The 69,640-nt window shown below is 37.4% G+C and overlaps 8 protein-coding genes and 1 long non-coding RNA gene across 20 annotated transcripts in view; 4 read left to right on the top strand and 5 right to left on the bottom strand.

Moving 5' to 3' along the window:
* The window catches only part of LOC113356898 (guanine nucleotide-binding protein-like NSN1), a 3,788-nt gene extending 2,770 nt beyond the window's left edge, over positions 1-1,018 (top strand). The window contains exons 7-8 of the mRNA XM_026600132.1: positions 1-74; positions 413-1,018. The exon at positions 1-74 is cut by the window's left edge and continues 138 nt beyond it. Of these exons, the coding sequence (XP_026455917.1) occupies positions 1-74; positions 413-760 (422 nt within the window). The 3' untranslated portion in view covers positions 761-1,018. The remainder of the gene's footprint in view (positions 75-412) is intronic.
* Positions 1,019-9,286: 8,268 nt separating this feature from the next.
* On the bottom strand, positions 9,287-12,900 carry LOC113356895. The gene is made up of 7 exons (XM_026600130.1): positions 11,167-12,900; positions 11,006-11,059; positions 10,766-10,897; positions 10,565-10,673; positions 10,400-10,441; positions 10,033-10,089; positions 9,287-9,946 (listed from the first exon to the last, which is right to left on the bottom strand). The coding sequence occupies exons 1-7, from the start codon at positions 11,298-11,300 to the stop codon at positions 9,359-9,361; spliced, it is 1,116 nt and encodes a 371-aa protein (XP_026455915.1). The 5' UTR covers positions 11,301-12,900; the 3' UTR covers positions 9,287-9,358.
* Positions 12,901-13,063: 163 nt separating this feature from the next.
* On the bottom strand, positions 13,064-15,530 carry LOC113356896 (protein RER1A-like). The gene is made up of 4 exons (XM_026600131.1): positions 15,035-15,530; positions 13,646-13,826; positions 13,476-13,535; positions 13,064-13,372 (listed from the first exon to the last, which is right to left on the bottom strand). The coding sequence occupies exons 1-3, from the start codon at positions 15,406-15,408 to the stop codon at positions 13,491-13,493; spliced, it is 600 nt and encodes a 199-aa protein (XP_026455916.1). The 5' UTR covers positions 15,409-15,530; the 3' UTR covers positions 13,064-13,372; positions 13,476-13,490.
* A 17,924-nt stretch (positions 15,531-33,454) lies between these two features.
* On the top strand, positions 33,455-38,261 carry LOC113356894 (phosphatidylinositol 3,4,5-trisphosphate 3-phosphatase and protein-tyrosine-phosphatase PTEN2A-like). The gene is made up of 13 exons (XM_026600129.1): positions 33,455-33,608; positions 34,184-34,656; positions 35,057-35,158; positions 35,299-35,355; positions 35,747-35,812; positions 36,185-36,361; positions 36,462-36,548; positions 36,665-36,729; positions 36,809-36,885; positions 36,960-37,006; positions 37,112-37,242; positions 37,403-37,472; positions 37,583-38,261. The coding sequence occupies exons 2-13, from the start codon at positions 34,255-34,257 to the stop codon at positions 38,111-38,113; spliced, it is 1,812 nt and encodes a 603-aa protein (XP_026455914.1). The 5' UTR covers positions 33,455-33,608; positions 34,184-34,254; the 3' UTR covers positions 38,114-38,261.
* Positions 38,262-38,636: 375 nt separating this feature from the next.
* LOC113356893 (protein SRC2 homolog) lies at positions 38,637-40,484 on the top strand. The gene is made up of 7 exons (XM_026600128.1): positions 38,637-38,865; positions 38,988-39,092; positions 39,221-39,347; positions 39,426-39,497; positions 39,585-39,633; positions 39,957-40,206; positions 40,308-40,484. Exons 1-7 carry the CDS (start codon positions 38,778-38,780, stop codon positions 40,343-40,345), a joined length of 729 nt encoding a protein of 242 aa, XP_026455913.1. The 5' UTR covers positions 38,637-38,777; the 3' UTR covers positions 40,346-40,484.
* On the bottom strand, positions 40,218-45,233 carry LOC113356892 (small RNA degrading nuclease 1-like). Of its 4 annotated transcripts, XR_003363276.1 has the most exons (16): positions 45,099-45,233; positions 44,791-44,973; positions 44,604-44,693; positions 44,032-44,100; positions 43,622-43,762; positions 43,420-43,536; positions 43,265-43,334; positions 43,052-43,152; positions 42,241-42,375; positions 42,119-42,160; positions 41,997-42,038; positions 41,877-41,918; positions 41,690-41,797; positions 41,444-41,542; positions 40,522-41,109; positions 40,218-40,351 (listed from the first exon to the last, which is right to left on the bottom strand). XR_003363276.1 is itself a non-coding variant. In XM_026600125.1 (15 exons), the coding sequence occupies exons 1-15, from the start codon at positions 45,138-45,140 to the stop codon at positions 40,675-40,677; spliced, it is 1,716 nt and encodes a 571-aa protein (XP_026455910.1). In that variant the 5' UTR covers positions 45,141-45,233; the 3' UTR covers positions 40,409-40,674. The 4 variants fall into 4 exon arrangements, 3 of the variants coding, with proteins under 3 accessions (XP_026455910.1, XP_026455911.1, XP_026455912.1); XM_026600125.1 differs by lacking the exon at positions 40,218-40,351 and having other exon boundaries at positions 40,409-41,109; XM_026600126.1 differs by lacking the exons at positions 40,218-40,351; positions 41,997-42,038 and having other exon boundaries at positions 40,409-41,109.
* Positions 45,234-45,389: 156 nt separating this feature from the next.
* On the top strand, positions 45,390-49,429 carry LOC113356889 (mannose-P-dolichol utilization defect 1 protein homolog 2-like). Of its 2 annotated transcripts, XR_003363267.1 has the most exons (9): positions 45,390-45,641; positions 45,784-45,937; positions 47,118-47,190; positions 47,364-47,430; positions 47,731-47,790; positions 48,125-48,185; positions 48,288-48,329; positions 48,725-49,142; positions 49,285-49,376. XR_003363267.1 is itself a non-coding variant. In XM_026600123.1 (8 exons), the coding sequence occupies exons 1-8, from the start codon at positions 45,489-45,491 to the stop codon at positions 48,826-48,828; spliced, it is 714 nt and encodes a 237-aa protein (XP_026455908.1). In that variant the 5' UTR covers positions 45,390-45,488; the 3' UTR covers positions 48,829-49,429. The 2 variants fall into 2 exon arrangements, 1 of the variants encoding a protein (XP_026455908.1); XM_026600123.1 differs by having other exon boundaries at positions 48,725-49,429.
* A 914-nt stretch (positions 49,430-50,343) lies between these two features.
* Positions 50,344-52,301, bottom strand: LOC113356888 (F-box protein At1g47056-like). Its single transcript, XM_026600122.1, has one exon. It carries the CDS (start codon positions 52,119-52,121, stop codon positions 50,484-50,486), a length of 1,638 nt encoding a protein of 545 aa, XP_026455907.1. The 5' UTR covers positions 52,122-52,301; the 3' UTR covers positions 50,344-50,483.
* Positions 52,302-55,549: 3,248 nt separating this feature from the next.
* LOC113356891 lies at positions 55,550-62,519 on the bottom strand. Of its 8 annotated transcripts, XR_003363273.1 has the most exons (9): positions 59,975-62,219; positions 59,056-59,628; positions 58,797-58,950; positions 58,328-58,482; positions 58,070-58,180; positions 57,641-57,744; positions 56,638-57,525; positions 56,087-56,199; positions 55,550-55,844 (listed from the first exon to the last, which is right to left on the bottom strand). It is a non-coding gene; the product is annotated as an uncharacterized LOC113356891 (long non-coding RNA). The 8 variants fall into 8 exon arrangements; XR_003363271.1 differs by having other exon boundaries at positions 56,638-56,756; positions 57,365-58,180; positions 59,975-62,220; XR_003363269.1 differs by having other exon boundaries at positions 57,641-58,180; positions 59,975-62,220.
* Positions 62,520-69,640: the final 7,121 nt, after the last annotated feature.

Raw genomic sequence — 69,640 nt, 5'->3', positions numbered from 1 at the left:
TGTCTCTTGAGAATTTTAGTCATGTTGAAATTCCTCCTAGCTGTCCCCTGAACTTTGATCAGAAAATGCTCGAGGTTTGTGTTGTCTCAACCTTTATTTTTCTTCTGGGAACTAATCTCTGAAATCCTCGCAGTCGCAGATAATTAACTTATATCTGCACATAGTGTCTCAATCTTAAGTTCTATGTTAGGTTTTGCACTAGATCTCTCTTAGGCTATATAGTTTGGCCAGCAAAAATTACCCCTGCTAGATTTTGTGCTTTTGGTGCCAGCTAAAATTACCATTATATGATTACACTCTAAATTGAAAAGTTATTTAGCTGTGTCAATTGGTTTTTGCTGTTTCAGTTTTCTGTTTTACAAATTTGTTAATTAATAACGTTATTCCCAATCATCCTTCTTGCGCTTCTCAGGATGATGAAAAGCCCGAACCTTCAAAACAAAGCAAGGAATTGGCTGGAGATGATGATGTTGAAATGGCCAGTCAAGAGAAGGATATGAACGCTACCAGGGCAAAGTCCATAAACAGCAAGCAAAATGAGAAGCTATATACAGCAGAAGGAATGTTGAATCCCAAGTTAAAGAAGGCTGAGAAAAAGAAGAAGAAAGCTAGTAAATTAGTCTCGGCGGGTTCTATGGACGAGGACTATGATTTTAAGGTGGATTTTGCAAAGAAGGATGTTGACATGGAGGAGGACGATGACGATGAGTCAGAAAATGAGGATGAGGTGCCAATGTCAGGAGTTGAGGTTGATGAATGAAGGAGTGAAATGGTTTACTTCATACAGCTCTTGTCAAATTTTGACAGATGTCTTTGCTTTCCAGTGCGTTTTATTTGGGCCGAAAAAAAGAAGACAAATTAAAAAAAAATGTTGTGGTACTTTGTATGGGTTATTGTTTTATTTAATTAAATTAAATCAGTTGAACCCTTGATCAAATATGTCTAGGGTGTTTTATAAATAGAGATTATTCAAATGCTAATTGTCTCGGAGAAATAAGTGCAGATGATAATTTTGTATCCAAATTATCCAAATTAATAACAGCTCTATGTTTCTCTCTCGAATAACATGAATGATACATATCAATGTTGCAGGTTATTTTCGGTGAATCATGATTTTGATGGGAACAATAAATTGTTCTTAATCGAAATTCATCAATTATGAAGTGTTCATTAAGCTTAGTCATATTTCGAGGACTAATTATAAGAAGAATCTTGATTCGAAATTCTTGATATGCTTATGATAGTCTAATTAGTTACGTGACGGTGTCCCAAAGATGGAAAGGTGAATATAACTTGAGAAATTGGTGGTTAGTAGAACGCAATGATGACTGTCGTGATGTCCGTTTCTCAACTACATTTCTATCCTAGTCCGAGACTTAACTAATTGTAGACTAGAAATCAAGATATAGTTTTGACAACTAAATTTGACAACAAGCTTGAGATAGCAACACTTGTGAGTTCGACCGAGCAATGCTCGAACAATCTCCCCCTTTGTCGATATTAATACATATGGATAATAAAACTATCAATACATATGGATAATAAAATAAAGCTTCGAAAACTCCTTGATCCATCATGCCTTGATTTTCTTGGTTTCTTCAACTCCTTGAACTCTTCGTTATTTCAAGTTGCAATGATTATGAACCTGTTCAACTCAGCATCGTTGTTGTCGAAGATCCGTATCCATAGCAATAACAACTTTTGAAAACAAATATTCTCAATCATCGTTATACAAAAACATAGCATTAATACCTTCTCCAATGTTCAATTGTATCTCAACTTTGAAGTAATACTACGGTGATATGTTTCTCCTCCTTAATCAATACTTACATCTTTTGCATAATAGGTGAAACCTATAGATTATTGATTCACTCCCTCTTACATAATGATCCGTAAACCATATGTATGTAGTGCGAAATTACTAAATAATTCTCCCCCTTTTTGTCAATAAAAATTGGCAAATGTACGAAAATCGAGCAAAGGTAATCCCCTCAACCTGCTTCTCCCTCTCATCGAAGGCCGTTTTGATATGATCAATAGTTGCGCGCTCAAGTTCCTTAGTCATCCGAGAAGCTTGAGTCTTCAATTCTTTAGCTGACTGCTGGCGAACCTCTGTCAGTTGGGTGCTCAACTGAGAATTGGCCTCTTGAAGCGATTCCGCCTTCATTTTAGAAGTAACACCAAACTGACGCTCCCTTTCTTGGAGCACAGTCTTGTTCTCTAGCTCGTAGGTAAGATGGCCTACCTTAGCATTCAAACCTACCAATTAGGGCTGTTCATGGTCGGTTTTGGTTCGGTTTCTATCCAAATCAAAACCGAAACCAATACTATTGGTTTCTAAAAATCTAAACAAAACCAATCCATTAACCATTGGTTCGGTTTCCAAATGGTTCCAGTTGGTTTCGGTTTGTCCCAGTGGTTTTTGGTTAACCAATAATTATGTAAAACCAAAAAAAAAAAACACAAATTTACAGATATAAAAATCATAGTTGCCGATAGTACTGGTTTACACAAATTTACAGACAAAAAAAAATAAAAAAAATATCAAGAATAGTTAAAGCTTACTCTAATTCTAGAGATCAAAAGAAGATATATAATATATCTTAATTTAGTTATTGACAAATAAAAAAAAAGGAAGACGGGAAGAAAAAAGTCGAGTAGCAGCGGCTGTAGTTGGCGGTGGAGAAGGGAGGCGACTTAGAGAAGGAGAAGGAGAAAGAGAAAGAGGGAGAGTATCATAATGAAATATTAGATTTAGGGTTTCTATTTATCCTCTAAATCAATGGGTAGAATCTAATACTTGTAAATCAATGGTAGAAATTAAGTTTAAAAATTAATCGGTTTTCCAATGGTTTTTGGTTCGGTTTTAGAGGTCAAACCAAACCAAAACCAACACTATCGGTTTTTCACTTTCTACACCGTAACCAATCCATTAGGAAATGGTTCGGTTTGGTTTCTTTCTATTTGGTCTGGTTCCAGCGGAAAACCGAAACCATGTTCAACCCTACTACCAATTGCTCCTGCATACCTGAGGGAACAAAGCGAGAATTAGGAGATTAGGAACGTAGCTAAAAGGAGAAAACATAGCTAGCACGAAATAAGATCCTAAGCTACCTCTGGCATGATTAAGGGAATCCTATAAACTATGTTCAGCCTCAGCACGCTCTTCTTCAGCAATATTTAGATCCTCAACTAAGGTCTCACACTCGGTTCGAATATCTTCAACGTCTATCAGAAGCGTTGTATTCTCGGAGGACAAATCTCAGTTAATGACTTCGAGATCTTCTAATCTTCTAGTCAGATAAGAATGGGATAGAGGAAGAAGCCTGACAAGTTTCAACAATCTTATCCCTAGGGGTACGAACTTTCTAAGGCAATACGTTGCTCTCAACGGTTACTTTAGCCAAGGAGGTACATGCATCTTCAAAGTCAGAATTTTGTGGATAACTTCCTGAGCTAGCAGGCGTTTCTCCAATAAAGGTATATCCTCCTTTTGCTTTAGAACAAGGCTCTCTTTCCATTTAAGGGTTTCATCACATTCTTTACGAAGGCGTGACATATCCCTAACAATGTCAGAATTATGGGCGGCTACGAGGGAAATTTGAGCCTCACTATGGGTAGTCATGTTCATTAACCTATCAGACTTCTTTTGATAGTACCAAACATCGGAGGTCAGTTTGGATACTTGCTCTCAGAGATGTGGAAGTTCACCAGAGCCGTCCACTGTGCACTATGAGGAGCTCTTCAGAACATGGTTATACAAAAAAAATTAAGAATACGACTAAGGGCAAGAAAGACTAACCTATCACTTTGGAGCATTCGTAAGCTAAGGTAGTGTCCGCCTCTTTGCGATTCTCATCAGCAACTTGCAAAGCATCATTGTCCTTTTTAAGTGCCAGCAGCGAAGCCTCCAAGGATCTCTGGGACTTCCTCAGATCATTCTTCAGCAAAGAAATTAACCTTAGTAGACGAAGCTGCGTGACTGGGACCAGACTGCTGAGCACCGATAACGGCACAGTCTTGACATGCACGCTCAACAAGGGAACTTAGCCCTATAAAACTAAAAACATGGTGCAATTGACATAGATTTGTTTACAAATCTGCAAACAACGAAGGATGATTAAATCAACAGGCCTTAGTCAAAGCAAAGGCTTAGGAGAAAGAAGATACCAAACGAGAACATGGAAAGGCGAGGAAGAAAGTCAGCATAGCTATCCATGTAGGCTTTGATTAAGATTTTTTATTGTGATTGTAGTAAATAGGATTCGTTTCAGACTTGTGAAGGAAATGGAATTTAGATTTAATAAAATTATATATACAAAAATATTAACAATGGGTGCGAGAGGTAACCAAGACACTAGATTCCACTATTATGCAAAATTGAATGATAAATATTTCAAAACTCTATTCAATTCTTAAGTCCTCTTTTATCTTTAATTCACTATCAATCATACAGATTCTCAAACATTATTTGTAAACCTTAAGCATAGATTATCAAGAGATTAAACCAAGCATAACCTATCAAACTGAATAACAAATAATTAAGACAATCATTCAAATAATTTAAAACTCTGCAAAAGCAGCGATTAGGTGAATTATATAATTAAATGAAATAGTTACCCATTTATGTTGCGTGAATAGCTTCCTCCATTGCCTTGGTTAAGAGGGAATTAGCTCATCATAGTAAAAATGCTCTCAAAATAATTTATTATGACTCAAAAATGGTTTACAAATGATGAGAATGTGAGAAATATAATAAAACCGGGTTTGTAACAATTATATTTGTTACAAACCAGAGAACTACGACCCTCAGTAACAAAATAAGACTGTTGAAGCTGTGTCGCAAACGCTGTAGCAAATAAGTCTGTCTGATGTACGACCCACAGGTGTGATTCGTTATTACTGTAGCACAACGACTGCTGGTGCAGCTCCGTTCTTCGTGTTCTTCATGTTCATCAGCAGCAGAAACCGAGTTTGGGAAAACTCGAATTTCTTCTTCTCTGGCTCTCCCCAGCCCCCCAGACTCTCGACACCCCTTCTAGGACACCCAGGGAACCTATTTATACCCAACAGCGACAAGAAATCACGCTCATTAACTCTCCATGATCCTCCATTACTCGGTGTTAAAAGAAAATATTCTGAATATTTTCTTCCCTGAAATGATTCTCCACGCGTAAACAGCTTCTGATACTCCCTTATTTAGATTCTACACGCATCTTCAATGACTAAGTGTCATCCAAACACGAGCAGCACACATCAAACTTGCTGAAAATCGGTGAATATCATTTTCAAACCCGTGTTGCCCTGATTTCTTCCACGTGATTATCCATCCAAATTCAGTCGAAACAATCACCCATACCAGCTCTGTTATGATATATTACATCTTTCCACAAAGTTTCAGCGATTGAATCGCATAAAATCACGTCCAAATGCAATTGAGAAAATCTGCCAGTGAAGAGCAAATATTTTCCCGCCAAAATATTTTTTTGAATTTGTGAAGAAGGTCACCCCTTATCCAGTGGGCGCCCGCTTATCCGTTGCTGGAGTCCGAATAACACATGTCCCTTGGGGTGCCTTTAGTAATTTTTCTGGGGTGTTTCCAACACTTTTTCTGGGTTCCTCCGGTGCATTTATGGGGTGTCTTTAGTACTCTATCCTAGGGTGTAAAACACCACTTTTCGAGCCAATTTCACCGCAAGAGCTTATTTTTCCAAAAACATCTACAAAAATATAAAATAACACAATAAGTATTTAATCGAGTCTAACAATACAGAACATTGAGAACAAAATAGAGCCATCTCTTGGATGCTACCTCTTCAACCTCACCAAGGCTTTGGCAAGAGCGAAGGCACTCAGGATCGAGGAACAACTCTTTGGCCATATGATACTGAGCCATCAAAGCATCCAATTTTGACGCAACCTCCAAATAACTATCAACATGTTGCGGACCAACCTCAACAGAAAACGAACCATTCGAATCCTTCAAAATGGACTCAAGAATGGCGTTACCCAGACTCCCAAGGCTCAAACTCTCAGGTAAACCACCCTTACCACGACCGCAAGATGTCCCATCAATCGCTTCAGTACGAGCATGGGATACCAGGGCCTAGGATCAGAAGAGAACGTATGTTCGCGGCTAGGAGCAGGCATGATAGACGAACCTGGTACAGAAGAATTAACTTTACTCGGAGTACCACCTAACTCCATATTTCCAGCCAAAGGAAGATTGCCAAGAACAGTCCAATCTGGAGGCGAAGGTGGTGGACCAGAAATTTTGCTTGTGGGAGAAGTAGAGATGGACTAAGCTCTCTCCAAAGAAGTGGGGGTTGCATTAAATGAAAAAATACTGAGAGAAATCACAAAAATTTTCTTAGACTGCGAACTCGAGCTACTCGCCTTAACAAGCGGAGCTATCCCCCTTCGTAAACGAACCTGCATACTGCGAAGCTCTAGGAGAAGACGAAGGTCCCAAAGAAGATAATATCATGGCACTGTTCGTAGCGGAAATCAATGGCTGGATGCTCACAGGAACAGAAGACGCAGAAGCCTTCGATAAAAAAGTAGGCACATGAGAAGGTGTTTGGCCCTCAGTCGTGGGGGTAACATCAACATGAAGGTTGACACCTTCTACGGAGTCGGCTCTAATATGACTAGACTCATCCTTCCTGAATTCCTCCTATATATCATCCAACGGAGGGCTCTCAGCAGTATCTTGGACATATTCTCCATCGTCAGGATCGTATTCAACAACCTCAAGATTCTTATCCTCACCGGACTCCCTCAGATCAATAACTTCTTTCAAAAACTTATTTTTCTTCTTGGAAGGCTGAAAGATCATCAATGCATTCGCTAAGGATCAGGGTAAAAATACTAGTACATACTAAGGATAAGTAATGATCCTTACCCCCACAGAAGAAAGAGAAACTTTAGCCTTCAGGGCCTCAACCTTGGCCTTCCTCTTACGAGTTCGAGTAGTTACGGAGGTACCAGAGGAATCATGAGTCTCAACATAAGGAACAGGGGCACACTACAAGCATATATAATATCAAGCAAAGTTCAACTCAAATTGGAGTCACAAAAACTTACATGAAAGTTACCTCGTCAGGATAAATAGGGTTCAAAACCCAAGGTTGATATCCATGATACTTCGAAGATAGAGACAAAAGAGAGCGAGGAACAGTGGGATCAGTGGTAGTAAACCCACGGGCCCAAGCTCCGACCACACGATGAGGGGTCCGTGCCCAGCGCTTATCATGATCTTGGCGGATGCAGTCAGAATGTCGCAGAAAAAGCTTAGCAAAATAAGGAACAACAGCCAGCCCAGTCTTATCAATCTCTTTCAACAAGCGAAGGGTATCACCTTCCCTGACTTGCTTGGCAGTAACATGGATATGACGTGGACCTACGCACCAATGAAGAAGGTTGCTCTTTTGGATGTCATCCGCGTTTGTAGCATTGAAAGCCTCAAGTGTAAAATCCTCTTTCTGCACCTTCCCGGAGTGAAGGGGTCGTAGGACTTCAAACCAGTCTTACCCCTACTACGGAACCAGCACTCACGGAGCATACGCCAGAAGTTACCAGTGTACTACATTATCCCTCGAACTTGAGTCTTGTTAGCTGACAGGATATCGTAATAAAATGAGTTTTTTCTATTAAATAAATGAAGGGGCAAACCTGCGGCTAACTGGTCAACGCTGATCAACAGGTGGTTCTCATCATAAGGGAAGTCCTTGATCAGATAATCATTAAGAACATCGGGACCATCAACGAAAGATATCTCGAACCTATCCAGCCGAAAGGACTTGGAGATTTCATTAAGGGACCATCTTCGGTAGCTATCCTTATCACTCAACTGCAATCTTCGTAACTCGTAGTGAGGAGGAGCGGGAGGAAGATTCTCAGAAGCAACCTCTTCAACCTCAGCAACCTCAGCTATTTCAAGAAGTGGAGAATGTGTAGCATCGGGATGAACGACGCGTGGAGGAGGTTGAGCCACAGATATGCATTTATTCTTCTTACGCGCATGCTTCTTCGGTAATCTCATTATCACTAACTTTAGCAGGAGAACAGTTCGTCAATGAACAATAGCAGGGAGCATGAAAAAAAATCAAAACTCAGTTTGATGAAAATCCATGGCGTAGATGGTTTTATCAGTCGAAAATAACAATCATTCATAGAGGTTTTCTTCCTATCCTACCCTTGGTAGAATGCGAAAGAAAATGGGCAAACTGTGAATATCAATTATTTATTGTACACGTGTTGCGATATGGATGGTCATGTATAGGATAACTAAATAGCCCGGGCGATACACAGGAGCCTGAGAAGCAACAAACCCTTTCTCAATCTACTTTATCTTATCTTAAGAAAGCATATCTCGGCGGTGAAGATGAAAAACTAGATCCTAGCATGGGGAGGTGGCAGCTGGCGAGGTGACAAAGACACCTGACACGTCCATTCAGCATTTATTGCAGCGAGTCTCTACCCAAACGCGTGGTTAAAGCACGTGGAAGAAGATGAGGTGGCACCGTCTGACTGGGGAAGGTACGCGGCTAACGAAGGTACAACCTGTACTAATGTTGGCTAATTCTCGAGGGCGCGTGGGTGAGCTGAGGTGGCATGGTTCAACTGGAGAAGATATGCGACCAACAAAGGTGCAATATATACGGAAGATACATCAGATCTCGATGGATCAAAGACAACCAAGACATCCCTGATGCAGAAGGTACTATAAATACAAAGCTTCGCTTCCAAAGAAGAGACACACAATAACTGAGATAGATCTAGTCTTAAGATTATACCTCTTTAATGTTTAAAACTTAATTATTTACTCTTGCTTGAGTTCTCTTTATTACTTTGGGAAGCATTTAAAATAATGTAACCACCACAATCTAATACAAAATTATCACTCATTATCCCATGGACGTAGACGAAAGTCGAACCACGTAATCTCTTGTGTCATTTGATAACTTAGTAGCATTTACATCCTTATCGAATTTATTATTATTGTCATCTTTGACTTGAACACCTTTATATTTGTAGTGCTATCAGTTCAACTGAGATGTCATTACTACTTAGTACTCGGTTCTCTGAGTTATCCATATTACATAGACTATGGGAAAATTAGTAGTCATAACCACGTAATTTTGTGTGAGTTTACAACTTGTTGCATTATTTACCTAGTTGTATGACGACTTCGATACATATGCAGCGAGTCTATTTTTGTACACATTCCTTTAAAGAATGTATATTCAACCAGCGTTGGATTAATTCTGAATTCAGCTACTCGTCCTAATAGAAACCAAATGATAGTGTTAAACAACGAATGAAATAACTCGGTTTATTACTTTCTCTCCCAATGTTACAGTTCCAAACTTGAATTAAGATTTAAAATTTGATTTCCAGGTTTTTCCTCACCATCTTCATCATCGTTTGATACCAATGCTTCAGATTTTATTCGAGAAATTTCTGATAACTCATCACCACTGCCACCATTAGTACCCAATCCCAGAATATCCAAGTTGCAGCTTTCATTATTATCGTACTTGGCACAGTCTCTAGTGCCGGAATCTGAAGGAATCACTGATGGTAGTTTAGATAACAGAACTTCAAGACTACAAGACATATTAGTAGTTGGCAGAAGAGATGGCATTGAACAAAATGGAATTCCTCCTTCACTGTTAACATGTGGACTATTCCATCCAATGTTCATGGATTTGTTTGGATATCCATCTTCAATTCCATCTCCATAACATCTTTTTCCTCCTCTCAATTGAAGCTTCTCATCATCCATACAGAAATCTGTCATTTGGGTATGGAGCTTGAATGTGTTTGGGTATGAATGAGGAGGCATTAGATATGGTCTTTGCATTGTGTATGCACTTGGTATGCTGTGAAGGTAGCTGAATATCCTTTGTACGTTGATCACTAAATTGAGATCTTCCATAACCTGATGAAGAAACCCATTAGACCATTAGTTGACTGAGAATGAGACTGAGACTGAGACTGAGACACTGGGAGTGAGAGAGAGAGCACCTTTTCTAGTGAGCCTAGTTGAATTAAGCCTTCTCTAACTGAAATGATAGCAATAGTCTGAAAAGAAACAAAAAGTTCAACTGAATTGATATTTTTTAGCTGCTGAAATTATCCGTCTCTACTTATACTCCTGAGTTGGTCCTCTTAAGAAACCCCAAGGCCTCAAGGAAATTTTCAAGTAGTGGCATATGAAAAGCGAAACAGTATGTTTGAAGCAACCTCAAAAGTCCATTGAGGTTGTTGGTCTTTGGCCACAAAAGTATGTTCACATGTATATGTTGTTGCTGTCAATTGGTTTAGAATTTTGGCCACCTAAATTTTAAAAATGAAAAAGAAGATGATGTTCTTTGATTTGTTTTCTACTTACTTGAATGCCTGAACTGAACTGAAAATCCCATGCTCTTGGTTGCTGTTCACAACAAGAATTAAAGAGAAAAGAACATTATTCTACTTAAAGCAAATTTTACATACCTTGAAGAGAAAAAAAGTAGAGAGTATCAGAGTATGAGTGTTTTCCAGGTTTATTACTTACAGAGTCATTTGATCCGTTCCAAGAAGATTGATGGTGATTATCTTTATCAACTGAGTTTTCTCTAAATACCCACTTGTGACTATTTTCTGCTGCAGTTTTTCCTATTAATCTGCAAAATGGCACACACAACTTACATATTTTTGCAACCTTGGAATCTAAAGAAAACGAACTCACAGACTATTTAGAGATTGTTTAGTTCACCCTTCTCCATAGTTATAAACTTCATGAGACATCTTAAAGAAAACATGAGCTCCAAATCTTCCTTTACTGTAGTCACTTCCAGCTCTATCACATTCCAAAAAGTCACAATACCCATCTTCCCATGCTAGAATCCTGAAAAAAGAGAAAAAAGGATCCCCTCATCAACTCAAGTAAAAGGAATGAAGTCTGTCTCTTGGGTTCTTTGATTAGTATATCAGAGGAGTTAGCAGTTGAGTTTACCAGTTCCTGTTGCTTCCTTTAGAACGATCAAGAAAACTGCCTCCAAAATCCCACCTGCAAAAGTTTAATGAGAATTAGTATCTAAATATGTTTATATCAAGAGAAACTCTCTGCACAATGTAGCTTAATGATAGAGTAAATGATTGAAGTTGTTTGCTTACTTGGGTGGTGGATAATTCCTAGGCAGGATCCTCCAAAAGACTGCATAAACCCACTTTGAAGCATCTGAACAAGAACATAGATTTCTCAGTGTTTGTTGCAAGAGACAATTGAGCATGGGAGCCCGGCCTTCCATTGTTGATCCAGAGAGGGAGAGAGAGAGAGCTTGTTGTGGTTTAAGTAAACAGCTTCCGCAGTACTACTGAACGCATTAAGAAGGGGAAGTAATGGGACCTGTAACTGTAATACACAGAGCCAGTATCTATTTAGGCCCACTTTTAACTGACTGGTGGTAATGGTATGGTACTGGATGCTGTGCCATTTCTTGAATGCAATTTCAAGTGTGTGCCCACGGAAAGCCATGTATGCCGAGGAGTGACAACAACAACAACAACATACATGTAAAGCAACAGGTTGCCACTTGACTAGTAGTAAATGTGGAGCCAGAGGGTAACATGATCCCTGGATTTTATCCTCCTCACTCTGTTTCACAATTCACATCATGGGTTTTAGCTTTTAGGAACCGGACCTACAACATTAAGAAAAACCTTATCACTGATCCAGTGAAATGCAAATAGGCTCAAGAAGAGATTAGACATTACAAAGCATCCTTGTGTGAAGAGATTAGGGTAAAGTGTTGTAGGACTGTGTGGGTAAGTGAAAAGATGGGTGAATAGATAGACAGCAGAAGGTATATAAATATGTAAAGCAGACTTGATTGATGAGGTACCCTAATAGGGAGGCAAATGGATCGAGACAACTACACAGCTAATGGACCCTAACTCTGTCAGCTCAACTGTTTATCAAAAAAACAAAGAACACTCACACTCAAGTTTTCTCGATTCACACACACACATTATATTATTGAAAGGCAAGAAACATCATCACTAATTCATCTTCCTTCCTCCCATTTGATGGTCCCATTTGGTGTTAGTCACTCTCCAATTATCAACCTTTTCTTTTTCCCTTCATCAATAGATTCTATACCAGGCATCCATGTCCTATATCTTATCTCCTTGGAATAAAAACACCCTTCAATTTGCAACTGGGGCTTCCTTACTTTACAGCTGTGTCTCCCTTGTACCAGCAAGCAAGTTTGAAATTGGTGCTTCATTTTTTTTCTTGTTCGTAGTACAACTTGGTCAAGAAAACGTACAAACTTCGCTCATCAGAAATAAGATTCGAGGGAAGGGTCGATTAGCTAGTCAGACAAGCGAGCGTGCTTTTAATTATGCTCGGATGGACAAGTTTTACATTGTGTGTGATACCAACAGGAAAGAGATGAGAGGAATAGCAGAAAGCGCGTCCCATATGGAATTGTCGATTCCCAGTAGACAGCAACAACTCAAGCAAAAATCTTCAACGTACAGTTTCAACTTTCAAGAGGGTTCTTCTTGTCGCACTTAAGTGAGTGAGGCTGAATCTCTAACAATTTGGGAGGTGGGGAATAAACCAATTGGATAAAAATGGGGGATATATATAAAAATCATTTGATGGGGATGTGCTGCATCTGCTCCCCTGATGTCCGCCACAGTAGATCACTAGACGACATACATTTATGGGAGCATAGCATGATGCGCATGCCCCAGCCATGTCAAAACTCTGAAATGATGCAACTACAATCGACCTGTACAAACATTTGGGCACTTATATGAGTTATGATGATTGATTTCTTTAGAGCCAAACCTGAAGCCACGTGCTAAAAAAAACCTAAGAATGCAAAATACTTGTATCTTCTTGACTTCTCGTTCCTAGTTATGAATTCCCATTGGTTATGACAAGCACCTCCAAAAACACCCCTCTGGTTCACCACCCTAAAAAAAATCCTTCAAAAAGGAAAGATAAAAGCAAAGTACTAGAGAAAGAGAGAGAAAACTGTCAATATCTCACACATCAAAATCTAAGAATCCCCTGGATAGGGTTCCCTTCTATTATAAAATGCTCATTGTGCATGGAACAAATTTGCTAAATCAGTATTCAACTGCCTGGGCTTAGTAACATCATCCCTCTATATGAAGAAGAAAGGGAAAAGCTAAAGATACCAACAAATTAATAGGACATTTCAAGTAAAAGAACCATCTATTTGTGAACCATCATGCTGCAATAGTTGTTAAGGGGCACAGAACTAGCCCATAGTTCTGAATAAATGACATGGGTGGAAACTGGATTTCCAGGCAACTTTTCCACCTATCTTGTACCCAAATGCTCCTGCATTTTAGATGAGAGAAGCATGTAACTCTATGCAAAGTATTCTGTAGCTGATTCATTTGATATTTTTGAACAGGCAGTTACCAATGTTTAAGGATTATACCTGAAGTTTCAATCTCTAAGAAGACGTATCGTCATTAACTACTTTCTTTCCCGTGTACCGCTGAAAAGAGGTAATTAATACCCGAAGATGAGGAGTCAATTTAAGTAATTGCGCAATTGTTAGAGCATCAAGAAGACGATAATTTGGTACTAGAGAGACCTATTGCCTACCTGCTTGCCCAGGGAAAATGGAACATATCTGTATTTGATCATGTGCAATATTTGTCTCTTCATGGTGAGGAAAAAGAGCACCAGCCAGTAAAAGAGAAGTATTGGCCAAAACACAGGCACGTCAAATGCGCTGAAGAATGTCATAACAAAAGCAATGCAGAATGCTTTTGTGATCGAATACCTAGCAGGGGAAACAAGACACAAAAACTTAAATGTTAATATCCCTCCTCTTAGCAAATATTGAGCTGTATCAAACAACTTCTGGCAATTTACAAAATAGGAATAACAAGTTTATATATCAACCAAGGTACATAACAAGAGAATAAACTCAACCCATTAACTATTCTTTCACGGCTGAATCCGTGTGTGTGCAACTGTTAGTAGTATACTGCATTAAGCTACTTAACCCCAATTAACAACAACCACAAAAAAAAAAAAAAACACATCATACATCTCTCTGGTTTCTGAAAAATGCAGCTCGAAAGCTGAATAGCGATCCTCGAAGAATTACTTGAGCAATTGGAAAGTATATGTCCAGGAATGATAATACTCTGACACGATCTTAGGATTCAGCTTGTTTTTCTTCTTCAAATATGTACGTAAGAGATTAGGCACTGCCCACCGAGTACAAATCAAGTGGAGGAGCAAAATGTAAATCAAGCTCAACTGCCAAATATGAATCGTTGCATCGTTTAATCAATGAGGCCTCTTTATATACTAACCAAATAGAACACTGGATTTAATACGTAATCATATGGAAATTATTAACGAGTACCCTGGCCTTTCCTACCTCATCAAAAATGTGTACCTAGTTGTAAGTTTGTAACTATGTAGTCCTATCTAACACAAATATATGAAACCACCACAAGGCACATATATGAAGGTAAAAAGTGATATAACTCAATGAAAAATACATAAAAATTGTATAACTTCTTGTATGCAGCCATTTCCCTAGACAGAAAACAAATGCCTATTGCCTAATAAGTATAACAAAACTACACATCTGCGAGTATATCAACTATGCCACACTTTTAACTTATCAATTATAACCTATTTACCAGATCAATAAAACTCACTAAGTATATGAGGCCTAAGACAGCTACCACAATATCCTTTGTGTAATTGCCCATATCAGATGCTAAATCACAAGGACCAACTAAGCCATACAGTTAGCATATTCCCTAATGATGACAACCGAGTTGCTTGTCAGGAAATAGGAATCAGTCAATCTGAAAATCAAACCCTTTTTTCTTTTTCTTACCGTACCTAAGGGCAAAGTTGTATGGCAAATTTATTTCCGAATCAGAAAATTCATTCAGATAATAAGAAAGCAGCTGAATTACAACAAAAAGAATATATTAAAGCCTAAAATTAGAGAATCAAAATTACCAGAATTTGAATTCAGGAAGACGACGAACAAAGGGACGAAATTCATCAGAACCTCTAGTAGGAAGTGTTGGACCATCATCACCGGTAATATCTTGAATTTCTGGATCAACTTGTGGTGATAAAAATGCAATCAAGAGATTGAGAATATAAATCCCAAGTCCATAAGAAATTATATAAAACCCTTGAAGAAAATACACACGAATCATATAAATCACAGCAACAAAACCGAATCCGATCCAACGTCTCAAAACATGTGGTGTTGATTTATCTAATAAATATTGATATTTTCTTGATACTCCATTACTCCACTCAGAAAAAAATCCTCCTGATGATTGATTTTCGTCACTACCGACAGCACCAACACCAGATTCCATTGGATTCTGATGGATTCCCTCTCTCTTCTCCAACTTGTTTTAGGTTTCCTTTCTCTCTTTTCTGCAGAGAAGAGAAGAGGGGTAAAAATGCAGATCTGTGTTTTATTTTGGTTTTCTCTTTGTGTTTTTCTTCTTTTTTGTTTTACCTCATGATGCTCCTAATTTTGCGCTGATTATCAGTTACATTTTGTTTCTGTGGGCATAGAAAAAAATGGTTGACTTTGTTTCGGTGCATTGACTAATTTGACTGTTTTTATCTGTTTGGCCAGACACCGACAAAATTTATTTTTATTTTTGGATTGGTAATTCGGAATCATTATTTATTACTCTCTCCGTTCCGTTTTTAATAGGCTGGTTTTGTTTTTAGAGAAATTTAAGAAAATGAAGAGAACTAATCATTGAAAGTGGTCCAATGTTATCAAAATTTAATAATCCTGAACAATTTGCGGCACATCTAAAGTATGTGAAAAGTTGATGTCCGAATTAAAATGCAAAATATGAAAGATTGTCTAAAAGAGGCCAGTATAAATACTTCATAACCAAGTAATCCTAACAACTCAGCCATTTCATTACAAATTAAAATTATTATTAACAACCTGCAGGTGAAAAAGAATAAAGAACAACTCGAAAAACACTCGAAGAACACTTAGCAGAATAAGAGCTTTGTGTCTTGAAGAACTCAACGCCGAGCTCCGAAAAGCACTCACGCGGATCATCCAGACAATTGAAGATGCATTATATTGCCTCCGACATACGATCCTGAAAGACCTTACCCGAACCATCAACAATACCTTTGACAACGGCTACCTACTGGATAAGTGTTTACCACTTTTCTCCAAATCCCGAACCCTTCCCTAAAATTTCAGCTTCTCGTCTTTCAGATCATCCATCAGTAACTTAAACCATGCACAAAACCAAACTCAATTCATATATAACCCAGACGCAAAACAGAGCATAATAAGAAACGCATTACATCCCCACTGTTTCAATCAAGTTATCTTTGTGGGTTGGTGACGAACTAGAAGGCGGAGATCCACGGAAGATGGATAAACAACAGACCCCAACCAAGCAGCCGATGAAGAAAGGATCGAGTTTCTCATCCAAAGATCCTCATGTTCAAGATGAAAATAGAGGTTTTTCGTCGATGAGTTTCTAGAAGATACTCTTTATGTTTCCGCCAGCGAACACCACGGGATTTCATAATCGCAAACGACTAGAAGAAGACGATCAACTATCACCTTCAAAAACGACCAGACGATTTTCGATAAACGACCAGACGATTTTCGATAATAGTAACACATATATAAAAAAGGGAACAATAATAAAAGGATGCAGTACACTCACGTATTAAATTATACGATGACTCAGACTTCTGCTGAAGTATAGAGAGCAAGACAACAACGTCATCAAGAAATGCCTTCGTAGCCATAAAAGCAGACGATGAACCACAACCACTTCGGAACTAGGGACTTCCCCACGCCCATCATGCTTGAAACAGAAATCAGTTGTATTATCCGTAATAACCTCTGATGAGAATTGATCCCCTGTAACTACACCATCAATCTTCGTGTTTCGGTTTGTAATTTGTTTCTTAACAATCTAACATTTCCCTAGTCAGCCTTTAACACTGGGTTCTTTATTGCAGAAGCTTCTCCAGAATGAATTTTGTCGATAAGGGAATGCATAAAGTAAGTCCGCGGATAAACGTCGAAATCAGACACGTCACTCAGTTTTCGCTTCAGGTCATGCGAAAAAGAAGAAAAATATCAATATTTTAATATCATAATCTCTATTTTGTTATTCGCACTACTCATGACATGGTGGATCGAGGATGAATATTCTATAGTTACTCAACATTATTCATCTTCATATGATTTCTTGTCAAATGCTTGACACATCAAAATGTATATTGTTCCATGATCAATCCAGCAATCTCATCAGGCTATGTTCATGAATCCAAATCGTTCGAATAACATCGTTGCCTCAGCTGACATGATGATACATCACAATCATCAATAATCTATCAGACTCAACATCTAAGCATCATTGTTGTCTTAGTCGATACCTTATGCTTCATCCATCGTAATAATGGGTCACAGAGTATGTCACATTCAAAATCGAGAACCATGCTTGACTCATCAAGCTAAGACTCGCGGTCTAGCTAAGTCAATGATTGACCAAATACATACTCGTATGCAAAGCAGACTTCACATGAGATATCAATCATGTCACATGTGGGATATTAACTAGGGTTTTGGTCTGACGACCTACGACACGTGCGATGTAGCAGTACATCCACGATGAGAAAGTGGGTAAGTAATGTTGTCATTTAAAGGAGTAAACAGAATAGTAGTCTGATAATCAACCAAGTCTCCCTCACAATGCTGAACTGGTTTAACCATAATTTTCCACTTCTCTACTCTTTCACTCCTCTCCAGCCTTCACCACTTACTACTACTAGAGATCAATGCGTTAACTACCTCTACTACAAATAGCGACCTATGATATGAACAATTCAACTTAACGAGAAATGTATTCATCTTATCAGACATCAGTCATCCAACAACATATCAATTACACACAAAATATTTCTCTCAATCTAACATAGAAAAATCATCTTTAAAACAATTCAACACATCATCCATCAATCAATTTCCATTGATCTCGATACATTATCAGCTTTCCTCCCTACAGATCGACCCTTATTATTCCTTTGTCACCTAATTGAATCTGGAATAGTCATTTCTTGATTTAGGCCAGAGTCTTACAAATTGATCTCTCGAACTCAAAGCACTCTCGTGCAGTGCATCTTTTAAAGGTTTTAAACGATTTGCTTCATCAAGCATCTGCCAACTTCACCACTTTCCACTTTAAGCAATAAATTTTTGGTACTCATCAACAACTGTGTAATTTGATTGAGCCACGTATATATGAAACGTCAAGCGATAATTAGTGTTGCATTTATTTAAATGGTATTCAAGGATAATAACTAGTTTTCTCATCGCCTGAGCCATTGTTTATGGGTGAAAACAGTTTCTGCTGTTTTCGCTAATTTCGTGTGTGTGGGTGAGAAACGAGTCTAAACCCTAAACAATGTACTGCACGGGAGTACTTTTGATTCGAGAGATAAATCTGTACAATCCTGACCTAACCAAGAAATGGTCGTTTCAGGCTTGCTTCGGTCACAAAGTGAAGGAAAAGGGCTGGTCTTAGAGAGGGAAGCGAAGAAAGTGTTGAGACCATAATAGTGGATTATGGAAGTGTGGGTATTTTGTGACTTGTATCAGAAAGTTGAAACTGGCTAGCTGAAGGAAAGGCTATCAGATGATTTCTGGATGTGGTATTGTTCTCATGACCAAAACTTGTTGTTTGGTGGAAAATAGGTGAGACCTATTTATACAAGTCGCAACAAAACGTACCTTGGTCTCGTAGGAAGTGAAAACGATTGAGTGGTGGAAGAAGGGAGTAACGGGTAACGCCTGGAATTTATGTTTCCATAATGAAGTATACGTTTACATTATTACTTCTTGCCATTACTAACCTCCCCGCTTTATGACACTTTCCTGTAAGGGGCGTATTGCACGCCGCACGCTGTAAACCGTTAGACCGATACCCTGATGAGTATCCCCCAGTTTGTGACATGTTTTGATGTCTCGAGTGTTTCCGTGGAAAACATATAGCATTTTGCTACGTGTGGCAAGTTAAAATTGAGAGGCTTGCCGCAGGCAAATAGCATGTGATGCTAGGCTCGTTTTGGCTAGTCGCATAAAACTTGCCACGAGCTCATCGGCTCAGTGGCGAACTTCGATGGCCGAGATCGCATCTTATAAAATGAGGGTAGCCGTTAATTGTGGCTACCTTATGTTGGCGCCTGATAATGGCGCAATGGCGTTTTGGTGTACGCCAGTGGCATTACAGCATGGCTCGTGCATGTCAGTGGCACGGTGGTGTAAGTGGCGCTCGGCGTAACCACGGCCATTGGGTTTAGGCGGCTGGTCGCCTAAAATTTGACACAAGTCTATCAGTTCAGTGGCGAACTTGAATGGCTGAGATTGCATCTCATGAGGAATGATGGCCGTCGATTATGGCTACCTTATGTTGGCGCATAATAATGGCGCAATGGCATTTAGGGCATGCTAGCGGCATTGCGGCATAGCTGGCATGACTCGTGCAAGTGGTGCCTGGTGTAGCCATGGTCGCTGGATTTAGGCGGCTGGTCGCCTGAAAGTTGCCACAAGTCTATTAGTTCGATGGAGAACTTGGATGGCTGAGATTGCATCTCAGGAGGAAGGGTAGTCGTCGATTATGGCTACCTTCTGTAGGCAGTGGCGCCTTTAACGCGCCTGTGGCATAGTCGCGCCTGTGGCATGGTGGGATGGCCAAAGTTAGGATTGGGTGTCGTGACTAATTTAGGGTTTGACACTGCGGCCGAAGTTATGGTTTGACATTGTGGCCGAAATTAGGGTTTAGCACTGTGGCCGAAATTAGGTGTCATGGCCAAACTGGGATTTGATGCCGTGGCCAAAGTTTAGGATTTGGCGGCATGGTTGCTTAAAAGTTGCCACAAGCCTGTTAGTTTGGTGGCGAACTTGAATGGCTGAGATTGCATCTCAGGAGGAAAGGTAGCCGTCGATCATGGATACCTTTAGTTGGCAGTGGCGCGTTTAACTCGCGTTAGCGGCATTGCGGCATGGCTGGCATGGATGCGCCTGGCGTATCCATGTCCACTGAAATTTTGGCACGTTGGTGTGGAAATCTTGCCTAAATTAGGGTTTGGCTTGTCGAAACCCTAATTAGCCTATATGGCATGTCACATGTGGTGAGTGGCCATGTTTGCCGTGTTTTGGGATGCGCGTGTGGCATGTGCGTTTGGCATGTTGACGCGTTTTGGGAAGCCAACTTGGTGTGGAAACCTCTTGACACAATTTCTGCCTATTTTAAGGCTGCGGCAGGTTTGGAGCAACCTAATTGAACAATGAAAGTAGGGTTCCGGCCAAGCATGGGAGTGGCTACCCTTTAGTGCGCGTGGCGGGTTTAATACGACCTGATTGGTCGATTAAAAGAGGGTCGGCCAAGCATAGGCGTGGCTACTCTTCTGGCGAGAGTGTGGCGGCTTTAGAGCGACCTGATTGGTCGATGGGAAGTGGGGCCGGAAAGCTAGGGCGTGGCCACACTTCCAGTGCAATGTGGCGGATTTAATCGCCTAGTTTGGCTAAGCATAGTTTCGACCAGCGGGGTCTAGTGTACTACGCGGGGCGCGAAACCCTAATTTTTGCAAATTAGTCGGGTTTATGAGTTATCACAATAATTGGCTGGATTTTGTATGCTGCTACAAAAATACTTATCTACAGAATGCAATGTGCTTTCCGTCTGAGCATTCCGTGTGATGGCCTTAACTTTGGTACTTGGAGGTTCATGCTACTCCGCTGCGAGTGAAAATAAATCCGTCATGCTATACCGATATTAAGAGTTATGTCGGGGAACATAGCACAAGAAAGTACTCAGTGAGTCTTGTATTCGCGAGGTGCCGAAATTTACAGAGCGTTTGGGATGGTTGCTACATTCGCCAGTCTGGATAAATTTCATGTAAGTATATTGCGCGGCTCAATAAATATGTCGGTGGAGAGGTTAGCACTCACGCCACTGTTTCCTTACAGAGTGACGTCACATCAGATGCAAGGTTTTACGATTTTAACCCTAAGCTAAAAACCACCATCAACAACCATTTTAATTAAAATTATGAATTTAGTGAATTAAATTTGTGTTTGCGTTAGTACCTAAGCAATTAAGTATACATGACAAATGAGGAAGATACAATTTTCATAGGCCCATTTAAATATGAGAATAACAATAGATTTCACGTTTACGAACCTGATAAGCATCGTACCACTAGAAATCGAAAAATACGGAACAATGGCGTAATAATTGGTTGAATAAGTCATCTTTGAGGTTGGTAGAGCTCTGCTATCGTTGTGGCATGAAAGACACGTCAGGTGCACCTGAGGTGTCGTTCATTATTGTTATTATATATTGGTCGTCTTGGCAAGACTGGAATTGATATCGAGATAATATTTATGTTCACAAAATTTATTTTACAGTTTACTGTGGATTTTACATGCCAATATAAATTCTTAAATTTATTCCAGTTGGACAGTAAATGAGAGAGAAAAAATGATCAGTTATCTTTCTTGGGTTGCTTGTTATTTTTGTTTTCAGCATCCAGTTCCTACCTTGATAGGTAGAGTAACGCGAAACTGGAAGTTCTGTTGATGAGATATTCCCGCCCGAGGGCAAGGGAAATCGTCTACGATATTGGTTAATTCCAAGTGTGTCTCACCTAAATTCTCACACTAATAAGTACCTAAGGTATTGGATATTACTCTGTTGCTAAAGTTAACAAGAGTACGCTCGATAGATTTGGCATAAATACAGTCCTTGCAAGGCGTGCCATGGAATCGCAGTGTTGTTTCGTCTGAAAATATGTTTACAAGCATAGACGAAGACCTCTAATACGAGGTATTCCAAATCAGATAACATTGATATCTCTTGACGAGGAGCATATCCGTAATATTTGCGTTGATATCTTATGTACGAGAATATCTGCATATTGTAATTTAGTACCAATGGATTATAATATCCTCGTACTCTAGACAATAATGAAAGATATATATTAAATGATTGTTAACTGGTTGTCAATAATATTCAAAGTAGCTACTGGAATCATTATAGATAAATTTACACCTGTACAAATGAACTATTGATAAAGGTTATATGGTTGACAGATATGGACCTCAGTCAATATTGAGTTATTTTTTCACTTAAATAAGCTTTTAAGACCGTAGTCTTAGCATCGGTTATAAAATCGATGCTTAACAAAATTAAGTTTGCTTGTTGTAAAACACATTTTTGACACTGGGTTTATATAGACACTAACCGGGTTAATAGAAGTATATAGTCTTGTAGTCTTAGGTAACTCGATATATCATATGGGTAATAACTGTGTATCTATAGTTATACAGATTTTGAATGGATCTCTTGTTTTCCAGTTATTAATGTTGTATCATCTTGATAATGATTTTGGCATTGATGGTGAGTATTTTATTATTTTTGGTAGAGCACTGCTCGGTCGAACTCGCATGCGTTGCTATCTCAAGCATGTTTGTCAATGTTAGTGATCAAAACTATAAGTCTTGATTTCTAGTCTACTTAGAGCTAAGTCTCGGACTAGGGTAGAAAGTGTAGCTGAGCTCAAGACTCCATGGCGATCATCATACAAAGACGAAGAACTACTCAAGGAACTTGTGGAACTTTATCGACTAAAAGGTATGTGGAGACTTGAACTTATCTATCACTCAAAAGTCTATCTACTCTATCTCCTATCTTGAGACAAAAGTCGTATTGCTATATAGACTTTGATTATACACATTTGCTATTTTGAGCCGAGTTTATCTCGCGTATCTATTTCTCGAAATATGTGTTGGCAAGCTTTCGCTTTGGCCAAGTTCATCTTTACTAATGACGGAAGTCATATTAAGTTTCAATTACTTGAAAATGGCTTTGACGAAAAATAGTTTGTGAATAACAATCATATAACGTCCTCTAAGAATGTTTCAATAATTGAAATGAGAGTTTAGAATATATAACCTTGGAAGGATACAAACATTGTGTGGTAACACATGTGTGTAAGTCCTTATTCCTTGAACCAAAGTATGCGTACTTTGCTGCGCAGGAAAACCAGAACTAAGGTCCGCGTACCAGTACGCGCACCATCGGAAGTTCACGTCCCGTGAAAATCTGCAGGAGTTTGTGAACAGAAAACAAACTCATTCCGGGTACTTAAGTCCGCGTACTTAGGTTGGTTATTTTCTAAAAACGATTATTCGTGAACTGAAACTTATATAAACTAAGGAATGTATATTTGCAAACCGTGGCTATAAAGTTCATGAATTGATTCGAGTGAATCAAATCGTTTTTGCTTCGATTGTGTCTTGTATACTTCTATAAGATCTAAGCAATTGAACAACTCTCTAACTAGTTCATTTGAGTCATTTGAACTAGTTGTGGTAAAGAAGAATATGGTTGATATGGAAGTGCTCATATGGCTAACCATTTGGTTAACTACTGTTGAACCAACTAAGTGTACATGTTTGGGTACGGTTACACAAACCTAAATAAACGTGCATTTCATTTGTGTGTGACAATCTAAGTTCGATCTAACAGATGAAAGATATTAGCTTGAATCTAATCAGGTTTTCATCTAACGGTGAATATTGAATGGTTTGTTACTAAGCTAACATTGATTGCAAACCCTGATTTGAAAGTCTATATAAAGGAGAACTCTAGCAACTGGGAAACCTGATCCCCACACCTTCTGTGTGATACTAGTTGTATTAGATAGAGTCGATTCTCCTTTAACCTTAGGTTTCTTCTCGAGACCCTGTAGGTTAACGACTTGAAGACTTCATTGAGATTGTGAAGCCAGACCCAACTATTTTCTCTGTAGTTGTGTGATCCGATCTTGCTGTTTCTATCGTATTTGAGTACGATCGTAAGATTGGCTTGAGATTAATTTCTCCGATAGGCAAGATATAAAAGAAGTCACAAACACCTTCGTCTCATCGTTTGTGATTCCGTAATATCTTTTTCCGCTAGTGGATTAAGATTATTGTGAGGTGATTGATAATTCTAGGCTGTTCTTCGAGAATATAAGTCCGGGTTATTAATTGGTTCATGTTCACCTTGATTTATCAAAAGACGGAACAAAAACTCGTAGGTATTTCTGTGGGGAGAGATTTATCTATTACCGTAGACTTTTCTGTGTGATACAGATTTGTTTATTAAAGTCTTCGACTTTGGGGCGTAGCAACTCTTAGTTGTGGGTGAGATCAGCTAAGGGAATCAAGCGCGTAGTATCCTGCTGGGATCAGAGACGTAAGGAGCGCAACTGTACCTTGGATGAGTGTGAGATTGATTAGGGTTCAACTACAGTCTAGACCGAAGTTATTGTGTAGTAGGCTAGTGTCTGTAGCGGCTTAATACAGTGTGTGTTTAATCTGGACTAGGTCCCTGGGTTTTTCTGAATTTGCGGTTTCCTCGTTAAAAAAACTTTTGGTGTCTATGTTATTTCTTTTCCGCATTATATTTTGTTATATAATTGAAATATCACAAGTTGTGCGTTGAATCAATCAATTGGGAAATCCAACCTTTGGTTTTTGATTGAAATTGATCGGTCCTTGAATATTGGTCTTTGGTACCGTTCAAGTAGTTTCTCTTGTATTCAATTAGACTCGCAGATTTCTATTTGCTTGAGTAAGTATTGAATCGACAAAGTGAGATATAAATTTTCGATGTACTCTTATTAAGATTGAGTCTGATTGACTAGTTGATTAAAAAGTATATTGGAGTTAGTCCATACAGATTGCTAAGCGAAATATTGGGTGTGGTCGTTAGACCCCCATTTTCTCAATTGGTATCAGAGCAGGCAAACACGTTTAAAGACCTTATAAGTCTGTGTTTATAGCGATCTGATTCTATGGACAAGAGTACTATCTATGATAAAAGCATCACTTGAAATAAAAGTTCCGTCTCGACTGTATCTATTAAAGGGAAAGATTCGTCAATCTCAAACATAGACGAACCTAGTGTTCGAACGAGACAGACAGACACTGACGTGTGTTATTCCGATTAACCTTCAAACGAGTCGATCTCTATTAATGAAAGGGAAACATATGAAGAGGGTGAACTGATTCTAAATATTGTTAGAATCCAAGCTGATAGATTTAATCGGTTGAAAAATCATGTCAATGTTCTTCTTGGTGTAATAAGAGACCGTAAATCCAAAGAAAGTACCGAAGATCATTCTTCATGTATGTTACTCGAGGCGAGCCTCAAAAAGGATGCTTTGGAAATTGAACATCGCTTGAGTAAACTCTCAATTCAAGGATGCTCTAAGCAGTCTAATATTTCCATGTACTTCTACGCAACTGAAGGAGTTCCAGTTCTAGAATTAAAACCAGAATTCCTTCCTATTGGAAAAGATGTGTTAGTCACCTCCTCTAATCAAGGTTGTTCCACATCACATGGAAGGTATCCAAACGAGGTTGTTAAGACTGCAGTATCTAATCACTCTTGTGATCAGAAAGTATGTTTTTTTTGCAAGGCAAAAGGTTCTGTTAAACAAAAGGGAAACTCTAGGTTGAATAAAAATTCCTTTGTTCAACTTCAACACACCTTAGACTTAATTCTCAAAGGTGTAACTGACATTCGTATGTCTAAACCAATTGGTTTTCGTACTTACCCTGTGTATGCTACCAGGAAAGTCAGTTTAATGAGTTCCTCGAATACTCAGAACCAGAACAGACGTCTTAACAAAAATCGTCTAAGGAAATATCAAGTCCTTTCTTCTGCTAAAAGAGGAGATAACGTTACCGTTGATGTGAACAAAATTCCAGGAGAAATGAGCAAAAATGATGATATGAGAAATAACCTGAAGGAGATAATTGAAGGCTATAAAGAAATTGTCAACAAGTTGTCAACCTCATCAAGTCAAAATTCGTCTGGTAAGAACTCAAACTATGTCTCGTATTTTGATGACAATAAGTTTTATGATAATTTCTCACATCAAAAAGAATTATTTCCTAGATTCGAAAGGAAAAAGAGACCCAACCTTAAACACAGTTCATTTAATGAGCTTAAAGCTCATACTTGTGTCAATTAATCACAAGGATTGAAAACTTACTCATAAAAATCATGTTGAGTAAGATGTGTTAATAATCAGGTATACTGTTGGAAAAATTGCTTTCTGTTTAGTTGAGCTATTTTCTTATCGTCCATAGCTAAACTATTGTATGCATACAACTTTGCTTAAAGTTTTGGTTGTGTTTGATGTTGTTCTTCTTTTGTTTTTGTTGCAACTTTGTTATGTGCACTAGATTATTTCTCTATGGAGATATAAAATTTATTGAGCCAAAAATCTTGTGATAATTTTCACATAGCAGAAATTTTGTCTTGTCGAAAAAAAAAATCGACCGGTTGCGTACCTTTGTTGTTGGGTCAAGATTGTGTTCGTACGAGTACCCATGTTACTGTCACGAATCAATTTTTAGAAACCCTAAAATTTACCTTCCCAAAGAAACCATTTAAATACCGAAACCCTTGAGTCTCGTACGCATCCTCTGGGATTTTTTTTTGTGGTTTGTCAAGAATGTCTTCTTCTAACTCTAGTGGTTTTGCAAAAGGGTTTCTTGACAAAGGTATTGGTTTCGAGTCCAAGGGAAGGAAGAAAAGAACCCTAGTAGAAGATGATCATCCTAATGCCTCATGTTATTATGCCTATACACATCAGGATGTTGAGAATGAGGATATGGTTTCTGCTGAAGTGATTCATGAATTTCTTAAATATTTTGAGGAAGCAAAACTGCAGCTCGTTGATACTTTGAAGAGTCTTGATGTGTTAAGAACTGAGTTGAAAAAGGTTACTTCTGACCCTTGGTATCATAAAGATACATGTTAAAGATCTTCTCAATGAGGATATCTTCTCTGAAGAAGCAGTAGATGTTGTCAATCACAAGCTCAAAGACCTCAAGAATCGCAAGGATTCCGAAACGTCTATTTGATTTCAGTTCGTGTTCGGTTTTGATGGAATAAGTGTCTGTCCTTGTTCTTGAGCTTGTTGATGTTATTTTGTCTAGTAAATCTTCTTATGAGAATTTTATTTCTTGTGTTTTAGGAAGAATAACTAGAGTTTGAAATAACTATTACTGTGATTACACATAGCTATGTCCAACGTTTTCATCTTCATCGTTTTAGGTTTATTTGTTTAAATTCTAAAATTGTTTGGAAGATGATTTTTGCAATATTAATCTTTATGGTTTTATATATTGCAATATGTTATGGGATATGTGTGTTTGCGTCCATGAACTATGATTGTCCCATACTTTGTCAAAATTTAAGTCTTTTGTATGTCGATATGCATGTATTGATAAAAGAATGAATGAACTTTTTGACATTACAAAAGTTAAAGCCCTTTATGTCATATTTTGATGGAAGAAAGGATAAAACTTTTGTTTACGAGGATTATGTCTATTGTATGTCATTGTGCAAATAGTGATGGAAAATAGAATGAATCCTTGTTTATTCAACAGTATTGATCTTCCCTGATCCATATTTTTATGCATATATTGTGTGTCTCCATAAGTTCTTTTATATTAAGCATTTCCGATTAAATTAAATATGGATTTTCTTGTGGTTAATTTAATTGAGCATTTTTTGGATTCAAATTCATATTAGTATGTAATTTGTTATGTCCAAAGAAATCCTTCTTTTCTTGTGAAAGTAAGGTCGCTCTTGTTGTTCTTTCGAGAATGACATATTATGGGGGAGAGTTCTTAATTGAACTTGTGCTTAATTGCCAAATCTTTGTGGGGAGTGCGGTTGCAGAATATTATAGGAGTTATCTTGTATCTTTATAAACCCCTTGATGAAAGCATTTAGCTTCGGCTATATGATTGCATCTAAAAAGTTGATATGTGCTTTCTTTTGGTCATGAAATGTCTCTATGGAAATTTCATTAGGATCCCACTAGTTTTCGTACCTTTGCCAAATTTATTGACAAAAAGGGGGAGCATTAATGTGTAGTTCACACTACAAATACATATGGTTTTCGGATCATTATGTAAGGGGGAGTGATTTCCATGTGAGATGGAGTATTGACTAAGAGGGAGTGATACATATCACCATAGTATTATTGTCGAAGTTGTGATACAATTGAACTTTGATGTTGTGTAATAATACTATGACACTGTTAACAATGATTGAGAATTCTTGTTTTCTCATTGTTATAACTACGGATTTTCAACGATGATGATCCAACTTACAACCTTTGGAATCATTGGAGTACTTCGAAGTGACGAATATTTCGAGTAATGTTGAAGAACCAAGGAGATCAGACATGTGGAAGAGAAGCTACAAAGTTTATTTATTTATTTTGTATTCCGTATGTATTGATAGCTTTGTCACTAAAATTGACAAAGGGGGAGATTGTTAGAGCACTGCTCGGTCGAACTCGCCTACGTTGCTATCTCAAGCATGTTTGTCAATGTTAGTGATCAAAACTATAAGTCTTGATTTCTAGTATACTTATAGCGAAGTCTCGGACTAGGATAAAAAGTGTAGTTGAGCTCAAGACTCCATGACGATCATCATACAAACGAAGAACTAATCAAGGAACTTGTGGAACTTCATCAACTAAAAGGTATGTGGAGACTTGAACTTATCTATCACTCAAAAGTCTATCTACTCTATCACCTATCTTGAGACACAAGTCGTATTGCTATATAAATTTGATAATACACATTTGCTATTTCGAGCCGAGTTTATCTCGCGTATCTATTTCTCCAAATATGTGTTGGTAAGCTTTCGCTTTGGCCAAGTTCATCTTTACTAATGACGGAAGTCATATTAAGTTTCAATTACTTGAAAATGTCTTTGACGAAAAATGGTTTGTGAATAACAATCATATAACGTCCTCTAAGAATGTTTCAATGATTGAAATGAGAGTTTACAATATATAACCTTGGAAGGATATAAACATTATGTGGTAACACATATGTGTGTAAGTCCTTATTCCTTGAACTAAAGTATGTGTATTTTGTTTCTCGGGAAAACCGGAACTAAAGTCCGCGTACCAGTACGCGCCCCATCGGAAGTTCACGTCTTGTGAAAATCTGCTGGAGTTTGTGAACTGAAAACAAACTCATTCCGGGTAATTAAGTTCGCGTACTTAGGTTGGTTATTTTCTAAAAATGATTATTTGTGAACTGAAACTTATATAAACTAAGGAATGCATATTTTCCAACCGTGACTATAAAGTTCATGAATTGATTCGAGTGAATCAAATAGTTTTTGCTTCGATTGTGTCTTGTATACTTCTATAAGATCTAAGCAATTGAACAACTCTCTAACTAGTTCATTTGAGTCATTTGAACTAGTTGTGGTGAAGAAGAATATGGTTGATATGGAAGTGCTCATATGGATAACCATTTGGTTAACTACTGTTGAACCAACTAAGTGTACATGTTTGGGTACGGTTACACAAACCTAAATAAACGTGCATTTCATTTGTGTGTAACAAGCTAAGTTCGATCTAACGGTTGAAAGATATAAGCTTGAATCTAATAAGGTTTCATCTAACGGTGAATATTGAATGGTTTGTTACTAAGCTAACATTAATTGCAAACCCTGATTTGAAAGTCTATATAAAGGAGAACTCTAACAACTGGGAAACCTAATCCCCACACCTTCTGTGTGATACTAGTTGTATTAGCTAGAGTCGATTCTCCTTTAACCTTAGGTTTCTTCTCGAGATCCTGTAGGTTAACGACTTGAAGACTTCATTGGGATTGTGAAGCCAGACCCAACTATTTTTCTGTAGCTGCATGATCTGATCTTGATGTTTCTATCGTATTTGAGTACAATCGTAAGATTGTCTTGACATTGATTTCTCCGATAGGCAAGATATAAAAGAAGTCGCAAACACCTTCGTCTCATCGTTTGTGATTCCGTAATATCTTCTTTCGCTATTCGATTAAGATTATTGTGAGGTGATTGATAATTCTAGGCCGTTCTTCGGGAATATAAGTCCGGGTTATCAATTGGTTCATATTCACCTTGATTTATCAAAAGACGGAACAAAAACTCGTAGGTATTTCCGTGGGAGACAAATTTATCTATTACCGTAGACTTTTCTGTGTGATACAGATTTGTTTATTAAAGTCGTCGACTTTGGGTCGTAGCAACTCTTAGTTGTGGGTGAGATCAGCTAAGGGAATCAAGTGCGTAGTATCCTGCTGGGATCAGGTACCGTTCAAGTAGTTTCTCTTGTATTCAATTAGACTCGCAGATTTCTATTTGCTTGAGTAAATATTGAATCAAGAAAGTGAGATATAAATCTTCGATGTACTTTTATTAAGATTGAGTCTGACTGACTAGTTGATTCTCTTAAAAAGTATATTGGAGTTAGTCCATACAAAGTGCTAAGTGAAATATTGGGTGTGGTTGTTAGACCCCCACTTTTTTAGTTCTTGTGCATTCATTGATTGGTTTTATTAATTATTATTATAAAGCATTCTGAACTTATTAATTACTTATGAAAGCATTGTCATGTTTCTGCATGAGACGTGTTACATTCCACTGATGTTACTAAAACTACTAGAAGATTTGCGAATTTGATGAGGAAGTTTTTCCATTGTTGTGGGAAGGAAATGCTACCGCCTGAAAAAAGATGCAAATGCAAACCGTATTTATCTCATCTTAGTGTTTGTACCAATCGATGATATGTAGAAAATTTAACATATTTAACATTGAAAATCAAGTTGCTTATGTATAAAAAATGAATGTAGTAATAAGTGTGTTACTTTAAAACACACCTTGAGCATGGATGATTAGTTGATTCAAAATATTTACTTTTCATAAGGATGGAGAACTAATCACAACCATTGAAAGGTGGAGTTCTTGAAGAGACCATCAAAGAAATATCTGATTTCTCTGAGCATATTCATCATTACAAGAGAACGTCTCCACAAAGGCTTTGGAACCTCAAAACTAGGGATCTCCACAAAGCGTACATGCAATAAAGAAATTTGTGATTGTAATGCAATGATTGTTAGTGACACATTCTAAGTATCCACTAATGTTTCCATAAATGATGGTGGTGTTAAACCACACTTTATTATGAATGTACAAATGAATGATTGTTTATGGAGTGATTCACGCAGAATAATAGTTTCTCGCAAACTTCTGCAACCCTGAATACTCTAACGCGAGCTTCTTCTGATTAGACACTAATTGGGTGCTTGCAGTACCGACATCCAAAAATGTAAGCCTTATTGCGAGTGTTTTTGCATAGTGAGAAAAGTAAAGTCACCTAATGGCACAAATCCTTTAACATAAACTTGAGATGGATTACTATGAAGCATATTCCTTGTATTGGATGCAACTACCTTCTCGGTGGTTGATTAAGTCTTGTAGTACCTAAAGGACTCGACGTGCATCTAATAAATGTGGTTATTCAACATCCGTATGAAAAATTAAATACAAATATATGTCTGGAAATCCCTAAAGATATTCAGTTCTCGGCTGAAACACCGTGTCATATGTACTCAGCAGATCGGGCCTTATGTGGTTTGAAGCAATCTGGACGAATGTGGTCAATCGTCTTAGTGAATGTTACTGAACCAGTCATATGTGAACCATTTTATATGCCCATAAACTGTGCACTTGCTAAATTTGATGTATATAACATCATCTACTTGATTGGAACTCCCTAAGAGCTCCCAGAGCGCAAAAATGCTCAAAACAGAAGTTCGAGATGAAAATCTCGTTAAAACAAAATTTTAATATGTTGATTGAATATTGTAGCTAACAGTCCATTAATTTCGTCAACTTTAAAGGTTTAAACATGTTTAAAATGGAAAGGCTAATATAATAACATTTATGCAATCTATTGCTTTTAATGTTGATCGATCGGTTTACATATCAACAAAAGAGATGTACCACTTCGTGGTTGGTAATATTACAACAAAGATGTGTAATTACCGCAACAACTGAAATATGATATAAATACCAGATATTTAGTTTTTAGTAAACATGTAATCCAGGTTCTACCTAACATCAATATCAAGACATTGGTCCAAAAGAAGTTCTTTATCTTCGTTGAGCTGCTAATCCTGATCTTTTGTATAAAAGACCGCATAATGTCTTCCACAGAGAAAAACTAATCAGACTATTAATTGTTGATTTTTGATTTTTTAGCAGTCTGTTAAAGCACCTAAAAATTCTCTTCTCGAGGAGTTTGATAATAAATGATACTTTTTCTTCCTCCGATCGGTTATGATTGTTCAGAAAAATCTAGTAGAGGTCAGTTATGATTGTTGAAACCAAGATAGTTGAGAATGAAAAGATGATACAATCAGACGAATAGACGATCAATGAGAAATTACACAGAGAAAAGTCATACCAAGTTTATCGGGTAAAGAAAGTTGTTTAATACATTAAAAGATGGTTTGTGATCTATATGCAGTATTTTGTCGAGCACAATGTCAATCGATGAGGCTACTCATCAGGGGAGTAAAGTCATGTAAGACTATGGATACTGGACACTTTGAATTTCTATGTTGTACCCTTTTTCCTTAGTTAAGGTTTTTTCCCACTGGGTTTTCCTCGAGGCATGCAAGTTCATTGTTATCCACATTTCGAAATGTTGTACTCATTTTCCTTCGTCCTGGTTTTTATTCCTCTGAAATTTTCCGAAAAAGGTTTTAACGAGGCAACATTTGAGAGTCTAATATTCTTCTGGATACAAATATTTTTCTACGTTTAAGATTTGTCCCACTCGATAAGATAACAATTGATGATGATCATTTTTTAAAGAAATGTATATCCATAGACTTTCTTGAGGTACATTTATCAAATAACCGCCTATACGTTGAGGTTTTTACCGCACACTGATATTAGCAAAGCAAAATGAGCAGCATCATCAACATTATTTTGAGCTACCAGCTGGGAAGCACTGACACGGACACGATACACGGACACGACACGACACGAACACAAGGATCGCCAAAACACAAAATCATCAAGACACGAACATGTTTGTATATATACTAATTAAATAATTTTTTTATACTAAAATCATAGTGTTATGGTATATCAAATACATTAATCACACAATTATACGAAAAAAACTCAATTTTATGCTGATAGGTTAGTCGACATGTAAAAAATTAACCACTATACTGATTTCCGTGACATACTAGATTACCCAATTAGTAAAATAGAGTGTAAATTTTTACACTGCGACGTGTCTGTGTCCCATACACGTTCTGCATCTGACGCGCGTCAGATGCGAACACGGCACCAATACTGGCGTGTCGGTAGGGACCAGCGTTCGATCGCCAGAAGAATATACCAGGGTGTAATTGTGTAAATATCTACATCTAAAGAAAATGACAAGCTACGAAGGGTGTAAACTATAAGGTGTAAACTCCAATTCAGTAGTTGGATTGTTTCTTCGAAGTATGACGCGTTGACGGATCAGTACATTAGGTGACGCTTGTAAAACCAAAAAAAAAGGAAAAACTCTGAGAAATTTTGTTATGCAAATCAAAGCCAAGCACGAGAAACCTCTTCTTTCGTCACACGAGGTAATCATTTCTACATAGCTCGAAACCCTAGAAAAATCTTGAAACAAATTCCATTAGCTCTTCCATTTCTCTGTCAAATTCGGTCTTGAAAGTATATTATTGAAACTTTTTGTGATTAATTCATGATGTTGAAATTTGGTAACTCTCGATTATACTCCTTTGTTTAGGAATTTTGTCGAAATTCTTGTGACTTGGTGTGATATTAGGTATGAAGTTCAATTGCTGGTTTCTGGTAGAATTATACTCCTTCGTTTAGGATTTTTGTTGAAATTCTTGTGACTTGGTGTGTTGTTAGGTATGAAGTTCAATTGCTTGTTTCTGGTAGAAATTTACAGTTGGTGTTAGTGTTTATCTTTAGGTAATGGAATTCTGAACAGGCATAGAGTTGTTATTACTTTAAATATGTGTCTTTTGATATATTTATCATTGTTTTGTCGTTCTATTAGTTGCATATGCCATTGAGGATGGAAATAGAAAACATTAAACAGAAAATAAAAAAAAACACGATTGAAATCGAAGAGTTCTGGTTTCAGGAGGAATACTTTGTTTTTGAATGGTTTATACTGTACTTGCAGATACGAATATTACATGCTGAATAGTTGGACATCTAGTTGCATTATTGAGACAAGTTAGGTGTGTATAAAAGATGGAATCGGATTCTTCGCCTGCTGTAAGAGCTCCTGGTGCTCAAGTTCCTCTTGCTCCCAGGCAAGATAGTTCTCCACGTGAAGGACCATCCATATTATCTGCTTCTGGCCTATCATCTTGGGCAAAAAGCTTAAAAATCCAACAGCCTTCGCCGGAGGCTCCGGAAGGTTCACAGACAAGCTCTGCAAAGGCAACTCTTGCACGTCTTACCAGTGGGTTGGGCTTGAGATCATCTCCAAAAGCTGCTGTTCCAGATGAAACTGAGGGAACCTCATCAAATGCACAACCTGGAGTTTTTGAGTCCCTTGCAAAAGGTTTTGTTGACTCATCCAAGAGTACGGTGAAGGCTGTCCAGGTCAAGGCTCGCCATATGGTCTCACAAAACAAAAGAAGGTATCAGGTAACCCATTAAGTCAGCATGATGGCGAACCTTTTCCTAACTTCTTCCTTATCTAGTATAACAGAATATGGGACTTCTCGTATCAGCTGATACAACAATCCACTTATTTTTGCATAGCCATGAATGGATATGAGCCTTATATTTGTGATTAGTGCTTCCCTTTCTACTCTGCTGGGGATCCCACTTTTAAACTGGAAACAGGGAACTACTAAATTAATTTGGGATTGGAAACAAGTGATAGGTGGAGCTATTCTCCATTAATGTTGTTTTGTGGTTTGAAGCAAACAACTACCTGTAACAGTTCCGCTTCCAGTTACTTTTCCAGTATTTCCTTGTTTTGCAATAAGTTCTTTAGCCATTTATTTGTCTATAACGAGTACCTTTTATCAATCTTATCCAGGAAGGAGAGTTTGATTTGGATATGACGTATATCACTGAAAATATTATTGCTATGGGGTTTCCTGCTGGTGATATGAGCTCTGGGTTTTTTGGATATGTTGAGGTGAGTCACTCAAATATATTGAACTTGTTTATCATACCAAAAAAAAAGAAAAAAAAAGTAAAAAATTTGATCAGAGTTATGTCCATCCATTTTGACTGCATCAGCTTTTCCTTATTGCTTAATTGAGAAATGTTATGCAGGGATTCTACAGGAACCACATGGAAGAAGTAATGAAGTTTTTTGAAACTCATCACAAGGTGAAAATGCGATCACTATTTTCAGGGCTCAAGTATAACTGTATCCTTGAGGCTCTAGTAGATTGACACTCCGCAATTATCTGATGCCAGTCCAGTGGTGCTTCAATGTGAAATTTAGTAGTTACTGCTGCTTTTTTGTCTTGTTTCTGTTCAACATAGACGTCAATCTACATTAATGTGGACACGGTATGAGGTGTTAAGATACCTTGAGACCCAATATATTGTCACCTTCACCCCTCATCGTACTTTTGGAAAGTAGTAATACTCCCTCAAATGCTTCTCAGCTGTTCACAGACTCACACTTAGGATTCTCTTACGCTCTATAAAACACATGTTTTGCATTGATATATTTATTATGGCTAAAAAGTGCTTAATCAAACTTCATTCACAGGACAAGTACAAGGTATATAATCTTTGTTCAGAAAGGCTGTATGATGCTTCATTATTTGAGGGAAAGGTGTGTTATTTTTCTTTCAGTCTCTTTCTTTTTCCCTCTCTTTTTCTCGTTGTATTTGAAGAACCAACTGTCTTAGGTTTTTTATTCTTTTAGGGTTCATTTAAAGCATAAACCATGGGTTACAATCTTTCCCATTACCAAACCTGTTGGTTTTTTCCAATGTTCACGAGATACTCAATTGGCATTCTGGAACAGCTATTTTGAAAAAGCACAAACATTTGCTCTTTTTTGTGGACTTTACTATCCGAGGGAGGCTATACGGACCAGTCTTCCTGACTCTGATCTTTTGATTTACCACGCTACTGCAGAATAGTTGCTCTACTCCTTTCTCATGTTGCTTCTAATTGTCTATGATGTCTTACTGGTCCATAGGTTGCTTGTTTCCCATTTGATGACCATAACTGCCCTCCAATTCAACTCATTACATCATTTTGTCAAAGTGCATATTCATGGTTAAAAGAAGACTTAGAAAATGTGGTTGTTGTTCATTGTAAAGCTGGCATGGCAAGGACAGGATTGATGATCTCTAGCCTTCTTCTATACCTGAAGGTTATCTGATGCTTCTGGTCTTAATTCTCATTAAATTTTCTTTTGTCTATAGTCATTCTCTTACTTACTATGTTTTGATCTGAATCATGTAATCTTGCAGTTCTTTCCAACAGCCGAGGAATCAATGGACTACTACAACCAGAAAAGATGTGTGGACGGCAAAGGACTTGTTCTTCCGAGTCAGATTGTCAGTATATTTATCAAGATAATTATTACTAACAACTAGAATATTAGAAAAATCTCTCAGACGTACATATACTTTCATATTTGTCTTACAAGGATCTTGGCTTCTGTTTCTTCTAGAGGTATGTCAAATACTTCGACCGCATCTTAACATATTTCAATGGAGAAAATCAGCCTGGACGCAGGTAGGAAATCTATAATGTTTCATGGTCTAAACTAAATGTCAATATGCCAGCGACATTACTGACAGTTCTTTCTGTGCAGATGCATGCTTAGGGGATTTCGGCTTCACAGGTGTCCTTACTGGATAAGACCCTCCATTACTGTTTCTGATCATAATGGTAAGCTGTGAAGCTCTTTCCATTAGCATTCTTGTACGTTCTTTTGATATGACTGATGTTATTCCTACTCACAGGTGTTCTTTTGTCTACGAAGAAGCACCATAGAACCAAGGATTTGATGGTACACCTTCTAACTGTCATTGAATTTCTTAACTTTTCATTTCTAAATGTCCAGACGGGTGTGTTGTAGTCTGCTTCATGGATATGCTATGTTTCATTTTTGCAGCCAGAAGATTTGTGGTTTAGTGCTCCAAGGAAAGGCGTCATGGTTTTTGCTCTACCAGGGGAGCCTGGTCTAACAGAGTTGGCTGGCGATTTCAAAATCGAATTCCATGATCGCCAAGGGGATTTCTACTGGTATGTAAAATTATTCATATTGTTGATGTACTGGCGGTTTAACTCCTACACTATGCACTTTTGCTGCATTTTTGTTTGTCCTTTGTCACTGTCATAGTTTATTTCCTGAAATGAGTGATTCTAGCTAATCAATATATTTTCTCCCTTCCCCTTTTAACAGTTGGTTGAATACGACAATGATAGAAAATAGAAAAATCTTAAACACCTCGGATCTTGATGGATTTAACAAGGTAATGCTCTAGCTGTAACTCTCTCTCATGCTTTTTTTTTTCTTTCACAAAACTTCCTCCTTTTGTTTGGTGTCAACTGTTAAGTATGGTGTATGGATTTTGTTCTGTAGAGAAAACTGCCTTCCCCAGGAATTCTGCTTGAGGTTGTGCTGGTAAACTGTGATGATAGTATTCAAACAACCCCCACTACTGCTGATGACACCAACAAGGGAATGGGAGGAAGTTCAGCTAGTATTCCTGCCAACATTGATGATCGGGAAGCTACAATACCAGATATGAGTAAAAGCATCAGTAGCACTGATAAGGATGATGTATTCTCAGATGGTGAGACAGAAGAAACTGGTCATGCAAATAGACAAGCTCAAGTTGCTTCCAAGGAAGCTGCAGCTACTGGTCTTACTGCAGATTCCAAACCAAGCTCAGCTGTTGAGGAAGTGGCAAGCATATCACATAAAACTGAACAAGTTTCATTGAAAAGCAATGGATCCCCAGAAACCCCAGCTGCAACTGTACGTCAGAGTAGTGAAGAAGGCTCAACAAGCGTTGAGGCATCAACAGAAGGGATAAGTGACTTCAAGGCAATTGCAGCAGATACTTCTGTTTTCAGCTTTGGTGATGAGGACGATTATGAAAGCGACTGAGGTGGTGAATGTTTTCTACTATTCAGATTGTTTGTTTGTACATAAATGATCATAAGAAGTTCATCAAGAACTTATGTATGCAGCTGGTGTTCAATGGAAATTGTGCCTGTGATATTCACACTTACTTTTCCATACCATATGGTAAAAATGCTCCCTGGTCCTCCTGGAGATAAACCTACTTCTCTTACATGTATTTATCCTAGATGTGGCCTGTGAAACAGATACATATGATTCGAAACCTACCCAATGTCACGCCAACTGCTGTTTTGGCCATTTCATTTCAATAGGGGTGGGAGGATTTTTGAAATCTAGATACAGACTGCATGCAACCACATTAGAGGGCTATGAATTACGTTATCCCTCAACTGAGGGCTCACACTAAAACATGGGTTCATCCTGTAAAAGCATGTACCTAGCGGTTTGACTAAGCCAACCGATTAACCACAGTTTTCCATTATTAGCAAGATACCCAAAACAGGAAGAGAGATTAAGATGATTTTTTTTTTTTTTTTGGAAGCATAGATTAAGATGATATTGTTTATCAAGTAGAAAGAACATTAGATATAAAGTAGGAAAACCATGCAATCATTGATTTCTGAAGAACAGTTACAAAAACCATATTGATTTGTGAAGAACAATTAGATATAAAGTAGAAAGAAAAAAAATGCAATCTCCACCATCTTCATATCCATATCAAACACCGCCATCCATGACCGTTTCTGGCATTCATGGCCAAACCCTTGAAGTTACAGGTATGCAGAATTTCATCAACCTTCAACCTTCACTTGAATTTCATCGATATCGATGGAATACTATACATTTTTACAGGTTACATGTTAATCATGGTTTTATATGGTTTTTGTTGGATGTATAGTTGTTGGTTGTAACAGATTGAAAGACACGGAATGGATTTCAAGACAGGATCCTTACGTAATTCTTGAATATGGGACTACAAAGTTTAGAACCAGGACATGTACAGGTTAATTCGGAACCACCCAGATCTCTGAAACCGGTCCAAGCTTTTCACCAAGATTTTTCATTTTAAAAACTGGCACATGTATTCATCCTGATTGCACCCTCTTTTTTTTTTTCTCTCACCGATGACAGATGGAGGTAAGAACCCAAAATTTCAAGAGAAGTTCATCTTTTCTCTTGTTGAAGGGCTGCACGAACTACAAATTTCTGTGTGGAACAGCAATACCATCACCTTTGACGATTTCATCGGCAGTGGAAAGTAATAACCCATTGATCAAAACATGTCCCTCATTTTTTTTGCCTTCTATTTTTTAGCTATTGTTTTATGGTGTTTCAGGGTTCAACTCCACAAGGTTCTGACCCATGGCTATGATGACACCCCCTGGCCGATACAAAGTAAACATGGGAGGTTAGAGAAACTGTAATGCAATATCCATATTTTTCTATGCAAGTAGTTCAACATTGTTATTCTGAATACTACCTTCAAATATTACAGATGCACTGGTGAAACCCGGCTCATACTTCACTATGCTAATGCTGCCAATGTAAGTTGCCTAGTATATGAACTCAAAATAAGATTTTTAAGTAACCCTAACCTAAGCCAGCTAAGCTTATACGTTCTCTCACACTTTTATGGATCATGTGCGCAATAGCCCACTCAATTTGTGACATATCCTACTCCGCACAGTCGTTTCTAATGCCAAAACTATTGATATGAATTATCCATGACAGCATGCACCCTTGTAACAAACTTACAACCAAGATTCCATATACACGCATAATCAATCCCATAGTTTGCGGATACTCCCCACAGTTTCCAGTATCAGTAAAAGTAAAACCATGTCTAAATGATTGTGTATAATTGCAGAAACTTGCAACAAACTTCGGACCATCTGCGCCGCCATATTCAACACCCAGTACACCATATGGCTCTCCACCTCCATGTGCAGCCCCATACCTTCCGTGCCCCATTCCTTACCCCTATCCATCAGCTTATCCACCTTCAGGCTACCCTCCTTCAGCTACTGGATATCCTCCTCCCCCTCTACCATACCCACCTACAGCCTATCCTCCCCCATATCCTCCTCCACTGCAAGGAACATCTTACTACTTACCAGGTAAAATCTCTGTGAACTCTTGGCTTGGGTTATTTGTTTTTGGTACTGCCATTAACATGACGACACATTTGAATATTTGTTACATCTTTCCTTGTTTGCAGGCCCATACACGGGACCATACCCTCCACCTCCTTACTAAGATATCCTAAGTAACAGAAGTTCTTAGTGAGATAAATTACATGCTTAACTTACGAAGTAGATGTAAAAGGTGAAAAAAATATTTTGTTGTATAACAAATTGTATCACAAGTAACAAATAGTTGACATGCTCTGTGGTAACATACAAGGTTTCCAATGCTTTTGGATGAACTAATACCTGGGTTAATTGCATGAGTAACTGTTGAACGTCCTCCAAGCTGTATGATGCATGTAACTGGATCTTCTGAATCAATTTGTTCTACACACTGATGACTGAAATTAAATATAACAGAAAAAAGAAGCATGGCAACATTTTTGATGTATCAATGGATCAGAGTCCACGTTTCTTTATAAGATCAGCCATGATATTATGAGCTTTAGTGAGTTCAGACTCCCTTCCCTTGATTTCTTTTTTCAATCTTTGAATCTCTTCGTCATGATCACATTGATCTGAGTGTTTCTTTTGTTTCTTGTTCTGATCCTTGGTTTCCTCAACTTGAATAGATCTTTTGTCGGCAGGACTTCTGTCAGATAAATCCTTTTTTAATCTTTGAATCTCTTTGACTTGATCACGTTGATCTGAGTTTTTTATTGGTTTCTTGTTCTGTTCCTTGGTTTCCTCAAATTGAATAGATCCTTCGTCTGCAGGATTTTTGTCAGATGAAACCTTTTTTAAAACTTTATGAACATAGAAACTGACAGAACCGGCACGTTTTCCATACTTGATGTCAAGGGAGATTAGTTTTTGAGGAACTCCAGATGAGTCCTACAAAAGAAAAGAAAAATTAATTCTACTTCTTTCACAAGGAGAGACAGGGAATATGATGATTTCCCCTTCTATTCCTGTCACAATATCAGTAACCGACTATCTATCTGTGCCTAAATATTGATTAACTGAATATGTGGAGTAGACAGAAAATCTAGAAGGAGACAGGCTTCAGAGTTCTTCTAATTTTTTTAAACAGCAGGTAAAAGCGTATCAAGATTTTCCAAACAACAAAGACTATAAGATAAAATCATTATGAACATTGAAATGCACTACGCTCCCAGAATAGTTACGTAGTGTAGAGCTACTTGTAAGAATAGACCATGGTGCTTACCTTTCCTTCTTCCCCTTTGAAACTTTCAAATGCATTACATGCCTCCATTGAATCTTTGAAAACAGCAGAAGAATTATAAGCATCACCGGTCAAGCTCGCCTGCCAGCCAACATTTAGCAAAATAAGTGTGCTTAAATTTCCACTTTCCAGTTTATACTTAATAAGAACAGGGAAAGCCTAAACTAAACCTTTTGCTATCCAAATGATCTAAAGTTCTCTATAACGAAATTTGGCTGTATGTATAACCTGAAGTTTGACAGTAGAGTCCTCGGGAAATAGTCTTCTCAATTGTTTCTGGGGAACCGCTATAGGTACCTCATGAAAGAAAAGCTCTACCGATTCAATCTCGAACACCTATTTCCCAAAAAGAACAGTGAGTTCCCAAATATCTAACAATTTAATACATAATAGAATAAGATTACATTTCCATTACATCTTTGCTTTTCATGGGAACGAATCCATCACTCTCGAGCACCTAGTTTCCCAAAGAGAGCGGTGAGTTAGCAAACATCTAACAATTTAATACATAGAATTAAGATTAAATTTCCATTACATCTTTGGTTTTCAAGGGAACGACTCCATCACTCTCAAGCACCTAGTTTCCCAAAAAGAGCAGTGAGTTAACAAACATCTAACATTCTGCTACATATTAGAATAAGATTACATTTCGATTACCTTTTTTCTTTTCAAGGGAATGACTCCATCACTCTCGAGCACCTATTTTCCCAAAGAGAACAGTGAGTTAGCAAACATCTATTCACTACACATATATAAGAATAAGATTACATTTCCATTACCTCTTTGATTTTCAAGGGAATGACTACATCAAATTTATTTTCCAGCTTGGCAAGAACTAATTTCATTGCAGCCTGTGCATCGGCTAGACAATTATGAGGAGCACCACTTTCCCTAAGATCATAACCAAGCACAGTCTGTCAAAATAAGACAAGAAGGAATTAACAACATCCAGCAAAATAAGATCCATAAAACCACCTCATAATCAAGAATGGTTTCAAACACCAAACCTATTATTAAGAATAAACATAAGTTAGAAAGTTCTTTCCTCAAAAAATCGATGGCTTTTCAATACACAACATTTTTTTCTAAATTGCAAGGACTACAGTGCGTAGATCACTATCTTTGTCCACCAATTTTCATACAACCTAGAAAGTAGGAAAAGTTTACATGCTTCATTGTTCAGCAAGAGTTGATCACTCCAAGTTTGATGGTTGCACACTTGCACTTGATGAGTAAAACACTGGACTCTCAAACAATCAAAAGTCGGGTACGTCAAGACCAATAGATCGATAATATCATTCTCAAGTGTTGTCTGCACCTTTCTATAAAAGCAGTGTTTATGGCATTAAAAAATAGTAAACAAAATTCACGAATCCAGATATACGTTTTGAAGGATCACACATAATGTAAAACCAACTAGGAATCAGGTTTATAACATTAGTTATGCGTCAATATGACTGAGAAGTAGTACCAAAGAATACTATAACATTGCATCTATATTATTCTTCCAGCAGTAAATAGCAAAAGACTGACATAAAAGCAAAAACTGGTGATCATGCTATCAAAAGTAAAGATTCTTAACGAACTTGCCTTGCAGAGATGATTCAACGAAGGCCTCTTGTGAGTATGCCCTTCAGGATATTTAAAAATTAATGATGTGTCGATCACCCTCGAATGATCCACTTTCAATGCTACAAAATACACAAAAATAAAAAAAGGAATACAGAATTATCAAAGATTGCAAAATCAATTTCGGCAGCAAGTACTCCATAAAACTGTGTGTAATAATTTTGTAAAACCCACCTTTTAGATCCTTATCCAAACTGTGGCCAATTAAAACGACTCCATCGGATAACAGTTTTTTCATTGATTTCTGCAACAATAACACATCAATTTTTCGAAAGAAATGTTTTCATACTAATAACTCCAGAAAGTCCTTATTCATATATATATACTACCTGTATATCTTCTAACGAACAAGTAGCTCTTTCCAAATCCTTAGCATTGATTCCATGAATCTGGGTTCTATAATCTAAAACAGGTTTATCGAGTTTTACAAGTTCATTGAGCTTAACCTGAAAGAATAATACTGATTTCAGTGACAATAGATGATGATACCAAGAGAGCCAGTATATAAACGGTTGTACCAGCAACTTCTACCTCTAAATTTCGATTCACAACACACACTTGTACTAGAGATTCTGTTTTATCTTCACAAAGAACCATTTCACAATCAACAGAAAGCATTCTGGTGGACTTAATTGCTTTAGAAACTTTACCTATCTTCGTCATTACCCAGTCCTGTTTGAACATCCACAGTCAAAATAAGTAAGACACAGGCAGTTCAGATATTACATGTTGAAGGGAACTAACAGGGAGGACAACCTTTGAGCACACACCCATATGTTGGGAAATAAATAACTAAAATTATAATAGAAGCAATAATGCAGGGTGGAAAATATATGCACAATATCGAAGTTCCATCCTGGCATGTTCTAGAGTACAATAACCACCTCTATCGCTCTAAATAAACTATCAAACAGGAGTTGGGGAGTATGCTTGAGCAGTACCTCATCATAAGATGGGAATGAAAAACACTTTGGATATTCGGGGTGTTCAAATGTTAAGCTTGCCAGCTTCTGCACAGCCACAGATAAGAGTTATTTGGGTCATAAATAAAAGGCTCAATGAATAACAAAGGTGCAGTAGATAACTTTTCAATAATAAACTGCAAATGAAAGATGAACGAAATTTCGCCAATAACTCGAAAACTCATTAACAAAATGAACTAGAAACAAAAATCCAATAAAATAAAGTTCACAATGACTGAAGTTTGTAGCTGGTAAAAAAGGAAATTCACTATGAAGCTACTCTGATGACGCCATAGAGTCATCTTCTATGAATGGCTAAACTTAAGAAATTTTAGGCAAAATGCGAACACATACTACACGAAGGACCACTGAAAACTAGAAGAACTTCACTTTTTTTCAATGAACTAATAACTAGAAGAACTTCAATAGGTTTCTGACACGCACATACACACATATGTTGGTTTTTATGCCCAGCTTGCGAACCAAACACAACAAAGACTTAGCTACTGTTCTCATAACCAGCAACACAACAGGTTAAAACAAAGCCCTACCTGAGGAGAGGATTGAACATCAATACAGCTCTTATTCAGTTGCTCAATTGCTTTACGATTAGAATGGTACGTCATTATTTTTTCAAAAAACTGCAAGCAAGCGAACAGAATTCAGTTAAACGAATCATTATATTAAGTAGTTAATTCTCTAAGTTATTAATAAATGTTCCAATTTCGTACTAGTCACCTCTAAATCTTGCTCTTTCGTAAACGTATTCAAAAATGCAACCAAGCAAGCAGGTGGCCTTTTATTAGGATCCAATAAACTGTCGCCTAATTGTGAATCATACTCTACTAAAAATTCCTTCCATTCTCCTTTTGCACCCTTCATTTTTCTCTTTTGTACATTTTTCACAATGTCAATAAGCACCTAACAAGAACGACAATGTTTATCAAACAGTCAAAATTTGAAAAAAAAAAAGAAAAAAAACAAACAAACAAACTCATCTTATACAATCAATACAAACATAGAAAAATATAAAGAGAAACGAATACCTCCTTCTCTGCTAATGCTAAAATTTTCCGAATCTTCTCCATTATCGATAGAGAGAGAGGCAGAGAGAAACTGATTCGTTTTGGTTTTAGGGTTTATGGAGCAGCGTCCCAGGACGTCTTTTGTTATTACTTTGCTTGGGTTTTCTCGTTAAAACCCTGTAAGGTTAGGCCCTGGGTAATGAACACCCACTATTAACCATGGGTTAAAAGAACCCGCTTTATACTGTAGTGGACCCCACTGGTGGGAGACTTGGGAATTGGGACTTTGGCTGGGCGAAGAATTCTTCTCAAAATTGGCCCTAAAATCAATATCTTTCAGGGTTCATTCCTTCTTCTTCTGTTGAGAAACAAGAAAAGAATCTTCCTGTGAAACTTTTTGAATTGGATACGATGAAGATGGAGATCTTTGGAATTGATTTTGGATGTGCGTTTGGATCATTGAGTGATGGAAAGTTTCCTGAGAAGGATTGTTTACTTCCATTGATATCTAAGATCCTTGGTTATTGTATCGTTGCTGCTTCTACCACTGTCAAAGTCCCACAGGTAATTCAATTCTTTCTTTTTTAAAACCAAGTAGAATTGTAACAAATCGGAAATTGAAAAATTGTTTTCCGGAATCGGACTAGTTCTAGTTGCAGAAAAATCATCACTGATCTGAGTGTTTTGCTTTTCTTTGATTTCCTAGATACTTAAAATTTTGAAGAACAGTAGTGTCAGGGGGCTTAGTTTGGCAGCTTTTGAGCTTGAGGTTGTTGGTTATACTATTGCTTTGGCATACTGCCTTCACAATGGACTTCCATTTTCAGCTTATGGGGAGTTGCTTTTTCTTTTAGTTCAAGGTATGTGTATCCTCCCCTTCTTTTTCATATGAAACATCTAGTGTGTGTGTTTTTTTTATTATATCAACAACTTGATTCCTGGTAATGCCAATCGCACTTTAGACCGGTTTATGTCTATAGCAATAGGTATGTTTTGTGTACAATGAAACATGGTCCTGTGGCAGTACATTGTCTTATTTTGTTCAGTGGATAGTGTGGAACTAGTAGTCGTGCTTCTGCTTCTTCCAGAGGTGATGATGAATAATGAGATTGAACTTCTTATTCTTCTGCATCATTGTATCCTTTCTGGCACTAATTAGTTTACGTTTAGTAACCTTTCTGAACTGCTTTTCGTTGCTGCACTCTGGTTATATTATGTTAATGATGGTGAGTTGTAGGAGTAATATTACTTTTGTGCCGAAAGTAGAAACACCAAGAACAGCGACACGAGAATTAAAAGTATCACCATTGCGACTACTATCAGTACTGGAACCAAGAACATTATGACTATGCCCACCTGCATTATATATATCGTGTTTGGATTTTTCTAATTTTCACCATCATTTTGCTAGCATAGAAGCTGATTTCTGAATGAAACATGCATTTTTCCAGAGTTTTCAGAAAAACATTAAAAGATACGATTTACTAACTAAGCTTCTTAGGGAAAAAGGCCTCTGAAGGTCATTAACCTCGTTAGAAACCACTTAACTGAACTGCGGGCCTGCGGCACAATACGGAATGACTAACTTTTATCTGCAGTAATTATCGAACTCTGACTTCCTGGAAGAGGTATCAACAGAGAAATTTCATACATCTCTAAACCAACTTTAAAATCAACTTCTATAATGTTCAACTGTACTAATTATTTTCTCAGGTTAAACATAGAAAGTTTATACAAATTTAAGAAAATTCACCCAAAACAAAAAGTAAATAGTCTGAGAAAGTCTTTAGAAAGACTTCTTGTTTATGGATTTCATATTTATCTAACCATTATATGACGGAGTGGACCAATTTCAAAATGTCCGGTAGATTACAAGGTTGTTATCTTTAAAACTTCAGCCCGAAGTATCTTCTTGGCACGGCTTATCAAATGATGTCTCCCAACTCTCTGTGAATGCATTTATTGCCTAGATGGGAATATATCTTGCTAACATAACATCATAGAATCTGGCTCACTTTTTGTTTATCTTGTCTGTTTCAGCCATAGTTTTAGTTGCGATCATCTACTACTTCTCTCAACCTCTGGGGATGAAGACGTGGATCCCGGCATTAGCGTATCCTTCATTTTCCTATTTATTTTTGTTATGAATAGCTTATAAGTTATGATTATAGTTATGTGAGGAATCACTATCTTTTAAAGTGGTAGTTCCCTGGCTAAATGCTTATAGGCCTAATATGATCTCTCCTAAATAGCTTGTTATGTTTTTCCTTCCGACTGCTGGTTCAGATATTGTGCACTAGCTCCCACCATCCTAGCTGGTCAGGTTGACCCTGTACTTTTTGAAGCCCTGTATGTAAGTTGAATATTATCTTCTCTTATAGACCCGTCTTCTGCTTAATAAAGAGAAAAGAATAGTCGACTATTGTACTGGGTCCAACCACAATATTCGGACAACATATTGGTTTGGTCTATCTTGATCTGTTTGTCTATCACTCCTTTGAATTTGCAATTCCTACAGTCCTACTGGTTAACTGCTGCTCCAAATAAATGGTCCAACTTTGTCGGTTAAGCATGTACCAGCATTTTCGTGCACGGTTTTGGATAACTTGTTGCATCATTTTGCTGGCTTATCTAATATGGTGAATGTTAACAGGCTTCTCAGCATGCAATTTTCTTCTGCGCTAGGGTGCCACAGATATGGGAAAACTTTAAAGTAAGTGAATCCTGAGTTTATTTCTTCAGCGTCATATACTGATCCAGTTTGCAACTATTATACAATCTCAGTGCCATCATTGACTTGTAGATGACACTTGAGCTTTAACCAGTTAGTAACATGTAGTAATGTTTTCTTGTTTTTTCTTTTGTAATCAATCCATGTAATTAAGGTACCTTCCATCGCTGTTCCAGTAAGCGCTGCCATATGACTAGGGGTTGTTTATTTATTTATGCTTTAAGTTAGACTTTTAGTTTTCTGCAGTCTTTCATGCATCATAACTTAGTGACACCAATTTGTATTATAACTCTTCTAACGCGCATGACCTTGGCAGAACAAAAGCACAGGGGAGCTCAGCTTCTTGACTTGCTTAATGAACTTTGCCGGCTCCTTGGGTACATGCACACTTTTGATCTAAATCTTCTCACACTATGTTATACATTTCCTTTTATAGCTAAATTGTGTAGGTCTCATGACATAAAATTCTTTGACTGCAGTGAGAGTCTTTACCAGCCTCCAAGAACAAGCTCCAACAAGCAGTATCCATACATTTTCGTCATTATGAATTTTCTTTTGATCTTTTTTTTTTTTGCTTTGATTACTCATATTTATTTAGCATGAGAAAGTAGGTCCGTTGTGATCTATTTCTGCTTCCGCAAGGAATCAGTATTCTTTAGCGGTGGTTTTAAGCCACATGCTGGGACCACATCATTATAAATGAATTCACATTAGTACCATAGATGACCACCAGGTAGGACCGAATGTCAACATTATCTTTTCACAAGACTCTATTGGATAGTCTCCGAATGCTATCTCAGTTGATAGATTTTGAATATGCTATGTTGATTAAGCAGGATTTTCCAGATTTTTACGTGTGCTGATACCTTATGTTTGCTATTTTAAAATCTATCTGCTATCCTTAACTTGTTTGAAGTGATTATGGGTTCTGTGCTCGGTATCGTGACGAATGGCACCATTCTCAGTCAGATAATATTATACCAGAGGCCACCAGCGAAGAAAGAGAAGAAAGTTCAATAGAAGCTAGGTTGCCTGCTTATGCTGATAGTTGTGCATGGTCATCACTATGCAATGGAATTGTGTGCATGTTTCTCACCAGCGGTCTTCTACAAACAACGGTGCTTTTGTTAGTTTGGGGTTGAATCGAATCTCGTATGTTTTTCTTATGTTATTAGTTATTTCATTTGCCTCTTGTGGTACTAAATAATGATCTCCACATCCCAAATCTCTCTCTCTCTCTCTCTCTCTCTCTCTCTCTCTCTCTCTCTCCACAGTACCATCTCTAATATACAATAGGGTCCGGAGTCATTGGACGTCTCTTTTGAGTGGACGAGGTTCATGCTTAGATCTTGTTTAGATCTTTTGAGTTAGGATACAGGTAAGCTTAGATCTTGAATGATGGATTCACATACACAGTACCATCTCTAATATACAATAGGGTCCGGAGTCATTGGACGTCTCTTTTGAGTGGACGAGGTTCATGCAACTTGTTAGGAGTAACTGTGGTCATGGGAATATGGAGGGATTCTGTTCTTTTTTCAGATGATAAGAGGTAATGGTGATGTTAACAGTGAATCTGATGCCAACTATATCATTATGGAAAGATGGGTGGATTGATAATTGTTCTTTGACTGATGAATTAAACACACGACTTTTCTCATGCTCTTTTTCTTTATCAAAAGAACCTTTTTATCAACAATCTGATAAAAGAACTTAATGACCTCGACAGAAAGCGAGATGATACTTATGAACTGAATTGATATTTCAACCTACCTCATAAAGGGGGCAGTCCTGCAACTGCAAAACAACATACTGAGCCTTCATTTACATTTTTAAACATGGCAGAATTGGAGTCCTTGCTATTCTTATTTTATTTTACTATTCTTATTCTAGTCCTTGCCACTAGAATTACGCCAAAGGGTTTTGCTCAGTTTGCATAAATCAAGCTGACTTTACTCTCCAGTCTTCAGCTGATATGCTTTCAGAGTCAGAGATGGACAAATTCCACAAGCTTCCAAACACCAAGAACCACCAGTCTCAATTCTAGAGTCTAGACAATACGATTGATCTATCACACAAGTCTTACCTGGACTGGAAGTTTAAATAATAGCACAGCTAGTACCGTGATTAAAAACAGAGCCAACATGGTTATAGGTAAACTACATCAGAACTTTATTTTAGTATTTTAAGGTCCTAAGAGTTGCATTGAACTACTTCTGGAGCATAACTGGATAAGCACTCACCGGAACATAAACTCTATATGCTGGAAATTAAGATGTATAACCTTAATAAAACTTGATGAATAATGAAACAAAAAACCATGCAGTGGAAATATGTATAAAACAAAAACATGCAGTGGTGAAAAACACAATCAAAACAACAAATGCAGCTGTTGCACAAGCTCTATTATCACCAAACCAAGAATCACAAAACAGAGCATGTTGATGCAAAACACAACAGAACAACAGAGATTCACCTGCAATAATAGAACACATTTAATGATTAAAATAGCAAAATTATGCGGACAGCTAAAAATTGTAAGAGATGTCGTTTCCATCTATTGACATTTAATCTTGAAGGCAGTTTCAACAGTAACATACATTATAACCAAAGAAGCCTGACAAACACATTCAACAATTACAACAAAAACGTATTTTTCTTTCCAATATTTTCCTTCAGTTCATTCTTTGGTTACTAGCAGAGATATTATGGTTACTGCTTGTGCTTGACCACCTTCTCAAAGTGCAAACAACAAAACTTCTCCCGGCCAAAAAACCTAGCCTTGCTTTAGCCAAGGCAGATCGACTATTTCTGCTTGAAGATGGAACACCACCAACTGTTAACTGACTAACCACAGAAGCAAAATCTCCAGCATTTTCTAGAGCTCCACCATCACTAGTACTTGCTTCTAGGGGTTCCATCGAACCCGTATCCAAATTTACAGCTAATGAACCTCTACTAGCCCTTAACCAATCCGCACCCTCACAAGTCACTCCCCTGCATTTCTTAACCTTCACTTTCACCAAATTCGGGCAACCCCCAGCCAACGCTTCCATTCCATGATCAGAGACAGGACAAGCCTTTATACACAGTTTTCTCAGTGCTATGCATTTTGTTGCGATACAGGAAATTTCAGCATCACCAATTGATTCACTTCCACACAGGGCCAGCCTCTCTAAGTTTCGACAATTTGAAGCCAGAAGCCCTAAACTCGAGGTGGTGGGATTTACACCAATTAAAACAAGTTCTTGAAGATTAGGGCATCGATTAGCTATAGCAATTAGTCCTTCATCACCTATTCTATTTGTTTTCCATCCATCTATATGAAGTTTTCTCAAAAGCTTACAACGATCAGCTATCCAAATTAAACCTAAATTTGTGCATTCAGGTGTTTTAACAAGATGCAATATTTCAAGATTAATGCAATTTGAAATCGATGAAAGTCCGCGATCACTTACCTGAAGTCTCTCTAAATGAACTTCTGTTAAGCAACTATTAACACGATCGGAAATGGATTCCAATAGCTCATCCCATGCACCTGAACACCTAAAGAGCTTTAGTGTTTTGAGATTTTTGGAACCAGCTATAACTGGTCCAAAACATTGCCCATTATAAAGCTCCTTCAAACATATCGTCTTTAATGCAGCACTAGCTAAACCAGGTCCAATCAATTGAGAAGCAGTACCATCAGTAATACCGCGGAGACGCTTTACAGAAAGCTCCTCAAGATGTGCACAATGATCCAATACTGCGTTCATTCCTTTAGCTCCAAAAGTACAAGATCCACAAGAAAGTTTCTTCAAACCCTTGCAATTCTTAGCAAAAACAGTAATTCCTGAATCAGTAAGTTCTCGGCAAGCTCGAAGCTTAAGTCGAGTTAGATTTCCACATTTGAGTGAAATTAGAATCAAAGCATCATCACCAATACTGGTAGAACGTCTTTCACATTTCAAAGCGAGTTTCGATACTGAATCAAATCGAGAAAAAAGTGATGGAATTAATAAAAATAGATCAGATCTGGCATCGAGAGATAACCTATGCCGACTTTGTCCTTCGATAGTAAACCATCTCTGACATACTAGTGAGCACCGTTTCCGGTCACCTGAACCTAAAGATTGAAAAATACAAGCTAAACATTCATCTGGAAGTTCAGAAATGATGTCTGGAGAATCGAATAAGGTTACATTAATATCATCATCACTCTTTTCTTCTGCCTGAATAGGAACAATAATAGCTGTTGATTTGTACTTTGTTCGATGGATTGAGTTGTTATCCCGATTGGATCCAGATATTGTTGAACTTGACTGGCCCATTCAGGGCGTTTCTGATGACTGTGGAAGACTCTCTCCTTGCTAACCTAAATACTCACCAGCAGAGAAGAAGAAGCAGTTAGGGGATTGTTCTGTCTCACTCACTCGCTACTCTCTAACTTCACTGGAATAGGGGGAGACGGACTTGAAAGAACCTTTTAAATCCAGTTTTTGTTAACCTCATTTTTGAATTAAAACTAATTCGATGGAGATTATCTAAAATGTTAGGTCAATTGAAATAAGTTTTGTCCCGAACGAATTGGTCCACCCGCAATACCCCGATTCTGCCACCTGGTTATAATGGAAGCTATAAGACGGTGCAACGTGGGCCAGTGATTCCCGTGCCTTGGATTATGCTGGTTTTTCTCTTTTTTCTTTTTTATTATGTCAAAATATTAGAAGAATTTTTTTTTTAATAGGAAAAGAAAACTTTCATTGATGGAATTAATCAGGGTTTACATTGAGTTTATCTTTTATAAGAGATTTCAACCATATTGGTAATACAGAGCTCCAAGTTTCAGAAGTTCTAAGAATCCTAGCTTTTTTGGCTAAACTATTAGCTACTTCATTTGATTCCCTGTGCACAAATGTGCATTTCCAATTTGTAAAATTTCCTAACAAATTCCTGCAATCCTGGATTACATTATTAGTTGTCCACTTGACAGATTCTAAACTACCATTGATGGCATTCACTACATTAAGACAGTCACCCTCCAAATGCAGATTATGCACTGCCTCTGCCTTTGCCCACTTTATTGCTTCAAGTGCCGCCAAGGCCTCGGCCTTCTCCTCATCCTTCGCTATTCCATGAATTGATTGAGCCCCTCTGCAATTCCATGCATCATTAAACGCAATTAGTCCAATTCCCATATCCTACTTTCTTTCATAAAAGCAACATCAAAATTCAAATTCTGAAAACCATTTTCTGGTAAACTCCATGGAGTTACAGTTCTCCCTTGCCCTGCATTATTCCTACCTGCAAGTATTCTCATGGAATTTGCGTTCCATTCATTGACATCCTTGTTAACCTGACTAACCAGATTATTTACATGAACATGTGCATTGTTAAAGACAACATTGCATTTGAGATTCCATATTTGCCAAATAGCAAACCCAATAAAAGTGATTATATTCACCTGATCCTCAATATGAATACCAGTAGGTTGAAACCAACTAGTAATCCATTCCTGCCTAATCATACTACCAATACTACCTGCAATATTAGAGTCAAAGGCAAACCACAATCTTTTTGTAATCTCACAATCAATGAAAAGGTGACTTAGAGTTTCAGTTTCCCTATGACAGAAAGGACACTCACTAGGAATAACTGGGACATCCCTGGAAACCTTGCTTCTAACAGAAACACAGTCATGCATACACTTCCACAGAAAGTGTTTTAATTTCTGTGGCAGATTAAGCCTCCACAAAGATCTCCAAGGAAAACTATCAATCTCACTACCATGGATATCCTGAATAATACATTTATAAGCAGATTTGACACTAAATTTGCCATTATGAGCAGGTTTCCACCTAAGAACATCCTTACCATCCCGAGGTATTCTAATCTTACATATATCACTAATTGTATCTCTATCAAAGATACATTTGAGAATGTCAATATTCCACTGTCTTGTTTCTTGATTAATGAGCTTACTGTTTTCATATCACTAGAAGCAAAGTTTGCATTGAGTTATGTGTTTCCACTAGAAACCCACTTATCCTTCCAAATCTCAATTGAAGCTCCATCCCCAACTTCCCAACAGTAATGTTTCCTAATCAGTTCTAGGCCCCTGCAAATGCGTTTCCAAATCCAAGACACAGACTCATTGTTAGTAGCATGTAGGGGATTAGAATTAAAGAAATACTTATGGTATAAAATCTGAACCCATAAAGCATCAGGCTCACTAAGCAATCTCCAAGCTAACTTAGCTAGAAGAGCAGTATTAAGATGCTCAGTTTTCCTAATATTCAGTCCACCTAGCTCAATAGGTTTAGAGATGATATCCCAATTTATGAAGTAACCTCCTTTATCTGGGCCTTTTTTATTCCACCAGAATCTCCTCTGGATAGTGTCAAGCTTATCAGTCAACTTTTTTGGCATTGGGAAAACAGAAAGATGATGTGAAGCAAGAGTTCCTAGGGTAGACTTAATAAGGACAGTTTTACCAGGTTGATTCACATATTTACCCTTCCAAGTAGCAAGTCTATTCTCACAAGACTCGCCTAGATGTTTAAAAGTCTTCATTTTATTTTTTTGAAGGAGCAAAGGAACACCTAAGTATTTATCAGCAAGACCTAGATTTTTAATTCTAAGAATAAATAAAATTTGGGATTTAGTTCTAGGATCAGTTTTGGGGCTGAAGGCTAAACCTGACTTGTCAAAATTGATGGCCTGGCCAGAGTACTTACTGAAATTGTCTAACATCTCCTCTAGATGCTTAGCTCCTTTAACAGTAGCCCTAATAAACACAAGACAATCATCAACAAAGAGTAAATGGCTGACAGAGGGAGCAGAAGTAGTAACCTTGATACCTTGTATATTGTTTTTGGATTTTGCATTAATGAACATTTTAGATAAAACATCCATACAAATAATGAACAAGTAGGGTGAAAAGGGGTCTCCCTGCCTAAGACCCCTTGTGGGATAATACACCTCTCCTGGAGCACCATTTAAAAGAATAGATGTTGACACAGTAGAAATACATTGCTCAATAAGTTTACACCAATGATCATGAAAGCCAAGTTTCCTTAAAATATTAATAACAAACTGCCATTCTATCATATCAAAAGCTTTAGACATGTCTAATTTAATAGCCATTAAACCAGATTTAGTTTTATTCTTTCTCATAGTATCTACAATTTCATGGGCAATAACTATATTATCTGTTATCTGCCTAGAAGAAAGAAAAGCAGCTTGATAGGGAGAAATAAACTTATCCATAACAGTTTTAAGCCTACTAGCAAGAAGTTTAGATATGATTTTATAACTTACATTACTAAGACTTATGGGCCTAAAATCAGAAGGAGTCCTGGGAGCATTGTTTTTTGGGATTAAGGAAACAAACACTACACCAAAATCCCTAATTTACCACGTTTATATACGTTGCTAAGAATTTCAGCAACGCTTATGTTGCCCACACGGCGTCACAAATTTTGGGCAACGTTTATATACGTTACTTTAATTAATTAAAGCAACGTTTGATACGTTGCTTCATCCGTTGCTTATGTGACTTGAAGCAACGTATGTAGGCGCTACTTTAATTAATTAAAGTAACGGTAATGTTAATTGTAGCAACAATTATATCCGTTTCAGAATATATAATGTCAATTAAAAAACAAAAACAAGACTACAAAATCTTATATTTATATTTTTCAAAATCCTGTATTACAGAACCCTCTTAGAACATTCTAGATAGATACTTGAACCTAGATGAAAAGAAGAACTAATTTGTCCATATGGAAGAAATTACAATATACATAACAAGGTTTGAAGCATGCACAGGACAGTTCTATAATCACTTCAAGTTGATACAAAAGTTCAATAGTTTATGGGCATAACTAAAACATAACACTCTAGTTTAAGTTACGGTTCAGAGGATATAAAATCAAAAAGAACTCAACAAAGTAATTACTTGGCGCGCTTTGGTTGTCTGGTGGTAAAGTTCAATATAATGCTCTCCCCTGGCCCTAACAGACCACCCTTGCTTGACTTCAAGAACATGTATACTGCATTCAATTCAAAAACAAAAAAGGAGTCAGACCCTTCCGAAGATTTAGGATAATAGAAACTCACAAAAGCCACCATTGAAATGAAACAACTAAGTGAAATTGCACATTTAATCAATTGACACGATAAGAACAACATAATTGGTTTAGTTTCATGAATCTTAGTCGGTTTAATCAAAATAATCCTTACAGGGGTTAACAACAAATTAATCAAAAAAGAATAGTAGGGGTGGACAACAAACCTTTAGCTCCATGCCAGATGCCCTGCCCATCTTCTATGCAATATCTTCTTCAAATTAATTCCAGATATCAGGTTCATTCTTCTTAAGTGAATTTTCAAAATATCACATCGAGACTACATGAAGCAAGAAGATGTGAAACAAAATCATGAGACACTTGCAAAGAGTAAATTATGAATTCTGAAACACAAAGCACATTATGTACAAGAAGCAAGAAGATGGGAAACAAAATCATGAGACACTTGCAAAGAGTAAATTATGAATTCTCAAACACAGCACATTATGTACAAGAATTATTCAGATTTCAAATTTCCAATTTCAGTTACAGTGGTTCTTACCAAAAGAAACATGCATAATAAGATTACCAAATAAAAATAGAATCATGATAATAAATAAGATTCCCAAAAGGGATACTATGATTTGGAACGTGCCAAAACTAACTGTTTCGCCCATGATACAATCAAGGTGACAATGAATCAGATGAATTGAATTCAACAGTAATTGAACAAGAAGAACATCAACAAAATCAAGTGGTTTGAGAAATAGCGAAGTACCCTGATGACTGAAGTCCTCTAAAATTAGCTTGCGCTTTTGAAAGCTACGACATCCCTGAGCTCATCCTTTGCTTCCGAAAAAGGTTCAACACAAAAAGCTTTCACTTTTAGCTTGCACACTTGAAAAAATTGTCACCCGTAAACACACAGACAAACAGTTTTCAAAGTATTAGCTGATCAAATGCAAAATCTATGGTAAAAAAATTTAGAATCGGGACTATAATAGTATATAAGATGAAAAGTCAACATTATATATATTTGATGTACTTCAAACCTGTAATTGAATAAATCTCAAACGCAGAACAAAAGAAGTAGCAGTATAGATAAGAACTTATACGCAGGCCCGGAGTCGTGCTAAAAGTTATTTATGATGGACAATAATAGTAGTTATTGCTGCCCAAAAATCGAAACATGCAATCATTATTTATATGAAAGTGCATACAACTCTGCACAAACTGATTTAGGGTCGTAGTAATAGCCCAAACTGCTGCTATAATAACTAAATAGAGAAAGAAAAAAAGTATCCAGTTAGCACACTAAGGAGCACATCTCACAATAGAGAATACTGAGCTGACGAAATTAGAGATTTAGAGATATAGGTTCTAGATGATTCAAGAACCCAATCACAAGGAAATCAGAGACCAGTTATATACAAGTAAAATAAAAAGATAAAGACAATTAAGGATAGAGATGAGTATTATCTCTTCAGTGTAGGAATGACACCTACGCGTTTTTGTTGGTATCAACTTCATGGTCCTTGGCCGTGTCTGCTGCAGATTGAACCCATCGATCCCTTCTATCACAGTTGATAGGATATGAGTTATACTAGTGATAATACCACAAGCACGCAGTACTCCCCAGATAATCTCCAGATATTCAACAATACTCCTTCAAAAACGTCGGACCAGTTAAGCTAACTATCTCATGAACAAGTTCAAACACCAATTAACTTTGGCACATAAACAGAAAGTTATGCATCATCCTCATATAAGAAGTCAGATACCATAAACATTAACTCGAAAAGTGTTCTGAACAAAGGTTTTAGCTTTCTTGTAGTTGTGTTCTCTTTTCCCCCCGTAAAAAATCTACTGCAAAGTAAAGTATTATCTGCATAGATCATTATAAGTTTAGACTGACATGTAAACCTGACAATAACCAGGTAACTCACTCTATATTATCATATACAACATCGAACAGGAAATTGGGTTAAGCAAAGTACTGGAACAAATAAAAAACTTCTTAGTGGGAAGTAGTGTTCTTTCTGCTGGTGCTAGTAACCATGGCAACTACATGCAATGCCTTGGACAAGCATCCTAGGATTTGGAATGGTCTTTATGAGATGTCGAATGAATGGCTTGATCTCGACTGAACTTTTTGAAGCCCAACTAGTGCATTTGATTTACATCATGAGAAGTAGAGTTTTATAACCGACCTTTATGATATAAGCTGGCGTACCAATCTGAGGAACATCAGCCGTAGCATGACCACGTTGATCAGACAACACCGTATAGATGGCAGATACACAATCTATTGGGGTTTGTATCTGAAAAAGTACAACAAGTAGGGCAGAAATGGTTAAAGAAAGGATTTTATAAAGAAACGGTTCAAAGTGATCGATAGGATTTCACCAATTACTTATATTCTTGTTTTTGTTTTTCTTTGGAAAGTTCACAAAATAACCAACAGTTACCTCAACATAGTATACAGGTTCCATAAGACGTGGAGTAGCCATGAGGAAAGCTGAATATGCAGCCCGTCGAGCAGTTGGAATATATAATCTGACCAGTGCCTCGATGTATGGGTTCAATCTTGAACTTCACATTTCTGATAGGTCCCCATTGGATCCTGTAGATAAAAACATGTATACATTAATAATAATGAGAAATGAAAAAGGTTAGTCCTGAAGGAAACTTGGTGAATTTTGCCCTTAAACAATGGAATTTTTGACAGCATTCAACAAGTTCTTATCAGCTTCACTGGGAAGGCAATCATCTAAGAGGATGTTGGGTCCCTACAGAAATAATCTTAATAAAAGATAGTAAACCTTACCAAATCCTCCAAAATTGGTGTAGTACATTATAAGTAACTCAAATTACAGGTTGAAATTAGTTGTGTTCTATGACAAAATAGAGATTATAACTTCCACATCACCTGCTTACCTGGCCCAAAGACCCAAACACCTCTTGATGCAAGAATATCCCAGCTATAATTTGATGACATGAAAAAATTGGTAAGTCTCTTCCGAGGCCAATCAATGCTTACAACACCATTTTCAATATCCTCTGCCAATCCTTTCTCTAGTGACTCAGCAATCTAACAACAAAATAAACAAATATTACATAGCTATAACGTATATATGTTGATCTAAATCATGATAAGTGTATGAAGAGGGGGGTGGGGTGGAGAGAGAGTTGCTACCATGGTTATCTTGTTCTTTTTGTTGGGTGTTTCGTCGAAACATTTCGTCGAAGAGGACTCCACCACCGTCTTGCAAAATGAAACAACAAGATCTGCTACCTGCACACCACCAACTAGATGTGAAACCACGAGCTTGGTAAACCCACAACTTCATTATTTCTTTTACGGTTATATCCTCTTCATCATCCGGTGAATAACCTTCTCCCAGTACACGCAGTCTGTCCAGTCTGTATCTCACCACTGTAAACTCTACAAAGAACATCAAAGATATTGCAATCTGATTTAGGGTAGAGTTTGGTCACATTAACCATTAGATCTCTCCATTGAGTCAAAAACCGATGAATCTCGAGGCCCACTATATACATGCTCTAGTTTCCTCGCTGCAGCTTCTTTGGCAGAAGGGATGTGTTGAACTAGCATATCAGTAAAACCCCTGGCAGAACCAAAAACTGAGCTACAAACAGTCTCAGCAAAGGCCTAACATACAAGATGACTCGATGCAGTTGCAGATGCTTCACTATCCTCGTTTCCCTCAACTCACCCACTACCATTACGAATCCAATCATGTCCTGCCTGCAGATTTAGTAAAATCCATTACATATTTAGCAACAAAAATACATCTTGACAAACAAGATCCAAACATGAATAAAACTGTACCCATAGTTGCAAATCTTAAACAAAGAACAATACCCAAATAAAAACATAAAATCAAAGTAAATACAGATTGTTCTAATTCAAGGAACCATAGAGATATAAAATAGATCCAAAACTGAAATCAAATAAAACCCATGTTTTAGGACTACACCAAATACATCAAACAAAAACAAAAATGCAAAATCTCTACAGAATTAAGCAATAAGAGCAAAAACAAAATCAAGCAATGATAACAAAAAAAATGTAAAAAGGTTAGAGTTTATACCAGGTGAAATCTTCTTCTTGTACTTTCAGCTCCGTCGAATATGAGATGAGGGTTTGCTTCGATTTCAGGAGAAAAATCAACTACGTCTAGGGTTACAAAATTTAGGAGATGTTAAAGGATTATGGTTCTGATTCTGAGATGGGTTTTGATTCAAAGATGCGGTTAGGTTTAATTTTTGAAATCAGACTTGATTCGATGATGAGAGGTGTTTGCATATGAACAAGAAAACTAAACTTAGATGAGAATTTGCTTTTGGTTTTACGAACAAATAATCTAAATCTAGGGTTACAAAAGAGGGGCTTTCTTTTAGATCTGACACATGGGTTTTGATTTTGAGATGAGGTTTGGATTAGTCTTTGATTGTGAGAGTAGAGGTTGGATCTGTGGGATTTCAGAGTTGGGTCTACGAAGAAGAGAAGAAACAAAACGAGTGTGTGGTGATATTCATTTCTAATACTTCACGAGTTTGAGATAAATAAAAAATAACAATATTAATTCTAAAACCCTTGAAAACAACGCAATTTATATTAACCGCAGGATTGCAACCTATATCAACGGTGCACAAATTATACTCAATTCCTAAAAGTTAATTTATAAATAAAGCAACGGAAATCCTATTGTGCAACGTATATTTGCGTTGCTCCATCTGCAACAATTATATTCGTTGCAACCAAAATATTCCGGCCTTGCAAAAACCTGAATATGGTGTAGTGAAAATTATGGTTCATTTGTTTAAGCATATGACCAGAATGAAAGAAACTCTTGACCATATCAACAGTATCAGCACCTATAGTTTCCCACATCTTTTAATAAAATCCTGGAGGGTACCCATCTGGTCCAGGACTAGTCCATGGCTGCATCTGCCAAACAATGGCCCTAATTTCCTCATCAGAAGGAGGCCTGATAAGAAAATTATTTTCTTCAGAATTAATACAAGGAGTCAAAACATCCAGAAGACCCCTGTCCCTAGGAGGATTGGTTGTTCTACTAATTTTACAGAAGTGCTCTCTAAGCTCATTAGCTATCCTATTCTTATCAGTCAACCATATGCCAATACTACTTTGCAAACAGTCTATTTGAGTCCTTCTTTTCCTAAAATTAACTTTATCATGAAAATATTTGGTATTTTTATCATCAAAGGTTAAAATATTTTCTCTAGCTCTCTGCATATAGTAGTCTTGTTTCACACTATACCAATATTTTAGAGACTCTTCAAGACTCTTCTTCAAAGTAATACAAGCATTATATATCATGCATATTAAGAGAGACATCTTCAAATTGTTTCTGAATAGCATTTATATGATACTGAAAGTTCCCAAAACAATGTAAGTTCCAATTTCTAAGAGCAACCTTCACATTATACAAACATTTAGCATGCTTGAAAGCTTTAGAACCTCTTTCATTAGTGTTCCAATTACTAGCAATAATATATTTACAAGAATTATCACTGAACCAACACCTATTAAACCTAAGAGGTCTTCTAGAAGTATTATCCTCACTAGAATTAATCAACAAAATGGGACTGTGGTCACTAGCAACTTCAACCAAATGATAAACTATAGCCTTAGGAAACAACTCTAACCACTCAGAGTTAACTAAGACCCTATCCAACCTCTCAGGAATAAGAGCTTCCCCACTTCTATGGTTACTCCAGGTAAATGGGTTCCCTACAAAGTTCAAATCAGAGAGACCTAGGTGATCCAGATGGAATTTAGCATTATCAAGCTGACTTTGAGGAATTCTGTTACCACCAACTTTTTCCTCCTGTCTAATAATGAAGTTTAAATCTCCTATGATTACCCAAGGACAAATATACATATTTTCTAGTTGGTCTAAATAGTCCCATTGTCTATCCCAACCTAAGTCATCCAAAGCTCCATACATACAATTAAGAAGAGTATGACCACTTCTAGAGTCCATATTCACTAAAACAGAGATAAAAATTATATTCATGTCCACAACATCAATGTGTATTCCATCTTTCCATAACAAAAAAAAGACCACAAGAGGCACCAATTGGGTTCACATAAAGGTAATTCATGTAATTGAACCTATAGGTAAATTTTTCCATTTTAGCATTCATCAATTTGGTTTCAGACAGAAAAATAATATCAGGATCATTGGCTCTAATTAACTCCCCTAGGTGCTGCCTAGTATCCTTATTCCCAAATCCGTGGACATTCCAAGCAAAGATTTTCATCCTATGGTTATCAGTTTCAACGATTTGAAAATTATTTAGGTTATAAGCAATCTGACACAGGACAATTTTTGAAACCACCCAGCAATTTAAGACATAATAATCAAAGAAAGGAGATTCAAGTATAACAGAAACAACATAATTTAAATTTTGAGGGATTTTGTAAAAATTGCAAACCTGATTTGCAGCGCTCCTTCGTATCTCAGTGGGTGATGGATGGTTTGTTCCTTCACTTATCCCTTGGTTATCTGCCTCTGCCATGTTCAGATCTTCTCCAGTAAAGGTTGGGTTGGGATTGTCCACATGATAAACTCCACCAAATTGATTATTTGGAATTTCATCACTCTGAGCAAGAGGATTATCTAAAATGATATAGTTATCTTCAATTCTAGAGTCTCGAGTTCTTTTATTTTTTTTCTTGGATCCGCTCCATCTTCACTATCCAGACCCGACCCACTTGAAGACCCATTATTCTCATTATCAGCTTTTGCCTTCTCTTGGGATTTCTCATACGCATCCACCATATGCTCATGTTTAGTATAGAAATCTTCAAACTTCTTTTCTGTCAAGCCATAGATAAAGATATTCCATGCTATTTCTTCACATTTATCATCATCATGCTCAATCACATAACAATGAGTACAGTATACTTTGGCCGCTTCTCAAAATGATACTTAACCCAGACTTTCTGCTTGGCCGCATTAAACAGCCATACACCCTGCTTCAAAGGCTTCCTTAGGTCCACCAGAATTCTTGCAGTTAACTCTCCCCCTGATGGTAATACACTTCTTCACATCCACCTCTACCATTTGACCGATGTCTTGAATCATCTTGTCTATTATGCCATCATCAATATGTTCTAGGGCAAGGTTGCGAAAAATGACAGAGAATATCTGATGTGTGAACGTATAGTTCTCCAGCGGAATCGCGTTATCATACTCCTTTAGAAAAATCGACATGAAATTGATCACCCATGGAACCTTCTTATAAACTTCTTGCTGGTCCTCCTTGGTCTTGAACTTGAAAACAAATAAGTTTCTCCCCATGGTATTGATTTCCACTTTCTTGAATTTTCTCCACATTATATTGATCTCCTTCCGCACAGTTTCATCATCAATGGTATCTTTGTGAACTATCTTTCCAATAAGACGGTTTTTCCACTAGTTATCTTCATCATCTATCTCAGTGGTTGAGATCAAACTGCTTCTCACATTTCTGAACTGCCCAAGATTGAGATGAGTATTCCTCATCCTGCTTGTTAAGGCCGATAACTGCAAGTTGTTTAGTTGAGCCATCAAATTTTGATATTTACTCTTCTTTTTTGTAATCTTTGTTTTGTGAAGAAAACCCTTTCCATCCACCAGATTTATAACTTCATTTTTAGGGTTAGGGTTTAGAATCCTTCTACCATTGTTCCCAAAAATAGCATGTTGACCCAGCTCATACCTAGTAAACTCATAAGATTTTTCGGGAGAAAAATATGATCTGACTTGGAAAGAAAAATTTTCAAATTCAAAAATTCCATTGATTGCGCTTTTTCTTTTGGTGCATTACCCATTCTACCCTCGTGTGTTTTGTTTCTGCAACTGCTGCTCTGATATGAAGATATCGTATCTAATTTTAGATACAGAATGATTTGATAACTGGTAGTAGATCCCACTGATCTATGTATCATGTATAATGACAAGGACATCACATAAAAAGCAAAAAAACACCACTGTTTTTTGATCCCCAACCTTTCTTGATAAACTTAAAGAAGCCATGGCAGATGCACGTTATACCACTGAAACAAAGAAAGATTGAAAATCTCCTACACCACTGTTTCTAAAACCACCACTGGATCACCACTGAGACACTACTTAAGCACTGCAAATACAGGAATGAAAGGATTAGTTCCCCATAAAAGTGTTTTGAGCAAAAAAAAAAAAATATATTTTTCAAACCTTTCAAAAACAGGAAAATCTTACTTCCTCAGATTTTATCAATAAAAAATTTAAAACTAAATTTATAAGACATGATAAACCGAATTAGAACAAAGAAAGAATCAGAAAGAGCACAAAAAGATGATAATCATTAAGAATTTGGAAACCGATTTAATCACTGGGTTGACTCAAAATTCGCCCAATTTTCAACACTCTAAAAATAATGTCTGTCACGCGGTTAAGTAACCCTTTGATTCTGTCTCTCAATATTAGAAGAAACTATACGGGGTTAATAGGGTTATATGACTAGTTTGACGGTGAGGATAAAAGGCTGATGATGAACAGTCTTTGTCTAAACCAAGGAAGTGGTTGTTCAAATACTGATTTAGTCGTAGATAGAGAAGTAGGGTTGGTCTGTTGAGGGAAGCCGAAAGAGATGAGATTGGAGTTTCTCAGTTGCAAAGAGTTGCAGACGAAGAGACCGTGAGGAACATAGTGTGCTGCAGAGAACTCGTTACGTTGTTCTGTTATAGCTATTTTGTTGTTGTTTGTAGAATGTTCGATCATCGGCCTATTTATAGCTCTGGAAAATCTTAATCTCTAGTCAGTGGTATAACGATAAGGAGAGAGAATCAACACCTTCACCTAAATCCAGGAATAACTAAGGATATATCGACAGTTGAGTCTATCCTATACAATTGACTCCTCGCGACCGATTATACCCTTTCTTTGTAGGTAGGTTAGTACCCACACGTTGTCGTAGTTCGCTAGACTAAAACCCTAAGTTTATCCCTATGACCAGCCTTTGTATGTGATGTATCGTATGACATGTTAGCATTATTTGAGTTGTCGCAATTTTAGATGAAGGAATGTGTATGTTCGCATGTGGAGGTCATCCAGAGTCATGTGAAGAGCTCCAGAAGGTTTGTTGTAACCGTGTGTGTCATGTGGAGAACACAAGCTTGGCTAAGGCCTAGCATGACCTAGTTTTGGACGTTCTCATTCAGGTGAAGGAGTGTAGGGCCAGCTTCATAAAGAGGCTTAAGGAAAAGGTTGTCCCGAAGAGGCGATATGACCTGATAACGGTCGAACGTTGACCTATGGTGGCCGTTTGTGCTCGGCGAAGGCGAGTAACACGACTGAGTTGTCATCAACCTATCTTTTTTCGTATTCTAAAGGTATCGTCAAACTATTGTAGTGATCGTCTGTACCCAGCGGAGGCGAGTAGCACAACTGAGGTGTCATCAACTTATTGTTGTCTTACTGTAAAGGTATCGTCAACCTATAGCAGTGGCACTCAGGGACGTTGTAAAGTGTGACAGGCGCAATGCTAAGCACTAGGAGAACGTAGTCGGGCCTGACGAGGCGCTATGACAAGTTTACAACACTCAGTGCTAAAACCATGACCTAGCGCGACACCAAGGGTCTCGGATCTGTCGAAAGATCAATGATGATACTAAGGAGTCCTACTTGGAACGAAGTGGCTAAGGTCTTCCACTTTAGAGTGACTGATACTCTTCGCCTGGAGGCTCTTCGTCTCGGAGCGATGGAGGCTCTTCGCCTCAAAACAATGGAGGCTCTTCACCTTCGAGTGATAAAGGTTCTTCGACTCAGAGCGATGAAGGATCTTTGCCTTCGAGTAATGAAGGCTCTCCTACCCGAAGCGATAGAGGCTCTTCGGTCCTATTTAGGCTTCTTCGTCTTTGAGCTAGCTTCTCTTCCTTCAACTTCTTCTAGAACCTTTCTCTTGCTGGAATTTTGGGCTTCATCCTGACTAAACTGTGCTTGAGCTCACGCACTTTATATGAATATCCTGTTAGATGACCGTGCTCATGGGCTTGAGTACCTCGACTAGATTGGACGTCTCTGTCAAAAATAACGGTTTTTCCCCTTGGACTACAAAATGACGGTTTTACCACTGGCTTGTAAAATGATCGTTTTACCCTTGGTCCAAAATACACCATTAACATTAAGTCCCCTACTCGGTGTGGAACCGTAAGTGTTGCGTTTTGAGTATATAGATGGTGCATACCTTTCTTGCGAAACCTTGATCACCTTTGCTGAAAACGCGTCATCGGGGTTTTGTTGAATCATTTTCATCTGTTATGTCAATTGCATCTTCAATTCTAATGAGAGCTTCACTAAGAGATAGTGCTTAATTTGATCTTGCTAGCCGTGGGGAATAGTTTGCGACCACTATACAGGAGTCCCCACTGTTAACACTTCTTAATTCTTAAGCTTTCTTTAGCTTAGGATTGAATCTGAATACTCCTACTTATGCATTTACATGTTGTTAGAGCATAGCTCGGTTGAAACCACCAAGCGTTGGTATGTCAAGTTTGGTTGTTGTTAGAGCACTGCTCGGTCAAACTCGCAAGCGTTGTTATCTCAAGATTGTTTGTCAAGTTTAGTTGTCAAAACCATAAGTCTTAATTTATAGTCTACTTATAGCTATGTATCGGATTAGGATAGAATGTGTAGTTGAGCTTTAGAATTCACGGCGTTCATCGATAGAAGACAAAGAACTACTAAGGGTAGCTTGTGGAACTTCATCAACAAAAGGTATGTGCAGACTTGAACTCATCTATCACTCATAAGTCTATTTGTATTTTATCTCCTATTGAGACAAAAGTCGTGTAGCTATATAGACTTTATTTTATACACATTTGATTTTTCAAGCTGAGTTTAACTCGCTTACATATTTCTCGAAATATGTGTTGGTAAGCTTTCGCTTTAACCAAGTTCATCTTTTATTCTTGACGAAAGTCAAAAGATAATCATGTGAAAATCGCCTAGTAACATCTTATATGATTTGTGTGAGACAGTCATTTGATGTAGACTCGGAATGTTTCGTATTGATCATTCGATCACTTGAAAATTGCTTTGAAGATAATAGTTTGTGTGAGACAGCTATTCTCGTCTTCCAAGAATGTTTCAATGATTGAAATGGGATTTTAGAACGATTAACCATTGATTGAATATAACACAGTATGCGTACTTGCATGCTAACTGCTGCATGTTACTCCAAGTCCGAGAACCATAGTATGCATACCTGTATGCGTACTGGTTTAACAGTTGAAGTCCGAGAACTTAGTATGCATACCCGTATGCGTACTGGCGTAACAGTTCAGGTCCGGGAATTTAGTATGCGTACCCGTTTGCATACTAATTCAACTGAGTTCGGTCGTGAACGACAGTATGCGTACCCGTTCGCATACTGACGGAAAGACCAAATCCAAAACTCTAAGTATGCGTACCTGTTTGCATACTTGAGTGGGTTAAGTTCTAAAATCGGTTTGTTCATGAACAAATACATTTATATAATAAGGAATGCAATCTTTTACAAAGCGTGGCTATGATGTTCATGAATTGATTCGAGTGAATCAAAATCGATTTTGCTTCATTTGTGTCTTCTATACTTCTATGAGAATATAAACAATTGACCAACTCTATAACTGGTTTCATTTGAGTCACTTGAACTAGTTGTGATAAAGATGAATAAGGTTGATATGAAAGTGTTCATATGGCTAACTTCGGTTAACTACTGTTGAGCCAACCAATTGTACACATTTAGGTACGGTTACCCATATCTAAATGAAGGCACGTTTAACTTGTGTATAACAAGCTAAGTTCAATCTAACAATTGAAAGATATTAGCTTGACTCTAATCAGGTTTTCATCTAACGGTGAATATTGAATGCTTTGTTACCAAGGTAGCATTGATTAAAAACCCTGATTTGAAGACTATATAAGGGAGAACTCTAGCAACTGGGAAACCTAATCCCCACACCTCCTGTGTGATACTAGTTGCGACTAGAGTCAATTCTCCTTTAACCTAGTTTTTTTCCTAAAACCATTATAGGTTAATGACTTAAATACTTCATTGGGATTCTGATGCCATACCCCACTATTTTCTCTGTAGTTACGTGTTCTGATCTTACTTTGTTATACCGTATTGAGTACTATCTTCTCTAAGATTTGCTCGAAATTTAATCTCCGATAGGTAAGATAAAAAGTAATCAAAAACATCTTTGTCTCATCATTTTTAATTCCACAATATCTTGTTTCGATACCATACGATTAAGATTATTGTGAGGTGATTGATATTACTAGGATGTTCTTCGGGAATATAAGTCTGGTGTATCAATTGGTTCATGTTCACCTTGATTTATCAAAATACGGAACAAAAAGTCGTTGGTATTTTCTGTGGGAGACAGATTTATCTATTCAATAGACTTTTCTATGTGAGACAAATTTGTTTATCAAGTCTTCGACTTTGGGTCATAGAAACTCTTAGTTATGGGTGAGATCAGCTAAGAGGATCAAGTACGTAGAGTCCTTCTGGGATTCAGAGGCGTAAGGAACGCGACTATACCTTAAACAGTGTGAGATTGGTTAGCGATGAACTATATTCCAGTCCGAAGTTAACTTATAGTAGGCTAGAGTCTGTAGCGGCTTAATACAGTGTGGTGTTCAAAATCTGGACTATGTCCCGGGGTTTTTCTGCATTTACGGTTTCCTCGTTAAAAAAAATTCTGGTGTCTGTGTTATTTCTTTTTCGCATTATATTTTTATATAATTGAAATATCACAGGTTGTTCGTAGTTCAATTAATTTACCTTATCCAACCTTTGGTTGTTGATTGAAATTGATTGACGCTTGGATATTGGTCTTTGGTATCATCCAAGTTATTTCTCATATTAATCCGGCTCACAGATTTCTATCTGTTCGATTGCAGATTGATTTGAGAAATTGAAATATAACTCTTGGATGTACTTTCCTTGATTGAGTCTGACTGTCTAGTTGATTCTCTTGGAAATATATTGGAGTTAGTCCATACAGATTGCTTAAACGAAATATTGGGTGTGGTTGTTAGACCCCCGCTTTTTCAATTGGTATCAGAGCAGTAAACCTAATAAGTTTGTGTTTGGTTATTCCCAAAGACTGTTCCTATGGGATATATCCTTGGGAAACTTGTTCTGGGCCTCTGTGGCACATACCAGAAATCTTCAAAGATTGTTAGAGTTTATTCTTGTCTAGAGTGCTGGTCTCTCAAGATAATCTCACGTCATCTAAGACGTTAGAAATCCTAGATGATGGAAAACAATCTAAAGGAAAATTAAAGATTCCTTTAAAAAGGTTTGTTGCAAGAAACGTGTGAATAAAAGCTCAAGGATATGAAACCTCACTAGACTTCTTATTAATATTTTTGAGGAATACTATCGAGATGGATCAATTGACAAAGATCTGTTTATGACTTTTGAAAACGTTTTTAATCTCTGGAACGACTTGTCTTGATTAAGGAAAAGGCTTGTGCTGGTAAAAATTCTAATTCTGTCATTCGTGACACACATTCGAGTTTTGGCAACAACTCGGTCAAAAATCGATAAAAATATTTTTACAGGTGGTGTTGCAAGTTCCAACCATTGGAAAAATCCTTCCTTTAATCATAGGAAAAAGGAGTCAAAATTTTCAAATAACCCTGAGTATCATTATTACTATGATTATACTTCTGGTACATTTCACAAATATCAACCGGGGAAGATGC

The sequence above is a fragment of the Papaver somniferum genome, chromosome 3 (genome assembly GCF_003573695.1).
Source record: "Papaver somniferum cultivar HN1 chromosome 3, ASM357369v1, whole genome shotgun sequence".
Lineage (NCBI taxonomy): Eukaryota > Viridiplantae > Streptophyta > Magnoliopsida > Ranunculales > Papaveraceae > Papaver > Papaver somniferum.
The sequence above is the reverse complement of the archived record's forward strand: the minus strand, read 5'-3'. Positions and strand labels throughout refer to the sequence as shown.

Coding starts and splice junctions, on each gene's coding strand:
- LOC113356892 (XM_026600125.1), bottom strand. CDS start 45,140: ATGGAGAAGATTCGGAAAATTTTAGCATTAGCAGAGAAGGAG. Junction 44,101..44,603: donor ATGTTCAATCCTCTCCTCAG/GTAGGGCTTTGT, acceptor GTGGCTGTGCAG/AAGCTGGCAAGCTTAACATT. Junction 41,798..41,876: donor TTCCCATGAAAAGCAAAGAT/GTAATGGAAATG, acceptor TTTGGGAAATAG/GTGTTCGAGATTGAATCGGT.
- LOC113356888 (XM_026600122.1), bottom strand. CDS start 52,121: ATGGGCCAGTCAAGTTCAACAATATCTGGATCCAATCGGGATAACAAC.
- LOC113356894 (XM_026600129.1), top strand. CDS start 34,255: ATGGAATCGGATTCTTCGCCTGCTGTAAGAGCTCCTGGTGCTCAAGTT. Junction 35,356..35,746: donor TTTTTGAAACTCATCACAAG/GTGAAAATGCGA, acceptor CTTCATTCACAG/GACAAGTACAAGGTATATAA. Junction 36,549..36,664: donor TTGTTCTTCCGAGTCAGATT/GTCAGTATATTT, acceptor TGTTTCTTCTAG/AGGTATGTCAAATACTTCGA.
- LOC113356893 (XM_026600128.1), top strand. CDS start 38,778: ATGCAATCTCCACCATCTTCATATCCATATCAAACACCGCCATCCATG. Junction 39,348..39,425: donor GATTTCATCGGCAGTGGAAA/GTAATAACCCAT, acceptor ATGGTGTTTCAG/GGTTCAACTCCACAAGGTTC. Junction 39,498..39,584: donor ATACAAAGTAAACATGGGAG/GTTAGAGAAACT, acceptor CAAATATTACAG/ATGCACTGGTGAAACCCGGC.
- LOC113356896 (XM_026600131.1), bottom strand. CDS start 15,408: ATGGAATCTGGTGTTGGTGCTGTCGGTAGTGACGAAAATCAATCATCA. Junction 13,827..15,034: donor CTTCCTGAATTCAAATTCTG/GTAATTTTGATT, acceptor TTCCCCTGCTAG/GTATTCGATCACAAAAGCAT. Junction 13,536..13,645: donor CATTTTCCCTGGGCAAGCAG/GTAGGCAATAGG, acceptor ACCTCTTTTCAG/CGGTACACGGGAAAGAAAGT.
- LOC113356895 (XM_026600130.1), bottom strand. CDS start 11,300: ATGGAAGGCCGGGCTCCCATGCTCAATTGTCTCTTGCAACAAACACTG. Junction 10,442..10,564: donor GGAACGGATCAAATGACTCT/GTAAGTAATAAA, acceptor TGTTGTGAACAG/CAACCAAGAGCATGGGATTT. Junction 9,947..10,032: donor AACTAGGCTCACTAGAAAAG/GTGCTCTCTCTC, acceptor TTTCTTCATCAG/GTTATGGAAGATCTCAATTT.
- LOC113356889 (XM_026600123.1), top strand. CDS start 45,489: ATGAAGATGGAGATCTTTGGAATTGATTTTGGATGTGCGTTTGGATCA. Junction 45,642..45,783: donor CCACTGTCAAAGTCCCACAG/GTAATTCAATTC, acceptor TTGATTTCCTAG/ATACTTAAAATTTTGAAGAA. Junction 47,791..48,124: donor AGATATGGGAAAACTTTAAA/GTAAGTGAATCC, acceptor TGACCTTGGCAG/AACAAAAGCACAGGGGAGCT.